We start from the raw sequence: 72089 nt of genomic DNA on the forward strand, positions 1-72089 counted from the left end.
TCCCGTTCGTGTTGTCGTTCGCGGGCCGCTCCGTGTGTCCTGCCGCGCTTTCCGTCAAGTCAAACCCGCGACCGTTCCGGTCGTAGTTACAACATGAGCCAAATTGGTCCTTGGTACGACTAGGGAAAGGGTGTGTCACACACTGAAACCTACCGTGATTTCAGGGCTCTGGTAGAGAGTAAATTGCGATCCGCCTGCCTGATCGCTAGTCCGATCGATCGATTCACGTCTCACCTCCGCCGCACCCATCTCGCCAGCTGCAAGTTACATCGCCACACGAAGCACACAGGGTAACGTACTGCTCTTCCGGACTTTTCATGGCGTACAGATTCCAACTGCCACTTGCTGCATCTATGTAGAGGATCCACAGTAGATTTAATAAATCAAAGTCTGCTCAACGTCAGATCAATAAATATTGCGTTATCCACACTTTTAGGGCCAGAATACTTGACTCGCTTCTACCACCCAGGATCATTGTCCATTGTACTCTTAAAGCAACTGTTAGTTGTTTACAGTAATCAATCAACAAATGGTTTAGCATAATTTATGTCTGTCTTTGTTTTGGGAAAATTAATGTTGTTACGAAACTAAATTTTTCATACATCCTCAATCATTTTATAACAGCCCCACAGGGTTAACTTTCTAAGCTCGGTGTATGCAGAACTCATTCCAGATGTGGAGACCCTGGAGCAGCGTATTCATGCTCCATTCGGGGTTGTTTGGATGCAGCCTGGCCGGTGTGAATATGTGAGACAGAACATGCTACAGCGCGTACTCGCATGCTTTGAGGCCCATGAAAACCATTTTCAGCACATACTGTAACTGTGGTTGCATGGTACAGCGCATATTAGACCACAGTCTCTCTAACAATATATGGTTGAATACATGGTCTCTGGCATGGAAGCCATGCATTTCCGGACACGAGTTCATTAGACCTTTTTGTTCCTTATCCTCTCATCGATCAGTCCCTGGAATTTGTACACGGTAAAAAATACCACCCTGTACATCACACGAAGAAAATATCGTTCATCGTTGTTATCTGACTTCAGACTGGACATTAAAAAGGACACTAGTTCTGCATTCAGGCTCCTTAGATAGGATGATATTACCGTTGTGATCCTGTCCCCCTCAATAGGGAACTACTGATTACTGTAATAGTGGTCGCCTGCCCATGTATACTTTATGTCACATGTACAGGGTGGTCCATTAATAGTGACCGGGCCAAATATCTCACGAAATAAGCATCAAACGAAAAAACTACAAAGAACGAAACTCGTCTAGCTTGAAGGGGGAAAGCAGATGGCGCTATAGTTGGCCCGCTAGATGACGCCGATATAGGCCAAGCGGATATCAACTGCGTTTCTTTAAGTAGGAACCCCCATTTTTATTACATATTCGTGTAGTACGTAAAGAAATATGAATGTTTTAGTTGGACCACTTTTTTCGCTTTGATAGATGGCGCTGTAATAGTCACAAACGTATAAGTACGTGGTATCATATAACAATCCGCCATTGCGGACGGTATTTGCTTCGTGATACATTACCCGTGTTAAAATGGACCGTTTACCAACTGCGGAAAAGGTCATATCGTGTTGTTATATGGTTATTGTGGTCAAAATGCCCAACGGGCGTGCGCTATGTATGCTGCTCGGTATCCTGGACGACATCATCCAAATGTCCGGACCGTTCGCCGGATAGTTACGTTATTTAAGGAAACAGGAAGTGTTCAACCACATGTGAAACGTCAACCACAACCTGCAACAAAATATGGTGCCCAAGTAGGTGTTTTAGCTGCTGTCGCAGCTAATCCGCACATCAGTAGCAGACAAATTGCACGAGAATGGGGAATCTCAAAAACGTCGGTGCTGAGAATGCTACATCAACATCGATTGCACCCGTACCATATTTCTATGCACCAAGAATTGCATCGTGACGACATTGAACGTCGTGTACAGTTCTCCCACTGGGCACAAGAAAAATTACGGGACGATGACAGATTTTTTGCACGCGTTCTATTTAGCGACGAAGTGTCATTCACCAACAGCGGTAACGTAAACCGGCATAATATGCACTGTTGGGCAACGGAAAATCCGCGATGGCGGCGACAAGTGGAACATCAGCGACCTTGCGGGTTAATGCATGATGTGGCATTGTGGGAGGAAGGATAAATGGCCGCCGTTTGACCGATGGCAATCTAAATGGTGCAGTGTATGCTGATTTCCTACGTAATGTTCTACTGACGTTACTACAAGATGTTTCATTGCATGACAGAATGACAATGTTCTTCCAACATGATGGATGTCCGGCACATAACTCGCGTACGGTTGAAGCGGTATTGAATAGCCTATTTCATGACTGGTGGATTGGTCGTCGAAGCACCATGGCCCGCACGATCACCGGATCTGACGTCCCCGGATTTCTTTCTGTGGGGAAAGTTGAAGGATATTTGCTATCGTGATCCACTGACAACGCCTGACAAAATGCGTCAGCGCATTGTCAATGCATGTGCGAACATTACGGAAGGCGAACTACTCGCTGGCGAACTACTCGCTGTTGAGAGGAATGTCATTACACGTATTGCCAAATGCATTGAGGTTGACGAACATCATTTTGAGCATTGAGCATCAATGGATCACACTGTATATTAATCAAATTAAAGCATTGTCGAAAATCGAGGAATCTCTGGGTCCAGTATCTTCAGTATCAACGTAGATAACAGAGAAAATGGTAGAGTTTCTCGATTCCCGGAGTGGATGAAGTGTCTACATACAGATAAGGGGCATTGAAACGAAACCCAGTCACTAGTGTAACGTAGCGGCAACGATTTTATTAACTCAAAAATGTAGTTATTCACAGTACACATACTCAACAATAGTCGCCAAAACTGTTGGCATATTTATTTCATTGCGCACTTGTCAGTCGATTCCATCCTTGAAGAAGCTAGTAGGCTGCTGTCGGATCCTGGCCTGGAACCAGTCACACACTTCGTCGTCCGTTGCGAATCGATGTCCGCGAGTAGCTTGTTTTAGAGGTCCAAACACATGAAAGTTACACGGTGGAAGGTTGGGACTATAGGGTGGATCTTCCAGCGTTTCTTACCGGCCGGCCGGAATGGCTGAGCAGTTCTAGGCACTTCAGTCTGGAACCGTGCGACCGCTACGGCCGCAGGTTAGAATCCTGCCTCGGCTATGGATGTGTGATGTCCTTAGGTTAGTTAGGTTTAAGTAGTTCTAAATTGTAGAAGACTGATGACCTCTGATGTTAAGTCCCATAGTGCTCAGAGCCATTTGAGCCATATTTGAGTTTCCCACCGAAACTGCTGCAATGTCGTCTTCACCGCATTAGCCGTATGTGGTCGGAAATTATCATGCAGGAGGATAACCCCACTGGACAACACGCCTCGGGTCGTCTAAGAGTCTGTGAAGTGGCTTCATAACGCTGGGCACTGATGGTGGTTCCCCTTTCCAGGAACTCGACAAGCAGTTGACCCTTGTGGTCAGAAAAGAAGGACGTCATGACCTTGTAACCTCCCCAAACGAAATAATTTTAAATTTTATTTGATTGATGATTCTAATTTTTGTGTAACCTCACAAAAAAAACTTAATTAATAATAATAATAATATTCTATTTTTTGTGTAAGCGCTGAACAAAATTGGTTCCCATTTAATGTACCCACAAAATTCTTTTCTCGTTTAATATAAGCTCGAAACAGAAAAATTCCTAAACCTCGTAATAAAAAATAATTTCAGTAACCTGGTAAAATTTGGACGACAGCAGTGCTGCGTCATGGCCCTGTAAGATCATTCTGAATAAAAAGCAAAAATTCTCACCTCGATAAAATCGGCAACTATCTGCTCTTACAATAGCTCTTTTCCGGCACAGCTCTGTGCAATGCTGGCCTATACATTTGTTATTTATGAAAGGAAGCAAATGATTTTTCTTTTGCAACAATCGGAATGATCACGCATTAAAAAAAATATATTAAATTCTTTAAATTGAAATGAATGCTTGTTAGAAATTAGACAAAGATTATTATTAGGACATTTTTAAAAGATTTACATGTGAGTTTACATAATATTACTAGAAATGCGCGAGGCTGCTTTTTTACCTTATAAAATAATACTCAGGCTCCGGCATCGCTGCACCGCGACCGGCCCAGCCAACACGATACACCAGACAGGACTGACAAGCGCACACAGGCGACTGCTCGCTAGTAACAACTTACTGCTACTGCTACACAGTTCGTACTGCAGTCAACACTGCTCTTTGGTCTCAGATTCTCTTATTGTTTACATATCGCAGGCAGCACATACCTCTTACAGCCTTACGATAACTGGTGTGCACGGCTTTTGATGTTTTGGAGATGGTGAAGTCGTATGTTCCACTGCTTGCTCTGACGCTTGCTTTCCGGTTCGAAATGGTGACAGCGTGTTTCGTCACCTGCGACAATACGCTACAGGAAGCCGTATTCCTCCTCATTATAACGTTGGAAATGACTCAAAGACAACGCCATTGGAGTACTGCGCCGTTCGGCGGTCAGTTGGTGGGAACCCACTGCGCATAGATTTTTCGAAAGTGGTTCAAATGGCTCTGAGCACTATGGGACTTAACTTCTGAGGTCATCATTCCCCTAGAACTTAGAACTACTTAAACGTAACTAACCTAAGGACATCACACACATCCATACCCGAGGCAGGATTCGAACCTGCGACTGTAGCGGTCGCGTGGTTCCAGACTGTAGCGCCTAGAACCGCTCGGCCACCACGGCCGGCGAAAGTTCAAGTGTTGATGCATTATGGTGTGGGCGGCGCCCATGCTCATACCCAGTAACCGATGGATCTCGTCCACGGCGAGCCTGCGGTTGTCCAAGACTAAAGCATTCACTTCTCCAACAATTTCCGGTGTGATGACACGATCAGCCTGTCCAGGGCGAACATCGTGTTACAGTGATTCGCACCCCTCAAGGAATCGTTTGCGCCATTCCACAACACTTGAACGACTCAGACTGTACTCACCGTACAAAGCCCTCATCCCTCGATACATTTCACGGCCTCCAACTCCCTTCCCCCGCCAAAAGTGATGTTACGGCAAGAAAAAGGAATAAAAGTGCTATATTGTTAATACTTTCATCCTTCTTTACCTCCTCTGCATTACTGCAGATGACGTGTCACTGAGAACATTTGTACTGTGCACGCAGTAGACGTGAGGTGCCTAGTTGTTTCCACTGCCCTGTGTGGAACTTGTACACTTCACTAACCTGCTGTCTTCATGATGATGATGTCCCCAGCGCAAAAAACAGCACGCAGGTCGTGAATTCTTTTTCTTGAGGCTGAAATTAACTTTGCAAGGAACTGCTGCTACGAATAAACTATAACTCATTTGGAATGCCACTCGCGTTTTTATTGATATAGACAAGAGAAACTATTCGTGATCACAACGTATTGAACACATCTTTCCACAGTCATTGTATCTGGCTAAAATAACATGAAAAACCTCCAGCCACAGACAACATGTCTGTCTACTGGAACCATCAGGACTGGAGAATAAAATTACATGCATCAAATACTACTATTACAGACATCATGTCTGTACCTAGCGACGGTCGGAACTGTAGTAAATAAAATTGCATGAAACAAATACTGCTATAACAGACAACATGTCTGTCTACTGGAACGGTCAGAACTGGAGAGCCGGACTGCCCGAGACACTTCGCGCGCCAAGCCAGCAAGGCGTGACCGGAACGCCACCGAAGTGCATCGGCAGTAATATCATCAGTCTTTTGTTTTAGTAAAACTTTGATTTTAATAATTTTGAAATGACTGATTGATAGCTGGCTGTTGAGAGATTTTTTTAATGATGTAATTTGGATGACAGGTTTAATTAATAATAGCAACTAAAGTTTAACGTTTTGGCGCCCTACCGCCGAACACAGCAGCCAATCACAGAGTAGCAGCATTATGCAGGCGGTCTTTCTCACGGGAATGGTACCGAATCTAACATCTGTCACCGGTACCTCATCCCACATTGCGTCATCTCTATGCTTCTTGCATCTCCACTGCCCTGGGAATAGCTTCCTGGAGCCTAATATGATAGCTGAATAAGCCAAAATTATTACACTGTCCTTATGTTAGTCAGGTTTAGGCAGTTGTAAATCTAGGGGACTGGTGACCTCAGATGTTAAGTCCCATAGTGCTTAGAGCCATTTGAACCATTTGTGACCACCTTCTCTATGGCGCGAAACCACACAGTCGTACGCGTCAGTCTCTCCAACAACAGATGGCGCCACCATAGCCGCAGTTACGTGGTGCCACCTTACGTGTAAGGCAAAGCTAGAAGCACTGACCATGTTTCGCTTGAATGAACCTTGTAATTAACTTTGCACAGAATCCCAGTGCACGAGTGCTACTCTCGCATCTGACCTTATTATTTATTTTATTTTTTTTTAGTTTGAGAGAATGAATAAGAAGAATTTTAGCGCTGGTGTACAGCTGTCGGCTACCTCGTACGAATGGCGGCAGATGCGGTACAGCATACCCGAGTCTTCCACCTGCAGAGCGCGGTCAACATGCCAGGTCAGCGCCTAGGGATCGATGCAGCGTCGCTGACTTATGGCCCTGCCAGTGCTTCTCGTAATCCGCCCTCCGACAGCCATCAGTTGCCCGGCAGCTCGCCGCTTGTACCAATTAACTAGAAAAACTACCCGCGGCACGCAAGACCGCGTTTATCCCGCATATCCACTGTCTGCCGGCTGTCGACGGCAGTAAGCCCTGTCCATTACTTTGTCTCCTTTTTCGTTTTCGTCACGTGCTCTCTTCGTCGCCTAGTAAACGACTACCATCTGCACTGTGCACACAGACACCCGTGCAGAGGAAGCTGTTTCGCTAGGTGTGAGCGAGAAGACAGGGTGCATAGCAAGGGTGGGCGGACGAGTGGGAAGATTGCAAAACGCATATGACGGGGCCCGCGGAGAACAAAGGCGAGAGGCGTTATCTCGGCGCCGTATTCGCGGCCTGTGTTTCCTTCTGCGAGATGACGCGCGGCTGCGTGGCTGAACAGGGCCCGGTTGGAGGGGACGCGGCCTAGCGGACGAGATAGCGACCACCGCCGACCGCCTGCGGATTTACAGTACGCTCGTAAAATCCTGTGGGGCCTCGTAAACTGTACCTACAAATCGTCTTCGCAGATTAAAAGGAAAAGAAAAAAAAAGAAACAGCGCGCGGAGAAAGGAGGTAGAATAAAAAAGGAGGAACAAAGGCCGGCTTTTACTTAGCTGGGCGTGCGCTCGCGGAGATACAGAGGGCTTTAAAAATGGCGTTTATTAAGACATAAAATTAAATTTAGCCTCTAAGACTTCCCTCTTCACGAATGTAAACTCGTACTGCAGTTGCCTCTGGAATATATTAGTTGTCAAGGACGAAGTCTCTGGAAATGTCCCAACTCCATATATCTAACTCACACTGCGCTTCGCGCCAAAATGCTTCTGGTCTCCCCCAGAACAGGAAGTGAACATTCTTCCTCAGAAGACAAGAAAACCGGGAAAGTGCGAATAGGATTCACCCTCTATTGGTTCCGTACGAACTTAATTATTTGTATATATGATAATAATATTGATTTCCTGTTCCTCAGTGGCATACTGCTAGTCCTATTGTAGAACCCCACGTCGGCTACTAAGGTACCCCAGTGATCCAACTGAGGAAAGGGGTCCTACAGCTTAACGTGGATTCCGAACCATGAGCTGTATCTTACGACTTCTCACACCGTTGAGAGGTGGAGGTTAGGTCAAAGAAAAATACTGAAAAATCCGTAGTCAGACGAAGACTCGATCACAAATCCTCTCGATTTGCAGGCACACACTTTACCGTTTAAACCACCACGCCCGACATGAGTGTACTATGTTCATCTACAGATTTCGATAACTGAGTTTGCGAGTATCGAAATATGTGACATGTGTGTCCATATATATTTATCGCATTCATTTAGAACACGAATGTGCAACCCGCGGGCCGTAGGTCAGAGTAAGCCAGCGATTAGTTTCGATCGGGCCCGTGGTGCAGAATTTTGCAACAGAGGTTTTCGAGACAGCTATCGTAAAATGTCGTAAGTGCAGCAGCAATATTTATGAATCATAATAAAGGTAAATACACTCCTGGAAATGGAAAAAAGAACACATTGACACCGGTGTGTCAGACCCACCATACTTGCTCCGGACACTGCGAGAGGGCTGTACAAGCAGTGATCACACGCACGGCACAGCGGACACACCAGGAACCGTGGTGTTGGCCGTCGAATGGCGCTAGCTGCGCAGCATTTGTGCACCGCCGCCGTCAGTGTCAGCCAGTTTGCCGTGGCATACGGAGCTCCATCGCAGTCTTTAACACTGGTAGCACGCCGCGACAGCGTGGACGTGAACCGTATGTGCAGTTGACGGACTTTGAGCGAGGGCGTATAGTGGGCATGCGGGAGGCCGGGTGGACGTACCGCCGAATTGCTCAACACGTGGGGCGTGAGGTCTCCACAGTACATCGATGTTGTCGCCAGTGGTCGGCGGAAGGTGCACGTGCCCGTCGACCTGGGACCGGACCGCAGCGACGCACGGATGCACGCCAAGACAGTAGGATCCTACGCAGTGCCGTAGGGGACCGCACCGCCACTTCCCAGCAAATTAGGGACACTGTTGCTCCTGGGGTATCGGCGAGGACCATTCGCAACCGTCTCCATGAAGCTGGGCTACGATCCCGCACACCGTTAGGCCGTCTTCCGCTCACGCCCCAACATCGTGCAGCCCGCCTCCAGTGGTGTCGCGACAGGCGTGAATGGAGGGACGAATGGAGACGTGTCGTCTTCAGCGATGAGAGTCGCTTCTGCCTTGGTGCCAATGATGGTCGTATGCGTGTTTGGCGCCGTGCAGGTGAGCGCCACAATCAGGACTGCATACGACCGAGGCACACAGGCCAACACCCGGCATCATGGTGTGGGGAGCGATCTCCTACACTGGCCGTACACCACTGGTGATCGTCGAGGGGACACTGAATAGTGCACGGTACATCCAAACCGTCATCGAACCCATCGTTCTACCATTCCTAGACCGGCAAGGGAACTTGCTGTTGCACCAGGACAATGCACGTCCGCATGTATCCCGTGCCACCCAACGTGCTCTAGAAGGTGTAAGTCAACTACCCTGGCCAGCAAGATCTCCGGATCTGTCCCCCATTGAGCATGTTTGGGACTGGATGAAGCGTCGTCTCACGCGGTCTGCACGTCCAGCACGAACGCTGGTCCAACTGAGGCGCCAGGTGGAAATGGCATGGCAAGCCGTTCCACAGGACTACATCCAGCATCTCTACGATCGTCTCCATGGGAGAATAGCAGCCTGCATTGCTGCGAAAGGTGGATATACACTGTACTAGTGCCGACATTGTGCATGCTCTGTTGCCTGTGTCTATGTGCCTGTGGTTCTGTCAGTGTGATCATGTGATGTATCTGACCCCAGGAATGTGTCAATAAAGTTTCCCCTTCCTGGGACAATGAATTCACGGTGTTCTTATTTCAATTTGCAGGAGTGTATATGAAGATGGGGTGAACACGAAATTAATGTAATGAAAAACCCATGCTTTGTGGCATGATTTGTTGGCATGGAGTGTGCGTAAAGGGGTGCCGGCCAAGTCGGTCCGTTATGCCACCGACGTTAACGTCACAGACGCTCTAGTTTTGACTTCAGGCGCTAGGAGCGCTGCCGTCCCACCACGTGACGGGGAGCCAGCAAAATAAAGTATGTGAACCAGGTCCGGCGTTCAACAAAGGTCGTTCATGCGTGGCAGAAGCTCAGAATTTTTAAATCACCAACAGAACTTGATACCTACACAGTTTCCTGAGAACAAGGGGTATATCAGGTGGACTGACAGACAATAGACAGCAAAAAGTATTCTGTGCGGTGTATTTACAATTTTGATTAATAATTGATATTCTTCTGGGTGCTGTACTGCGACATTGTTTAAAATAGTTTAATAATAACCTATAAAACTGATATTTCGACAGTATTACAAAGACTTTCGTCAGAATAAGACTGGTTTGTGAGGAGGAGAGGTGCCTCTATTTATTGCATACCTCGTTGTTGCATTGGCTCGTCCACGACTGTTTCGCAAGCATGCAGGCTGTCCAGAGTCACGGTTATGCTCCACTATCGCCGATTTATTATGCTGTGACAATTGCGCATAGCATTCGTGTTCTGTTAATCGTTTGCTGACTGACCTCCCTCACTCAGCTGTGTAGGCAACTCCGTACGCACAATGTAGCTGTTACATTCCTGCAGTATTTAGGTTGTTCACTGCATCCTTGGTGGAACCCAGCAAAAGTCGTGCATCCGGTAGCTGCTACGGAAAACAAGTTTGAAACCACGTTCGCGGAGGATGCTGGCTAGCAATTCTCTGGCGCCCTTCCCCCCCCCTTTCCTAACCCGATGGGACCGATGACCTCGAAGATTGGTCCCCCCTACCATATCAATCAACCAACCTTATTCTGGTTGGTCTATATTATCTTCCTTACAATGTTGCTATGATAACCGTTGAAATTTATTTGCTCTGACTTGATCATTCGTTCAAGAGCATAAAAATGTTTGTCTGCTTCTTACTTAAAATTGAAAGTACCGTCCTCTGGTGTAAAAAGGTTGAACTGAAATTACTATTGCGAACATCGCGTCCAAGTGCACACATTTACATAATGACAAAGTTAACTCGCGTTCACTGTGCAGGAAATTAAATAACACAAAAACCACTACCGAAATCAAACTGTACACTGTCCAAAAAAAATTGAAACACTGAAATTATGTAGCAACACCACGAAACATGCACTGTTCACTGGCCAGCCAAAAATCTTAGTTACAAAGAGTATGCTTAGAATCTGCGCAATGGAAATGTGAGATGAGAGACGAAATAACCAACAAAATACGAAAAGAATCTCACCTGAAAAATTACGGCAGAATCAGCGGCAACCGCACAGCATGAAGAAATACCGGCAGGTAAAAAATGCTGAAGCAAAACTAAACCACAGAGAGAAGACTGGAGTGATTTTCTCATGCTAAAGAAAAACTTATCACCTAAAATGAAAATACTAATCTGTTCATTACGACGACAATGCTGTGTTTTAAACTCTTATTTCACAAGTACGAAAAAGCCACAGAGAACCAAGAACTTTACTTTCTTTAGAAAAGACTTACAAGGTGATGCTGTTACGATTATGCAGATTGAAATGAATTAAACAGAAAACACCTAAACTGAGGCGGGGATCTGGACTGTTCTGTTGCAAGAATCGCTAACATTATCAGTACACGCCAGCAAAAATCATTACCTTAAAAACGTATCCATAATGAAAATCCATTCTCTCTGTTCCATCAGTGCTGTGTCTGTAAGTCCTTCCATCAGATAAATAATTCCTAACTATGTTCTCCAGGAAAATCTTCCTCCAGTATGCACTACGCTAAAAGTTCTGCCAGCTTAATCCATGTCTCCGCTCTGCAACTGGGCCAAAGTTGCATAACTTCAGAGCTACTGTCACTGCCGTAAGTCAACTATTCCACAGATGGCACACGCGACTGGTTCGCTCTCGTAACAGTGAATTCCCACTCATTCTGAAACTATCCCCAAATAAATGTCCAATCCGCCTTATTATGTCCACCTTTCACGGTTGGCACGAAACGTATGGTGTGCCTGCCTCAATTCTTCTGTGACGTTGTTAGGGTAATTTGTCCGGTAGTCATGGGCAGTCAACGTATCCAGAGCAGAATACTTCGCTTCCTGCACACTTTACGTTCCAGTATACCATCGGCAGTCATGTACACCTCCAAGTCCAAAATTGGTAACGCGCCGTTGTTTTGGTTCCGTGAGTGAACAGTATAATCTTGTAGAGGCTTTTTAAACGCTGAAGGTAGTTTCGCAACTCGCACCTCCATGTGGCAGTTAACGAATATGTCATCTTCAAAACATAACCAATATTATTTATTTAGCGTATGGCTCATAACATCACAGCAAAAATTACAGAAACAACACGATTTAAAAAAAATGACATATGTATAAACAGAACAATAAATAACAGTTTGTATATAAGGACACCATCAATTGTAAATTTACACTCACAGAAGAGCAATCACAAACAAACGTCCAGCTTAGATAATATATAGTCGATTGCCTCCTTGGTCGCCATTAGGAAATCCTGTGGGTCACCCTCATATGCCCTTAGTGAGCATTCCTGCACGATGTGTTTGACCGTCTGTCTCTCAGCGCCACAGTCGCAAGCGGCCGAAGGAAGTTTACCCCATCTGTGTAAGGAGTCGGCGCATCTCCCACAGTTGGTTCTGATGCGATTAAGAGTTGACCAAACTTTGCGAGGGCAATCAAATCCTTTTGGTTTACTAAACATGCATGGCATACTGTGGCAGTTTACTGCTGTTCTACTCTCCCATTCCTCTTTCCATCGGTCATTTAGTATAAAGTTGGTTTGGTGCAGCGCCTGTGCGGTCTTTAGTGGAGGATGCCTAGACCGGAGTCGGTTTCCTTGGATGTCGTGAGTATCTTCATGCATTTGTAATTGAGGGTTGGTCATAATTTTTTGAAATTCTCTAACCAGAGCGTGTTCTCGGCACAGGTTAGGAGGGGCCATGTTACAGAGAACGGGCAGCCACACTGTAGGAGTTGACCTGATTGTGCCTGATACAATTCGCATTGCTCCATTAAGTTGGCTATCTACCATGTGTGTGTGTTTGCTGTTGAGCCACACTGGGGCACAGTATTCTGCCACTGGATACACCAAGCCAAGTGCGGATGTTGTTAAGGTAGATGCTGTGGAGCCCCAAGTGGTGCTACAGAGCTTCTGCAACATGTTGTTGAGTGTTCGTGACCAATAATAGAGACGTGACGGTGCAGAAGCTAGGGTGGTTTGCTGAAAAGCTTCCATGAAGATGTACGCAGCCACTGGGAAAGAGCGGAGCCCATTTCCATTCCATTCAATTTTTCGTAATATTTTCCCCGATAGGTGAAGTACGTTGACGACAGGTATAAACGCATCAAATCGCAAATATCAGATGGGATCTGCTCCTGTAGGATGTGAGCGGTCTCCTCTATGGAAGTACTGGTAAAGACAGAATTGATATAGGAGATAACCATAATGGCAGTTGCCTGCATCCGTTGTTCCTCTATCAGTTGCACAAAGTAGGAAGACTCCTTCACTTAAAAGTGTTTGCCCCACGAGACGACTGAATATGGATGCTAGATGTTTCGCTGCGTAATAGGTAGGCCAGTCGAAAAAAATGGTTCAAATGGCTCTGAGCACTATGGGACTCAACTGCTGAGGTCATTAGTCCCCTAGAACTTAGAACTAGTTAAACCTAACTAACCTAAGGACATCACAAACATCCATGCCCGAGGCAGGATTCGAACCTGCGACCGTAGCGGTCTTGCGGTTCCAGACTGCAGCGCCTTTAACCGCACAGCCACTTCGGCCGGCGTAGGCCAGTCGATTCCGTTCACTATAGCTTTCAGTGGCTAACCCTCCTAATGGAACTTAGGAGGCAGGGAAGCTTTGGTGATGAGTCTCTTGGCTGTGTCGGGATCATTTTTCGAGTAATTTAGAAGATCCTTCGTATCCTCTGCTATCCTCACTGTCAGATCGCTCCTTAGTTCCCTACAAATAGGGTCCTTCAGCAGTTGGTCCATTTTCTTCTAATATTACGTCTCAAAGAAACGTTTTTATTTTTTGTCCGCTTGTAGGACCACAATATCCTTGTTAGTCTTGATTTCTTTCATGACCTGCATTTTTTCACGTGTAATATTATTTCTGGGTGTATTAATTCCTTATAATATTCTAACAATTGCCTCTTTCATATTTTCTGTTTCAACACATTATAGTTGCTGGAATGACGGCTCTACGGAGTGAATGATCTCTTCCGTGGAAATCTTCGTAGGTGCTGCTGTAAAGTTTAACCCTTTGAGCTGAACTGACGTCGCTGCGTCACTGAAGGTCTACGTCGAGATGTTAACCACTATACGGAATGTATCCACACTTTGGTGCATATAAAGTTCGTTTCTTGTAAACTCGCAGATTTCTTTCTTTGTCGACTGCTGATCAAGTCTTTCTCTACACAGGCTTGTTTGTGCGTTTTCTGTCGATGTTACGCCTGTTATTGGCTAATAACTTAAATGAGAACCATTAATGCTTGCTGTACAATTGCCTGTTGTTGCAACCTATAAAGCTCCGAAGTTGTTGTATCCTTCCCCTTAGTAAAGCATGGCTGGCTCGATAGTAAATGGTTCTTCCTTTCCTAGTATCAATTTGGACGTTATACTGATGAATTTCGGGATGACATGGTGATCTCGACACCTTTTGAGGAACGCCAGTCATTTACCGATTTATCTTTCTCTTCCTCAGCAATTTCAGCTTTCGTATGTGATGATAGATTTCCTGCTCACAGAGGTTACTGACTTAATTACGTAGGCTTCCTGCGCCGGTGTCTTGCGTCCTTGCATAAAATAACTATAAACTATAATACCGACGTTTCGACACTAGTACAACGGCCTACCTCAGGGAAAGACTGGTTTAGGAGAAGGAGAGGAGCCTCAATTTATTGCAGACGATCGGTATCAATATGTTATATTTGTGAAACATTATTGGCCATAGAATATAACAGTCTAGTCATGACGAAAGTGACAGGGCTGGAAACAAGCTGTTCGTGGACTATCTGGCTTGCCAATGACTAGCGACAGTCCAATGGGCTGCGAGAAGTCGCTGGGGAGAGGCCTTACCAGCACGGACGCGACAGGCTAAAGACAATACTACAGCGGATCTGTCAGTGCTATTTCGCGCAGTTATGGAAGAATAGACTCCCACCAGAGGCCAACAGCTGAATGCAGACTGTCCCCGATCGCTCCTAGGCCGATTACTCCCCAATAGCTTCATTCCTATTCTCTTCCCGTTCCTCGTGGCTAGTCTGTTATATTCCTGTGTCAATAACGTTTCAGTCAACTATCTTATTCGCTCTGATCGTCTACAACGTATAGAGGCACCTTTCCTCCTCCCCTAACCAGTCTTTCTCTCAGGAAGACCACTGTAATAGGTAGAAACGTCAGTTATATTGCATTTAATTAAAGGATTTTGTTCACTGTGCGCACACAGAAGAATTTTAATCACCCTAATACCAGTCGCAGAGGCCTACGAATGTATGCCCATTTAGGATTTTTTCTTTCTTTGTACTGTGGAACCTTGCCTATTATTGTATTTAATGTTTCTAGTTCAACGAGAAGTAAATTATGGGTTTTGACGAGTACGTTTCCGAGTGTCAACAAATGTGACCTAAATGGTGTGCTGATATTCGTGAGAGAATATGGCACATCCTTGGCCAGCACTACCTTACTTCAGTGGAGCGGTTCGACGCATGGTTTGTGGTATGAACTCTTTTATACAGTACAAGGTATGTAATATTCATATCAAAAGATACGTAATTTTAACTCTAGTGGGTCATAATAATAAAAATGACTGTTTTTGTGATACGTATAGTGTAATACTCTAGTTTTACAACCATCATATTCGTCTACAAGAAGCTCTGCTTGGAGCAGTTGAAAAAGCAGCAGTGGCAAGATGACGTAATGTGGTGTGAGGTACCGATGACAGGTGGTGTTTTCGGTACGGGTATCGTGAGAAAGACGGTCTAAATTGTGGTCCTTCTCCGCGATTGGTTGCTGTGATTGGAAGTTGCTGGCCAAAATGATAATCTTCATATTAGAAAAACTAAACAATGAATTTACTTGTCTTTCATATAAAAGCATCTCTCAATACCATGCCACCATTCCATTATTTCAAAACTGTTAATAACCAGCAGAATAATAAACAAATTCTAATCGAAAAGGCAGCAGAAGTACTTCGAAGATCTTCGGATCACCCCTAGCTTGGATGGTGCGTGAAATGGTTAGGCTGTTAGACCATAGCTGGTTCGGCTCTCTCGGAAGACAGACATGTGATCTGCCTTCGTCGGTATCGGTTAAGGACTAAATTAGCAAGCACTGGTTATTTGGATATATAATTGAGAACACTCTGATAGTAATTACGCAGAGACGCAGTACATTGTTTTGTTTACTTTCTATAAAAGTGTGAAGAAAGGAAATTATTTATGATGGTGTTTAACTGTGCAGTTTCTCATACTCTACTAATAAAAAGCGAATAGTATTCCTTATAATCTAACGAACTTGCCGCAATGGTAACACCGGTTCCCGGCAGATCGCCGAAGTAAAGCGTTGTCGGGCTGTGCTAGCACTTGGATGGGTGACCATCCAGTCTGCCGAGCGCTGTTGGTAAACGGGGCGCACTCAGCCCTTGTGAGGAGCTACTTGATTTAGATGTAGCGGCTCCGGTCTCGTAAATTGACATACGTCCAGGAGAGCGATGTGCTGACCACATGCCCCTCCATATCTGCATCCAGTCACGCCTGTGGGCTGAAGATGACAAGGCGGAAGGTCGGTACCGTTGGGTCTTCCAAGGTCTGTTCCGACTGAGTTAAGTATTCCGAACAAACAAGCTAACCTACGTGCTGTTTTCTGCGCAGGGAACAACTACAGAACACTGCAGGTTGGTGAACATTAATTAGAAGTTACGCATTCCACTCAGGGCGGTGGAAGCAAATAGGCAACTCGCATGTCATGCCATCTTAGTACAAACGAGATCAGTGACGCGTCATCTGTGGTAATAGAAGGGAGGTATGAAGGAGAGAAATTTCCAAGGGAAGGGGTTTACAATACACTCGTATATATCTCCCTCTCTCTCCCTCTCTTCTTTCAACTTGCCGTAATAATTTTACGTCAGAAGTAATGTGTAATGTGCATTTTTGCTTCCTTCGGTTACATGGGTTCGAGATCGCTGGAGGAACAGCGGTGGGAGCTTTGCAACAAGATATGGTGTCACCGAAAGCTGGTCACCATAAGCGCGAATCCGATGACCGTGCCAAGCTGAAAGACATCATCTTTAGGACAGTGGTCTTCAATCATTATAAAAAAATACTGAAGGCTGTTCTTTTGAATAAATAAAACTAGATGAACAGCTTTGTATGAGTTTAAGTCATGTATGAGCTATTGCCTGGTTGTCTTCACAGCATTAAGTCGCTAACATACGTCTGAGCAAGCAGAGATTCTACAGTAACGTTGACGAATGAAATATACTATGAAGAAGACATGAAAATTGAAAAGGAGGTATTATTAATTTAAATTTGAAGTCCCTGTTGAGAAATTATTTGTTGCACTAAAGTTTGTCTTAGATGCCCATCGTATTAAATCTTACCCAGATCGTGTTACTGACAGAAGCCGCATCATTATTTGAGTGAGGCTGAGATAAAGAGATGTGGACATTTCGGAACTGATGATATTCGCTGAAGTGACACCCACGATAAATTATCAAAGACTATTATTATACGCTGTTTAAGTGATCTAGAGCTTTCAAAAGTGAAAAGGTGCCACAGCTGTTCATACTGACGAAACATTAGCTCAAAGATATGAGTTACGTAGTTGTACTCATCACTGACTTGTAGCATGTGCTAATATCGCTGGTTGTTTTAGCAATTAACAACAACTATATGTTGAGCTGCGAAAAGAACTTAGGTGCTAGAGATTATGTGCAGTTTTATTCATCACAATCACTCAACTAACCCCCGCTAGTCCTATTAAACAACAACCTGCTATAATAAAGTATTTCTTCGGAAGAGGCGACGGTGATATGGACCAAATTAGTATTGGTGGAACAGTTTTCAATGTTCTCTTAAAGTTTAGGGCTTAGTGGGTTAATTTTATCAGCCAGCGTGAAGACCAGGTAGTTACTAAGAGCATTGAAAGACCGAACCGGTCAACATATTAGCATTAGAGTTGCTAATATCATTCATTGTTAACGTGTTTTTATTAATGAATTACAGGGTCATGTCCATTGAAGGACACGGTGAAGAAATATCACGTGCTTATCGACCCGCCACAGGAGGCGACCGTGATAGGATCAGGCATATGTGAAAGAGAAATACAATTTTATCCTACGAATTAAACTAAGAACTAGTAAAAGCAAGAGACAAGAGGACAGAGAAGAAAGAAGAGATAAAAAAGGACGAAAAGGAAAGACGAAGAGTAAGAGAGAAGACGAACACACGAGAAAAGAAAAAGAGGTCCTCTTACAGGTCCTGGTGGAGGCGACTGGACGGGACGGCGGGGACCAGACGACCACCACTCTACAGCGTCTCGGAGTCGTCTGCAGAGCAGCTGGCAGTAAAGCGCCTCTCACGCGGAGTAAGATTCGCTGCAGTCTTACTTGCCAGCCCATGAGACGGCTGCCTTCAGAGCTCTGACGTCTGCTGACCAGCTGCCCTGCAGGGAGCTGTGCGTGTTTCCCGTGCTATGTCCGGTGCTATTCTTCTTGTGGGGCCTAGTGGGATTCCTTGAATGCTGCCTGCGCTGGCCGAACAGGAGGTCGCAGCCTATAGGGCGGGAACTCCGAGACAACGCTAGTTAATCCCGGAAACCAAACAACGATAATAAACAAACTATTTGGTAAAAAAAAATGATCCTCGCACAACCATAGCTTCATTCATCAGATTCATGATGAACTGCCTATCATTACGTTAATGGTTTTATTTATCGTGATATTTTAGGGTTAAGTAAACAACTGCAAGTACTTCCGAAAGTTTGTATAAAAAAAATAGAGGATGCTATGAATATGCGTTTGGTGCATGTTATCTCATGTGTTGCTGCGAATCAAATGTCGCTAGCACATTGAATTTTTCTTTAATCTTTGAAGGATATTGCTATCTATGACCAACCTCGAGAAATTGGGTCGTATATAAAGCGCTTCGCCCCGAAATTGCCTGCCAGCGAATCAGCCAGAACAATATATTCAAAAATGACTGCAGATTGGTGTTCGATAGCTTACTGTTTTTGTTTACTTGCAAACAATCAGAAGATCACACAATAACATGAGTCTCTGAGTGAATGGACACGTATTCCTAGAAAGGCACTGGTCGCTGTCAATGATGAAAGTCTCATTAAGAGGAAGGAATAGTTAGAGGCTAATTATGCAGAACTCGAACAAAAAAAAAAAAAGAAAAAAAGAAAAAAACTGGATACTCACAGTGATGAACTTAATGTTAGGACGAAGGAACTGCAAGATGCTAATAATGTAGAGCTCGAAAATAAAATGACCCAAAATATAGCTAATTATATCACAATACTGAAGTAAGTGTCTCAAGATATTTCAGAACTAAAGAAGGGAATTAAGGATTTGAGAACAGTAATCGATGCAGTGGATGAATGGTTAGAGAAACCTATAAAGTAATCAGGGAGGAAAATGATGCTACGAAAGCCTGAACAGAATAAGTTATGCAAGAACTTTGTAGCTTTAAGACTAATTCCAAGCAAGAAATAGATGGGTGTATTAAAGAAGTTTCAGATGAAGTCGAAAACAAAATTACCGAAGCAGTGGATCAAGTAGATGAATCAGTAAGTTAGCTAAGAAATGAGACTGAAACACATCTTCGCGCACTCGGGGACCAATTAAACAAAATAAAATTACGACATGATAGTGACAGAATAGATCCAGCAAAAGTAAGAGATGAGACTGACCAACTATCTCTTTTTCCACAGAAAGAGAGAAGATAATAGATATTAAGTTATTAGGTGCTAATGTACAGAGATTGTTAAGTGATCCTTATAATGTGCCACAGTAAAGCGAAACTAGATTCTGGGTTAGCAAAACATGATGATAATGGTAAGGACTCTCCCCGATAAGCTAATAAATGGTGGGAGAAGTTTCGTTCTGCAAGAAACAGTAGGCTGCCTAAGACATTATCAAAGCTGGAGCCAGAGAAAAGGAGTATGCTGCATAATTTTCCTGAGACAGTTTGAACACGTGGTGCCTAGTTCGAGAAGCAGTGAAGGGAAAATCCACTTGTCATTAGCGCACTAAGAAGAGAGGCAGTAAATTAGGGTATACTGCACTGAATTTTGTGATGAGGAAGAACTGTGTAAAGGTTCAAATGGCTCTGAGCACTATGGGACTTAACATCTGAGATGATCAGTCCCCTAGAACGTCGAACTACTTAAACCTAACTAACCTACAGACATCACACACATCCATGACCTAGGCAGGATTCGAACCTTCACCGTAGCAGTCGCGCGGTTCCGGACTGAAGCGCCTAGAGCAACTCGGCCACCGCGGCCGGCAACTGTGTAAGGGATTAAAATAAATATCGGTCAGCAACTGAGCAGCATAAATTGTCGTTAGTGGGGATGGTGCCTAGCCATTACGAGAGCTGATTAAGTCATTTTAAACAATTCTGGACGAAGCACAAATATTACAAGAACCTTCCAAAAACGCAATTATTGAAAGTATTAGTTAATCAATTATCCATCCTTGTAAGAGAGGAAAGATTCCACCACTCCTCCGCCGCAGTCTGAAGTACCTGTACTCTTCCTGTACTATTATTAATTTGCTGTGATATACTTTCTAACATACACTGAAGAGCCAAAGTAACTGGCATAGGCACGTATATTCAAATGCAGAGATATGTAAAGAGGCAGAATACGGCGCTGCGGTCGGCAACGCCTATATAAGACAACAAGTATCTGGCGCAGTTGTTAGATCGGTTAATGCTCTTACAATGGTAGGTTATCAAGATTTAAATGAGTTTGAAGGTGGTGTTACAGTCGGCGCACGAGCGATGGCACACAGAATCCCCGAGATAGCAATGAAGTCGGGATTTTCCAGTACAACCATTTCACGAGTGTATTCTGAATTTCAGGAATGCGGTAAGACATTAAATCTCCGACGTCGCTGCGGGCGGGAAAAGATCCTGCAAGAACAGGACCAACGACGACTGAACAGAATCGTTCAAGGTGACAGAAGTGCAATCCTTCTGCAAATTGCTTCAGAATTCAATGCTGGGCCATCAAAAAGTGTCAGCGTGCGAATCATTCAACGAAACATAATCGATATGGGCTTTCGGAGCCGAAGGCCCACTCGTGTACCCTTGATGACTGCACGACACAAAGCTTTGTGCGTCGCGTGCGCCCGTCAACAACGACATTGAACTTTTGATTACCGAAAATGTTGTCTGGTCGGACAATTCTCGTATCTAGCGGATAGACGTGTAAGGGTACTGAGGCAACTTCATGAATCCATGGACTCTGGATGTCAGCAGACGACTGTTCAAGCTGGTGGGTTGTGAGGCGTTTGAGGTTGGACTGATATGGGCCCCCTGTACGTCTAGATAATACTGTGACAGGTGACACGTACGCAAGCGTCCTATCTGATTACCTGCATCCATTCATGTCCATTATGCATTCCACCAGACTTGGGCAATTATAGTAGGACAATGTGACACCCCACACGTCCAGAGTTGCTGCGGAGTGACTCTAGGAAAACTCTTCCGAGTTTAAACACTTCCGATGGCCTCCAAACTCCCCAGGCATGAACATTATTGAGCATATCTGGGATGCCATGCAACGTGCTGTTCAGAAGAGATCTCCACCCCCTCGTACTCTTATGGGTTTATGGACAGCCCTGCAGGATTCATGGTGTCAGTTCTTTCCAGCACTACTTCAGACATTAGTTAAGTCCATGCCACGTCGTGTTGCGGCACTTCCTCGTATTACGCAGTTGTGTCAGTTTCTTTGGCTCTTCAGTGTACATAATGTGTTCGACTGAATATTCGTGTTTTTAAAGTTCGTCTTCTGTAAAAGACATTGTATTTCTCATTTCCATACTATGCTTTCGAAAAGGTGAAATTTAAAGAATCATATTTAATCCGCAAACACAGAAAGGGAACATCAACGTGTGCTTATAGCTGCAGCTAGGTTTTTAATCATATTTTTGTGCAGAAATGCAGGATACGTTCTCAAGTTGCAAAGAAACGAATACTATGTCACATTCTTGTTTTTATTTTTATTTAAATTACTTTCCTTAGTCATGGTTCCGTAATTCCGTCAATAGAAACTGAACTCTTACAGGATCACTTAGTTTTTTCTGTTTACTCGTCTGTCCATCTGTTTGTCTGTCCGACCCTCAATACACCTTTTCCTCAAGAACACGTATAACCGAAATTTATGTCACATATTACGGTAAATGGTCCCTTATGGGTGTAAATAGTTTAAACTACTAAGCCAAAAAGGTAGGGCCACTGCGGCGAGTCGGCGGGTACATAATACTTTTCATCATGTCCGCCAATCAACCGGACCGCGTAACATGTTAATAACAATACGTTGCCGACGATTTTCGCAGTCTGATGCTTTATGTTTACCGGTTCGGTCTTTCAGTGCTCTAGTCTTCACACTAGCTAATAAGATTATACTGCTAAGGCCTTAAATTCACGAGAACGTTCCGAACTATCCCACCAGTAAAATTGGGTCGATATCACCACCGCCTTTTCCGAAGAAACACTTTAAGTTAGCAGTTTGCGTTTAATACGACTAGGGAGCATTAATTGGATAACCGTGATGAATAAATCTGGTCATTATCTCAAGCAATTACCTAGCTTTCGCAGCTCAACGTATAGCTGCTGGTTGCTAAGACAATCATTGATATTAGCACATGCAACTAATTAGTCAAGAGCGTAACTATGAAGCATGTATCTCTGAGCTAACGTCACGTCAATGTCAGAAAATGTGGCATCTTTCCCCTTTTGAAAATTCTAGAGCTGACACGCCTATGTACAAAGTGCGCCAAACACAAGTAACATTGTCTTTTATCGTTCCGTTGTTGTTTTACACCTATGAGCCCGTACATATTCCTTTTTCATTTCTTCGGTTAACACAGTGATAATTTGGTTGTCATACGACCAAACTAGCAGCAGCAATATAAACAGCGAACTAGCTGAGAAAACATTTACGACCCATTCAACAAAATGACCCAGATTTCGAGCTAACAGCACAGTCCCACAATGATATAGTTAACTACGAAATAATTAGTAATCACATAAGCGATTGGCAGGGACCTAACGCGTCTGGACATTTATTTGCTTGGAGTGGGTCATTACTGTTGGGTAATACTTGTACCCGGCGACAGAGTGATATAGTGATACGAAACTTCCTGGGAGATTAAAACTGTCTACCGGGACGAGACTCGAACACGGCAGTTTTAATCTGCCAGGAAGTTTTATATCAGCGCACACGCTGCTGCAGAATGAAAATCTCATTATGGATATAGATAGTTAATTGTATTATTATTTAATTGAACAGATTATAGTTCATATAATGTAAGTTTATTTTATCGTTGTTGAATAATCTAAATTAAACTGTGATTTTGCTCATACGTATTTACCTTCGTAAGATAAAGACATCTACTCTTTACACGTGTACAAAGTGCGGCTCGAGTCCACTAGTGTTATGAAAAATGGTGCAACTGCTGGAGGGTTAAAGAGCATATAATTGCCATTCACAATTGATCGTAGATGTTAATACTGCCTCCAACACCCAAAGTCACTTCATCGAAATTAATAAGTCTCGAAGATAGTTTACTTCCCTTTTTCTCAGCGTAATTAGACGTTTCTGCTCAATAACATGATTTGGGTAAGAAAAAATGGTTCAAATGGTTCTGAACACTATGGGACTTAACTTCTGAGGTCATCAGTCCCCTAGAACTTAGAACTACTTAAACCTAACTAACCTAAGGACATCACACACATCCATGCCCGAGGCAGGATTCGAACCTGCGACAGTAGCGGTCGCGCGGTTCCAGACTGTAGCGCCTAGAACCGCTCGGCCACCCTGCCGGCATTTGGGTAAGATTTAACATGAGGAGCATCTAACACAAACACTCGTGCAACAAATAACTCTCCAACGCAGATTTTAATTTCCGTTAATAATGTCTTGAATTCAGTTTTTATTGGTTGCTCTTTATACATTATTATCGTCAATACAACAACAGAAACTGTGAGTGCTCACACGTATGAGTGCGACATAATGCTGTGAAGACAACCAGACAACAACTAATATATCAATTAAGATCATACAGAGCTGTTGATCTTTTTCATGTCCACAATACAATAGCCTTCAATATATTTCTTAACAGCGATCAGAGGCCGCTGTGACACCGACGATGTCGTTTAGCTTGGCACAGCCGTCGCCTTCTCGCATATGGTGGCCAGGTCTCGACAACGACGTACCCTGTTACAGCAAGTCACCGCCGTTACTTCAGCGTCAGCCCATTTAATAGAAGGAAACACTAACGAAGAGTACATACTATTTGTAACATAAAACTGTACTTAACATAAATATACCCGTTTTTGATATTATGAGCCGATACAGCTTGACTACACAGTGGATGCCATAATCTTCACAGGTGCTAGAAGAAGTAATTAGAGTCGCTATGGTACAGGCAGGGGTTCAGCACAAGAGTCAGAGTTTAAGATAGGCCTATATGAGAAGGGATAAATAACATTCCCTCCATATTTATAAAAACGAAGGGGCAAATGGAAACCATACGAATACTCAGGTGTGTGTGTGTGTGTGTGTGTGTGTAGAAAAATGGCTCTGTGCACTATGGGACTTAATTGCTGAGATCATCAGTCTCCTAGAACTTAGAACTACTTAAACCTAACTAACCTAAGGACATCACTCACATCCATGCCCGAGGCAGGATTCGAACCTGCGACCGTAGCGGTCACGCGGTTGCAGACTGTAGTGGCTAGAGCCGCTCGGCCACTCCTGACGGCTGTGTGTAGAATCTATTAGACTATGAGACTATCAGACTTTCGCGAAAACATCGTCCACAACATTCCAATGATAACAAGACCTGATAATTGCTTGATCTATTGCGCAACCTTGTATCAAAGTTCTGACAGGAAAAATGTACAAAAGGACAGGAAATAAAACTGCGTGTCTATTAGATGACGATCAGTTTGGCAGTAGTGGAAAAAATTTCCTTATGGCACATTTGTTAGTGCAGGTAGCCTACATCAGGGACAGATATGCACTCAGGGGCAAACCTGTTAAGTGCTTTTCCATGTCAGCCTATTGTTCTCCTTTAACTGACAGGTACTTAACCTATTGTTCTGCTAAGTGGTTTTACTATCACTGTACTTAACCTATGCCCCCCCCCCTCAAACGCTTCCCCAACCCTCTCCCTCCTCACTGCTAAAGGTACACTTTCAGGTCTGTGTTATTGGATAGGCCCCCCTCTCACTCTCACCAATTTGATCAGCTACTTAATTAAATTGATCAATTAATTAAGCTTTCTGGTGGGAAGGTGCCACGCTCTCCTGACAGGAAGTTCAAAACCCATCAGCACAATGCAACCTCTACTAACCTAACAAAAAATGGTGGCAAGATAGGTCACATTGACTAGTTAATTAAATTGATTAATTAATTAACCTCTCAGGTGGGGAAGTGCCACACCCCCATGCCGCACCCCCTCAGTGGTGGTAAATTCAAATTTTGTCAGATTTTCGCAAGTACCACACCCACTTGGACTTGGACTGAATAATTTAACTCTCCACTACATTCATTAACTGACTGTCACGTCCACTTACCAACCTATGTTGGTGGGCTAATGTGTGTTAACGTACACTAATGTATACTAATGTCTACTAATGTGCACAGTGCATGAACTCATCCAATATGGCGGCCATTATGTCAGTTGATGACACAAGTGCCACACACCCATGGAAAATGCAACCTCTACTAATCTAAGAAAATGGTGGAAAAAAGAGCACCTTCACTAACCTAAGTCATCTGACCACCATCTCTTCCCAGGAATTGGTACGGAAAAGACTCAGTTGATCGGTCATTTGGAGTGTATTCGACACTCTGTATGGAATATCGTTTAAAAAATTTAGACAATGTACAGAACGTATGGAAAGGGTATATTGTTTATTTATGAAAAAATTCAGTCTGTGGGCATTGGATTTCTCTTGCTCATCATTATCTGCTGTTTGAAAACATTTACGTCTTGCATGAAGCAATTACATGGGGCAAACATGTTGCATAACCTAATGTTCGGGAATGTACTCTGGGTGTCTTAACCTAATGTTTGGCCATTTGTCATCACTTAACCTATTGTTCTGTTGACCGCCTTTGATACGAAATTAAGTAATTACTTATCTCCTCCACCATTTTATGGTACGCTTTTCGAATTTCACATGCTTTTGAACACCACTGCTGGCGCATCCTTCTGTGCCACCCACACCCATAAACTACTGTACTGCGTTTTACATAAAAATTATGCAAATTAACATAGTGTTCTGTAGAGAATCTGCTCTTCTGCTCCAAGTCACCCACTCACGCACTCCCTCCCATTAACTACTGTACCGCTAACACCACACTGATATAAAATAATTATGCAAATTAATTAAATTGGTATTCATCACATGTATGGGGTGGTTTTCTCTTAATTCGTAGCATCCTATTACTTGGTGAATCTATGGACTATAGTTTAAACAAAAGATTGCTAATCAAGAACCCATCCCGCCACTCAGCACCCAATGCTGACACCACCCCAGCCACAGACGCCGCCGCAAGCCACTGCCGGATGCAAGCCAGCACGAGCCATCCCTATCACACCGCTGCAGGTGAAAGCTGGGTCTATTTTCGTGTATACAGTTAGAATTCTTTGAGTGTCATACTGACGTCAGAGAACTCCAAGGCGCGTTCATGCGATGACGCATAGCTGTGGTATGGTCCAGCACCGAGAGAGATGTTCCAATGCTTCCCAGAATAGCACAGGGTGCATTGTTCATAGCGATCCTTTCGCCATTGTTTTCTGCAGACGAGACTTTCAGCAGTAAAATAATTTTGCACAGATCGCTAACCTACACTTATAACACTACTGACAGTTACTGCTATACCATTACCTTAAAGTTGGAGGCAGATAGTGAAATAAAACTATCTTGTTAAAGCAATTATGGTATAAAACAACAGAGCAGCGTTACCCTCTGAGAGGAATTTTGTTATGTTGACCGTGTTGTACCTAACGGAGGAGGCTTATGAGAAGTGAAAGTCAGAATTACGTAAATATTTCAACAGTAACAAACAATATTTTACCTATCTACACTGTTCAAAGAATAAGGAAAACGGTCGCCAGCCTAATAAGGCAAGCGAATTATTGACATCCTTGTTCAAGAAAATAAGTATGAGTAACTGTAACGGACAAATACAACACACGAGTGCAATGAACTTTGACACCTGCATATGTCCATGGTAAGATTGGAAACTGACAGAACAGAACAAACTATTTGCATAAATATAACAGATAACAATACACACTAATACTTTCAGGGCTTGTTCAAACTGAATGGTCTTTACAACATTACTATTAATATTCACTGTAGAATTATAAATTGGACATAGGTTCAATATTACTTTTCAAACATTTTCTTATCTTACAAAAAAAATTGTAAATGTAGTTCATTGCAAAATTATGAACTAGTCACAGGTTAAGTCTCTCTCAGCTAAATACTTTTCTATTTAGAATGATAGTGAAATGGAATTCACTAACAGATTACTTCTCACTGTCTTTTGAATAAAAAAGTTATTGTTTTCATAGATGGTTGTCTTTCTATTAACCGTTATCTAGCATGAGCTCAACAGACTAACTGTTGATCCTGTTACACCATTAATATGCGCTTTTAATACACAAGGGGAGTCCAATATTGTACAGAAGGTCACTTCAATAAGAAAGGTAATTGAAACTTGCTATAATTAAGTAACTTTGTGCATTTGAACTTCTTTCAGTCGAGGGGGGCCCTCAATCTTGACCACTGTAACAGAGCATAGTAAACACACTGTCAACACACTAAAAAAAATAAGCCCTTACTGCAGTAGACCACAACTTGACATATCTGTAAGCAAGTGACTCACCTTTTGCGATTTACAACAGGCAGCAATGTGATCATTTCCTAAGCAAAACTTCATAAGCCTCAGTTTTAAGAACTTTTAATTTTGAATTAGGCAACAACAGTTTTAATAGAAAAATTATTTTCAGCAAGCATCATGTACTTTAGCTCACTCTATTGCCACATTAACTTTAACTTTCTTTCAATAAAAGACACTTGTTAAGCACTTTAGCGTGGGAGGAACTCTAAGTGGATACATAACTGAGGATAAATCACGGCAGGTACAAGAATTCAGTTAAAAATTAGCTTGTATTTGAGTACACTAAACATCCAATGAGCTGATCCTTCACTGTACATTACTATAGTGTTCAATTACAGTGATTGCGCAATGTGGTGGTGACTGCATGTTGGTAGGTGGATTTGCAGGTAGAACTGCTGGACTCTGTCATTTCTTGGTGGCGATGATAGACATCAATTTCAGAATAATTCGTGCTCTTTATCCATCCATCTCAGACATTGGAAAGCGTCAGGGAGAGCCTCTCTCGGAACCAGCACAACACACACCTTTTAAATGAGCAGTTGATAGTTTGGTAGCTCCTCCCTGACTGACTCTTTGTTCCACCTTTTCTACCTAGCCAACAACAATTTGCGCGCGCTACACAGTTCCGTTCCAGAGGGGAACCTCAACACCTTTTACATACAAAATAACTAAGAACCCTAAGTGAAGGTCATCAGTTTACATAACAGCAAACAAACATTTTAAATAAAACAGAACGTTTGAATATATTGGTAGTTCTACACAAAATTATTTAAATAAGGTTATTTAATTTTAAAGCTAACCAAAGAGATTATATGACAAAGACAAAACATAATTTACTCATAGATTACACTTCCTACACTCTAAAAGACATCAAAGTTTTTACAAAGCAAGTAATATACAATTTTGTGTTTCGATTCAATCCAAAAACATTTACAGAAACTCAACGTTATAACATTAAATAAAACAAAAGCAAAATAAATCAGTAGAGCATTAGAGGTAGGGGGTTACACACTGACACTGCAGAAGTTATCTACTGATCATCAAATTCATACAAGACTCACAAGAATATTGAAAACCAAAAACATATTTACCAGTGTACCTACAATTAAATATTATGATTGCTGCCACAGTCTGACACCGATCGATGTACAGGTAATCTCTCATCTTGATGGCTGTAGTTCCAGAATGAATCTCAGTATCTATAGCGAACTCTCACAAATTGCATAGTGTCCCAGAAATATTTAATGTGCGCTTTTGTAGTAGTTTTCGTGATGTCTCGGCTTGTATGCACGGAAATTCTTGCCCTAACAGAACATGTTTACCCAAATAGCGCTGAATAAGGTGACAGCCCGTCCATCACGTATTACCCTTCCTGCTTTCAACACTCTCACTGCTGAAAGCCTGTGCACGCTCCCAAAAACACCGTTAATCATAAAGGCATTCTTGTTGTTTGGAAAGAGAGCACTCTGTAAGCACAGATGGGGAAATCAGAACAATTACACAAACAGAATTCGAAGCACTGTCTCACAGAAGAGAAAAAGATGGCCGGAATTTTCGGTATCCTACAGGTACAGGTCTGGAGATGTCCTGATTCCACAGTGGCGGCTGAGTGACGGCATCCCCGCCACAGATGGATGGATTGTCTTTGAACACTTGCTTTCTCAGAACTTTCCATACGTACCTTGTCTCCATCTTGTTCGAATCAGTTTGCAGACGCTCCTACATCCCAGTACAGTGGATGTCTTGTGAATGAATAGAGCATTATGATTCTATTTTACACTGATCGCCATATTGCACCGAAAACTAAACCTCACAAAATGCCATACATATAATCAAATACGCAAAGACACCTACTCAATTACACTGTCCTCCCACTGGGGCCAGGAGCCTGAATATTAGTGCGTGAAACCGATCTCCAACGCAACAATATATCAACATGTACGGTGTCGATGCAGTGAACATACGATTCGTATCCTACGCCATACAAAATCACCCCTTTGACATCAGAACGCCCTCAGTGAATCGAAGTCACTCTCAGAACTGATGTGCAAATACAGGCTTGTTTTCCCCTAGGTACAAACGTGCTACTGTTTCTGGTCCGGACCTGCCTGCTTGCTTGCGTTTCTAGAGGCATCTCCAGACTCAGGGATTACAGGAATATTCTTTGCCATAGTATTATATCGTTTTTGCGGTACTTCTCGATATCAAGCACACAGCAGTATCCTCCTGATCGCTCACTCAACATAATTCCGAAGATATTGACTGGAAATTATTAATCTACAAATGCGAAACTTTAGCTTTGTGGAGCGTGCTCTAGATCACTGAGTAACAAGAAACAAACAGATGAAACAAGAACGAAGGAGGGAAAATAAGAATTGACGACAAACATCGAACTGCTAGGACTAAAAAAGGTGAAATACAGGTATACAATCCCTCGCTCCAGCCAACTGTTCAATCAATACATCGAAGAAGCAATGACGTAAACGAAAGAAAATTTCAAGAGCGGGATTAAAATTCGCTATGAAGAGATGTAGGCTTTAAGAATCGCTGATGATATTGTTATTCTTAGCGAAAGTGTAGAAGGATTACAGGATGTGTTGAATGGAATGAACAGTCTAAAGAGTGCAGAATATGGACTGAGAGTATACCGAAGAAAAATAAAGGCAACGAGAAGTAGTAGAGAGCAGAATAGCGAGAAACATAATTTCAAAAGTAGTGATCACTATAGCGTTATACTTTTCTGCGTAATACCCCTGAAGTCAAACAGAAATACAATTTCAGAACTATTCTCCTACGTGAAACATTAGTTGTGAGCCTCTCTTTACTTATTAACAGATCAAAGATGCACAGTGTAATCTCATTTTTGTAGAAGCATAGCAAGTAGTGTAGTAATATTATGGAAGTCATCATTTTATGTAAATTGTATATGCGACAGATATCGCCACTGCTTGATAATTTTATAATTGTCTTTGCTTCCTTTCTGAATGCCGACTATATTGCTTTTAAGAACATTAATCATTGTATACATTATATACCGGTGAACTAGGGGTAGTGTCTTTGATTAATAATCAAAACGTCCTCGGTCCTGGGTTCGAAACCCGCCATCGCTTAAATTTTGATTAATAATCAGCATTGGCGGCCGAAGACTTCCAGCATAAGAAGTCACTCTCATTCTGCCAACGGCCTTGTCAAAGAGGGCGGAGGAGCAGACGGAGGTTCAGGGCACCCTCTTGACCCTGAGTTGGGAAACTGCCCCTAAAAGTGGAAGAACGGCAATGATAAACGGCATAACATGTGTCTTATAACTGAGAAAGCGTTATGATGATCTCTCCATTGGAAAAAGATTCCCGAATGCTCCTCCATTCGCATCTCTGGGAGGAGACTGCCAAGGGGGAGGTGACTATGAGAAAAAGATAACGTTGCACGATCAGAGGATTGGAATGTCAGAAACTTGGACGTGGAAGGGAAGCTAGAAAATTTGAAAAGGGAAATGCAAAAGCTCATTCTAGATATACGAATAGCTTTGTAGTAGAAGTTAGTGAAGTGAAATGGAAAGAAGACAAAGATTTCTGGTCAGGTAAGTATAGGATAATATCAACAGCAACGGAAAATAGAAAACGGGAGTAGGATTCGTTATCAATAGGAATTTAGGACAGAGAGTGTGTTACTGTGAACAGTTCAGTGATAGTGTTCTTCTTATCAGAATCGACCACAAACCAACACCGAGAAAGGTAGTTCAGATTTACATGTCGATGTCAATAGCTGAAGATGAACAGACAAAAAAAGTATATGAGGATACTGATAGGGTAATACGGTACATAAAAGGAGATTGAAATCTAACAGTCATGTGGGACTGGAATGCAGCTGTAGGGAAGGAGACGAAGAAATGGTTAGAGGAGAATGTGGGCTTGGGACAAAGAATGAGAGAGGAGAAAGACTAACTGAGTTCTGCAGAAAATTTCAGCTAGTAATAGTGAATACTCTCTTCAAGAATCACAAGATGCGGTGGTCTACTGGGAAAAGGCCAGTTGATTTGGGAAGCTTTCAGTTAGATTTTATCATGATCAGGAACAGCTTCCGAAATCAGATAGCGGATTGTAAGGCGTACCCAGAAGTATATATAGACTCAGATCACAATGTAATAGTGTCGAAGAATAGGCTAAAGTTTAAGAGGTTAGTGAGGAAGAACAAGACACAAAGAAGTGCGATTCGGAAGTACTAATAAAGAGTAGCCCAATAGGCAGTACAGTTGAAGAGGAATGGACATCTCTAAAAACGGCAATCACAAAAGTTGGAAAGAAAAATTTAGTACAATGAAAGTAACAGCGAACTGGGTCGCTGAGGAATGAAATGACTAGGTGGTACAGGAAAGCATAGACGAAATAGCTCCATGATAAATGTGAAGAAATCGAAAAAGAAATGCTTGACAGAAGGAGTGACTCAGCTAATAGGAAAGTCAAAACAACCTTTGGTGAAATTAAAAGCAAGGGTGGTAACATTAACAGTGCACCGGAAATTCTACTGTTAAATGCAGAGGTGAGAGTGGATAGGTGGAAAGAGTACACTGGAGGCCTCTGTAAGATGGAAGGCTTGTCTGACAGAAAAAGAAACAGGAGTCGATATAGAAGAGATAGGTTATCCAGTATTAGAATCAGGATTTAAGTGTGCCTTGGAGGACTTAAGATCATATAAGGCAGAAGGCAAGGACTACATTCCATCAGAATTTCTAAAATCGTTGTGTGAAGGGGTGGTGGTGGTGTGAGTGGGGGGGGGGGGGGGGGGGGGAGTGGCAACAAAACGACTATTCACTTTTGATCTCGAATGTATGAGTCTGGCCATATACCATGTGACTTTCGGAAGAATATCATTCACAGAATTCCGAAGAGTGCAAGAGCCAAGTGCAAAAATTATCACACAATCACCTTAGCAGCTCACGCATCCACGTTTCTTTCAAGAATAATATGCAGAAGAATGGAAAAGAAAATTGAAGATGTATTAGATTATTATCAGTTTGGCTTTAGGAAAGGCAAAGGTACGGGAAAGGCAATTCTGACGTTGCGGTTAATAATAGAAGCAAGACTAAAGAAAAATCAAGACACGTTCATAGGATTTGTCGACCTGGAAAAAGCGTTCTACAATGTAAAATAGTACAATACGTTCGAAATTCTCAGAAAAATAGTAGTAAGCTATAAGGAGAGACGTTTAGTATAAAGTATGTACAAAAGCCAAGAGGGAATAATAAGAAGTTAGAAGCTATGGAAATATACTGTCTTGTAAACAAGATAGCCCACGATAGACAAAGAAATGAGGACATAAAGAGCAAACTACACAGGCCGAAAAGGGCATCCCTGGCCAAAAGAAATTTATTAATACCTAACATAAACCTTAATTTGAGGATGAAATTTCTGAGAATGAAATTTCGAAGCACAGCACTGTATCGCAGTGAATGATGGACGGCGAGAAAACCGGAAGTGAAGGGAATCAAAGCGTTTCAGATGTGTTGCTACAGAAGAATGTTGAAAATTAAGTGAATTGCTAATACAAGGAATAAGGAGGTTCTCTGCAGAATCGGCGAAGAAAGGAGCAGATGGAAAACACTGACTGGAAGAACGGATACGATTTCTGTTAAGACATCAGAGAATATACAGAGAACCAGAGGGACGTGTAGACGGGAAAACTGATGAGGAAGACAGAGATTAGAATACATACAATAAATAATTGAGGACGTAGGCTGCAGATGCTACTCTGATATGAAGAAATTGGAACAGGAGAAGAGTTTATGGTGAGCCGCATGGAACCAGTCAGTAAAGAAAAATAAACTTTCCCCGTTGGAATGGTAACTGGAATAAGATGGGAGAGCTTTTAATTGTGTGCGCTACAGGAAGGCAGTGTCTATAAGACGTTTGTCGTTATAGGACTAACAGATTAAACAAATTCGTTATATGTAATGGAACCTATAGAAGAAATCTGCACTAGCAAAACAGGACTGCACCTAGAACACAGATGCATTTAAAGAATGGGTAATATTAGTCATTGATCAGCACAGTGAGGTAAGCGATACTCGTCGCGTTCGGTCGATAGTAAACTTTCCTCTGAAAATATTGGATGCTGTTTTCATTTCTGCTCGAAACTTCTTCACCATTACCTCGTCAGCGTCAGTCACCAGAATCCAATGTATTGTCGCAACCGACCAATGTCAAACTTAAGTAGTTTCATAGTCACTGAACAACATGGGAGTCCTCGTTCTGTATGTAAGTCGTCATCCAGGTCACTGACATCATTCTTCTTTCCTTTTTCATGAACCTGTAACATTTCATCGAACTCCAAATAGTTTGTTTCCTTGTTCTCTATAATGTACTACCTACAGACCCGCTTTTTCTATCCCTACAACTACGCCCTTGTCCATTAACTCCCAAAAAGCTTCGCTTTATTTCTCCCATCCTTCCCCACAGCCGTTCACCTCCAAAGTAACTACAAATAAACAACTTGTGGTACAACTACTACATTCAGCTAGAGCCCAGTCTACAGATTTCAGCATCAAGGCAAATTACATCGGCAACAACAATGAAACAGAAGCAGCCACCGGTAATACCAACAATCGCTGCCTCTACCTTTACTGATGGGAAGAAAAAGTAGTGGTGGTGTTGGTGGCAAGTTCCTATGGGACCAAACTACTGAGGTCATCGGTCCCCAGGCTTGCACACTACTTAATCGAACTTCAGCTAACTTCTGCTCTAGGACAACACACACACCAATGCCTGAGGGAGGACTCGTATCCCGGACGTGGAGAGTCGCGCCAACCGTGGCAATGCGCCCTAGACCCCACGGCTACCCCGTGCAGCAAAAACGTGAAATAAACCATAGGGGATGTAGAGATGTAGAACAATATACAGTAGAGCGGAAAAGACGTCGATCAGTTTGGCTGTGTAAAAAGTAAGCGCATCAAAGAGGCAGTTCTGAAGTCGCGATTGATAATAAAAGCAGCACGTTAAAAAAGTGTACACACGTCCACAGGATTTGTTGGCCTGGAGAAAGCGTTCGACGTAGCGAAATGGTCCAAGATGTTTGAAATTCAGAGAAAACTAGGAGTAAGCTATAGAGAAAGATGGAAAATACACAATATATTCAAGAACCTATACAGAACAATGAGAACGGAACACCAAGAACGAAGTACTCTGATTAATAAGGTATGTGACAGAGATATAGTCCAGCGTTAGTCAACCTTTTTAACCTAGAGCCCAATTTTTTATCTAAGTTACTAATAAAACTTTCTATTCGTCCACCGGTTCCCCAGAAATGGTGATTTATAAATCAGGGAAGCAATTTTACTTGACAAAATTTATAAAGCAGCGTTACAGAAAGTTAGAGAATAATTACTCCAAGTACTCCATACCAAAATTTTATGAAAACTTGATTAAAACGTTTTTAAAATTCCTACCGCCCAGCGCTCACCATGAAAGTTGAAACACCCACTAATTGATGCTAGGTACCAGGCTGACTACCAATGAAGTAGTACACCGCTTGCACTGTTTAATCTATACTTCGAAGAAGCAGTGAAGGAAGTAAAAGAAAGGTTCACAAGTGGGATTAAAATTCAGAGTGAAATGATTTCAGTGGCAAGTTTCGCTGACCACATCGCACTGCTCAACGAAACTTAAGAACTAGAGGATACATTAAATGAAACCACAGTCTATTGAGAAGAGAATAAGAAACGAGAGTAAACCGATAAAATAATAAAGAGCATTGCGAATGATATTAGCAATAAACTGATCAGAACTGGGAACGAAGAAGTAAATGAAGTAAAAGAATTCTACTACTTTGGAAGCAATATAAAACATGACAGACGAAGGAAAGAGCACTTAGAAAGCAGAATAGCACAGGAAAAGAGGAAATTCTGTCCAGCAGTAGCCAGCTAGTATCAAGTGTAGGCCTTAATCCTCTTCATCTGCTTGTGGCTTGTCCCACAGTTTTAGCAGGGTCGGCATTGATACATTCGGATTTCGCAAGGTTAATTGCAAGGGGTAGCCGGGTGCCTTTGCTGCTGGAGCATACCCCCCGGGACAGAATCAGTTTACCCCAGCTGTCTATGTCTAGTGTAAATCATGTAATAGTTCAAACGTGTTAAGGATGTCTCTGAGGCGCAGCGTGGGGACCAGCCAGGTATTTACGTATTGGGATGTGGAAAACCGCCTAAAAACTACATCCAGGCTGGCCGGCACACCGGCCCTCGTCGTTAATCCTCCGAGCCGATTCGATCTGGGGCCGGCGCCCCTACCCGAATCCAGGAAGCAGCGCATTAGCGCTCTCGGCTAACGTGGTGGTCACGTGTAGACCTTAATCTGGGCAAGAAATTTGTGTTGGAGCACAGTATTTCACGGTAGTGAATCATGAACTGTGCAAAATCCGGACAAGGAGAGAATCTAAACGTCTGAGATGTGGTGCTATAGATCCTGTTGAAAATTAGGTGACTGATATGAAATGAGGAGGTTCCCCGCAAAATCGACAAAGGGAGGGACATATGGACAACATAGCCAAGAAGAAGCGACAGGATAAAAGGACATGTGTTAAGATATCAGGAAATAACATCCTTGGTACTAGATGGAGCTGTAGAGAGGACGGAGATTTTCTTCGTAATGTGGAAAATGGTTGGGGGATGTTGCAACCAAATGACTATTCAAGTCGATTTGTAAAATCTATGATACACGAGACCACCTATCACGCTTTCGGAGAAACCTCATCCATACAATTCCGAAGGCAGGAAGAGCAGATACGTGCGAGCACTACCTTACAATCAGCTGAACACTGCATTCTCTAAGCTGTCAACAGTAGTAATTGATACAACAGTAAAAATATTAGTGAGAATCTGTTGGATGTCGTTCAGTTTGGCTGTAGGAAACCTAAGAGCACCAGAGAGACACTCCTGACGTTGCACTTCGTAATGGAAGAACGGCTTAAGAAACATCAATGCCACTACATGGTGTGTCTACACAGAAAAAGCGTTCAGAAACGAAAATGAATTAATACATCAGAAATTCTATGGGGTGATAGGGGTAAGCCATAGGAAAAGGCCGGTAAATGTCCAATATGTGCAAAAACGAAAAGCGCAAAAATGGAAGATCGAGAACGAAGTTCAAAACGTTGTAAACCAGGGCGATATTCTTTGATCTCTAGTGTTCAGCGTGTAAATCGAAGAAGCAATGACGGCAGTGAAATAAAACTACGGAAGTAGGACTAAAATTCAAGGGGAAATGAGAAATTCGATAAGATTCGCTGATGACTTTGATACTATCAGTGAGAGTGAAGAATATTTACAGAACGTGTTGTGGAAGAACAATGTAATGAATATAGAAAATGGATTGAAAGTAAACCGAAAAAAGATGAAAGCTGAGGAGTAGCAGAAATGAGATTTGCGATAAAGTTAACATCAAAATTTGAGACTACGAAATAGACCCAGGAATTCCGCTACCTCTGAAGTTATAACACTTGGTAGCGGGGCAGTACCTTCGTTCAACTCTGATATCACGTTACGTTATTAGACTTATTCAATGGTAAACAGTAGATCTTGGCGTAAGCTGTGTGGGACATATAACAATTCTAAGCTGAAACATCCATGTGACGTAGAAGTTTAAATACGTTAATGCAGCAATCCAACTCCTTGTGAAAGTCAGGTCGATTAAATATCCATCCGTATTGCTGCAAAGTGGTATGAAAAGAAACGAGCACGTAAGACCGGTGGTAGGAAAGGCGAATGGTTGATTTCGATTTATTGCGAGAATATTGTCAAGGTATGGTTCTTCCTTGAGATAGACCGTATATGGAACACCAGTGTGGCCCAATCATGACTACTGTTTTAGTGTTTCGGACCCTCACTAGGTCGCATTAAAGGAAGACATCAATGCAATTCAGAGGCGGGCTGTTAGATTGGTTACCAGTAGATTCGATCAACAGGCGATTGTTAGGGAGACAGTTCGACAGCTTAAATGTGAATCCCTGGAGAGATGACGATTTTCTTCTCGCGGTGCACTATTGAGGAAATTTGGCAATTGAAACCCACTTCCAGAACGATTATACTGCTACAAAAGTACATTTCACGCAATAACAACGAAGGCAAGATAAGAGAAATTAGAATGCGTACAGGGGCATATAGATAGTCGTTTTTCCTTCGCTCCGTTTACGAGTGGAACAGGAAAGGAAGTCATCAGTTGTGGTACAACCAACCACCATACAATGGCTTGCGGAGTTTGTATGTAGATGTAGGTGTATAGTGGTATTACATATCTTTAATTGGGTAATTGGCTTGTTTGGAGAAAAACAAGTGTCTACACAGATGTGGTGCCAGTCCGTTGTCGTTGGAAGCTGCTATACTGGAGTACAAGTCTCTGCAGCGGCATCAATGGAAGCAACAACAATAGTCGCCATGCAGACTGTCCGCAGTGCCCCAGAAGTAGTCACGCTGCCTATTTGTTTACAAGTTTTACTGAAAAAAAAAATCCTGATGCAGCACTTAATGTGGCTCTATGATACAGCACGGCTGAGTAAACAAAATGTTAGTCACTTCGCGCAATAGTTGCGGGCGACCGCGGACATCCTGGATGGCGTTCAGTATGTCTACGTATGGCTGTGCCGAATATATCGACTCCATATTCCCATTACAGTGTTCGGAACCAAGTTATGGTGAAGAGCAGTATCGCAGAATTATAAAATGTTGTCGTTTGAAGGCTGTACAATTTCGTCTCCTGCAGGTAGGCGTTTCTACTTCCTACACGATACATAACTCTAACTTCTCACAAACAAACAAAATTCATATGATATTGATGACTGCGAAACGCACTGCCCAATCCTTCCATATATAGAAAACGTAAATAATGTTACTCTGTCCTACGTTGTATGGTGGTCCTGAGATGTTAAGTATTTGCATTGTGGGACCAGATTTTGGTGAGAGCGGAGTTCGGGTGGTGGTTGTGTGAGAGTGGAATCCTATCCAATGAACATTAATCTTAATAACGATATGTACCATACAATTACAAACCACATGCATGAGAAAGCGCAAGCAAGATGTAGAGGTCAGTGTTATTAAATGTTCTTGCCACCTGATATAATAAAATAATATTCTGTAAAACGAAAATACGTGGCATCCAATATAAAATTTGGCTTCAGCACAGTCAACGTTTTAAAGGGGCTCATAGTTTGTAGTATGCTAACAACAGACACATCTACACCAAGTAAATCCCGACGCCTGAAGGAAACATCATATAGACAACGCAGATATACAATATACACGGTGACACATTATCCAAATGTACATCAAACAACAACACGTAATGCAAAGTGACTTCTACTATAAGAAGGTTAACCATAAAATGCAGTTCACCTGATACATCCCCACTTTGTAAAATTGAAACCTCACAACGCACTCATTATGTTTCAGCACAATACGGTTCACTCGTGCAAATGTATTACTCCACAAATTACAGTGGTCTCGTCATGTTGCATGACCTACAACATTGGCAATTCAAGATTTCCTGGACAGACTCAACGGTTAGCATGGTCCTGTACACTGCCTTCCAACCGTCTTAAAGTAATCACCTCCCTGAAAACTCGTCTCAGCAGTGGTCTCGTCGTGTTTCACCACCTAGAATATTGGCAATACAAAATTTCCACGACAGACTCAATGGTTAGCACTACGGTACGGTCCTGAACACTGCCTTACAACCGTCTTGACGGAAACACGTCCCTGGCAGCTCGTCTTAACAGAACAGCGGTCTTGTCGTGTTTCATCACCTAGAATATTGGCAATTCAAGATTTCCAGGGCAGACTCAATGGTTAGCACGACGGTACAGTCCGGAACACTACCTTATAACCGTCTTACCGAAAACGCCTCCCCGACAGTTCCACCTCGCCCTCAGATGGCGTAACTTCTGGACACAGCGGAGTTAACACAGTCCACTCCTTCGAGCAACCATACCTCGTGTTGACAGTTGTCCATGCCCCATCTGAGGACAACCGCACTGCCTCGCTGCACTGCCACGCTCTCCACTCTGAATCCTCGAGGTGACCTCGAGCTTTCTCTTGTGTGATTTCCCTTAGTCTGACTCCACCGTCTACACCGAGCTGTGTTCACTAGGTCAGCTTCATCAGCCAGCCGTATTGAATCAAAACTGCTAATCCAGCTACTGCGCTAAGCATGGCTCCCAATGCCGCCCCGAAGACTTGTCAGCCGCTGTCCACTGCCGGCTAAGTCTCACAGATCGTTGTTACTCCAGTTCCGTATTTCCAGCTGGCTCCTGCTGTCCCTCATCTCCACAGGTAACCTCCTCGTGGTGCTGAGTCCGCCCGCTCCCCAATACCTACTCCCTCTGGCACGATTGCAACGCACGAACCAGCTGGTGAGATCTGCTGGACGAGACGGTAATTCAAGAGTCCTGTGAAATACGAGGGCGGCAAAATCGGAAACTAACGTACATTTCTTTTACTGTCAAAATGTTTAGCAGGTAACAAAACAAAAAATCACAAATGAACTTTCATCTCTTACCTACTTTTCTATATAGTCACCAACATTATCGACACGTTTCTCCCATCGTGATACCAGTCTCAATATGCCCTGTTTGCAGAAGTCCGTTTGGTTGGAGCATAACCATCTGGGGACTGCTGATTTCACTTCTGCATCTGTCGTAGAAAGTTGGCCGGTCAGGAATTTCTTCGCGGGATGAAAAGCCGGCGGCCCAAGGTGCGGATTGTATGGTGGGTGCTGGAGCACCTCCCACCAAAATTTGGCAGCCTTGTCATGAAGAAGTTTGACACCGTCAGCATTAATGTTGTGTAGTTTGTCATAAAGGGCACGAAGCATCTTAACCAAAGTTTTAATGTGGGCTGCAGCATTCATAGTAGTCCCGTGTTCGGCAAAGTCCACCAGTAACACATCTTGCTTATCCCAGAACACTGTCACAAGCACTTTAATAGCAGACTGAGTCACTTTGAACTTTTTTGGACTGGGGAACCAGCATGTTTCCACTCCATAGAGGCCTGCTTAGTTTCGGGCATGTAGTGGTATGCCTACGACTCATCACCAGTGTCGATCCTTTCAGAAAGTGATGCCGCTCTGCGGCGTAACGCGTTAAGTGATCCAAGCTTGTTCATTCGCTGGCCCTTGTGGTTGTTGTCTGCTTCTTAGACACCCAGTGAGCACAAACTTTACGAAATTTTAGCGTACCATGAACAATATCGTACACAAAACCATAGTAAATGTTGAACTGCTGCGATAAAGATCCTAAATGCACACGCCGACCATTCAAAATTCCTGCCTCAATAGCTACGAAATTCTACGGAGTAGCAGCTGTTACCGGCCGCCAGAACGTTGCGAATGACTAACATTACACACTGCCCTCTTGGAAGAATGCACACCATCTGGAGACATTGTTATGGTCCATACAGCCTTCTCCATACACGCCACGCACGTCCCTGAACTCAATTTATGCCATTTGGCCCAAAGGTACCGAATTCACTTCACTGTTCTTCACAAGCTAACGACAGTAACATGGGCGCGTTTGATTCATAGTTCGTACAAAAATCATATTACGTTTTGAATTGCAAACTATAGAATACCACGTTGTGAAATTTCAACCATGCAACTACAATACCAAATTATCATACATGAGTACATTATAGAAATTTCCACCTTGCAACTCCAATACCAAATTATCGTACATGAGTACATCTTACTCATATAGCACAAATGTTACTACGCAACTGAGTAAGTGATTTATATGGCTCAAACACCCCTTACATCTGAGAGAGACAGATTACACAGCCAACGATGGTTCAAATGGTTCAAATGGCTCTGAACACCACGGGACTTAACATCTGAGGTCATCAGTCCCCTAGAAATTAGAACTACTTAAACCTAACTAACCTAAGGACATCACACACATCCATGTCCAAGGCAGGATTCGAACCTGCGACCGTAGCGGTCGCGCGGTTCCAGACTGTAGCGCCTAGAACCGCTAAGCCACTCTGGCCGGCCAACGATGGTAAAACGTTTTTGCTGCAAATACCTTATTCTTATGATTTTTACGGTGGTAAATCCAAATATCATACTTAAAAAAACTGTGTATCACTCACCATATCTTCACATTTTACTGTTAAATTTATCAAATTAACTGGTTTTTTAAAGAATTTAACAGCTTTTATATAGTTAAAATAATCAAAAATTCCAAGTTTTTTCAACCAGGTGATTTAGTGTACTGCTCAGACATTCCCGGCCTGTTGAATGAGTTTGGTATTGAATACAAGAAGGAAGACTGGAGGCTGTTTGCCGGCCGAAGTGGCCGTGCGGTTAAAGGCGCTGCAGTCTGGAACCGCAAGACCGCTACGGTCGCAGGTTCGAATCCTGCCTCGGGCATGGATGTTTGTGATGTCCTTAGGTTAGTTAGGTTTAACTAGTTCTAAGTTCTAGGGGACTAATGACCTCCGCAGTTGAGTCCCATAGTGCTCAGAGCCATTTGAACCATTTGAACTGGAGGCTGTTTATTGATTCATCCAAAACTAGTTTAAAGGCTGTTTTATTACACAATGGTAATATATATGCATCTATACCTGTAGGACATTCAGTACATATGAAAGAAAGCTATGAAAACCTAGAAATAGTGCTAAATAAAACAGGCTATTCTGCTTATGGCTGGATAATATGTGGCGATCGAAAAGTGACATGCATGCTCCTTGTTCGGCAACATGGCTTCACCAGATTTCCACGTATCTTGTGTGAATTGGACAGTAGGGCTATGGATCAACACTGGTGCAGAAAGAACTGGCCTGTGACGTAGTCTTTAAAACCTCGTGAAAAGAACATTCTACGCAAAAACCTTGTAGATCCAGAAAATGTACTCCTAACACCTCTACATATAAATTTAGGCCCAATGAAGCACTTTGTAAATCTTTGCCTAAAGATGGACCATGGTTCAAATATCTCTGACAAAAGTTTCCGTACCTTTCAGATGCTAAACTAAAATGAGGCGTCTTTGTCGGGCCTGGAATGAAAAAATTGTAGTCTGATGTTAGCTTTGAATCCACAATGACCTTAAATGAGAAAGAAGAATGGGTATCCTTCAAGCAAGTTGTTAGAAATCTCTTAGGACGTGAAAAAGACCCAGAATATGTTTCTATTATAGCTACAATGATAAAGAAGTTAAAAATTTTAGGATGTTTAATGAGCCTGAAAGTTCAATTTTTGAACAGTCACCTTGATTACTTCCCAGACAATATGGGAATTATTAGTGAGGAGCAAGGAGAGCGTTTTCACAAGGACATTAAAGTGATGGAGAAACGCTACCAAGGTTGCTGGAACACCAATATGATGGGGGACTACTGTTGGTCACTTCACCGAGAAGTTCAGCAAGCGACTCATAGTAGAAAAAGCTACACATGGAGCTTCAAAGAAAAAAGAGAATGAAAATACAAACCAATTCCAGCTGACAAGTGAAACCTCTATTAACACATATCATTGTTTGAAGTAGCTTACTATAAATACAAACCATGCTTATGTTGTAACAAAGCGTTTCATTAATTTCAACATTTACTGTATAGCACAGGATTTTTATTCTGTATAATAAAAAGCATATTGCTCGAAAAGTATTAATGATACAAGAAAACTAAGGCTAGATTACGATTCATGTCATAAAAATCTATAAAGATCAGCTTTTTCGTTTGCCTGCGTTATCTGTGACTCGCGATATAAGAACTTAGCGTATAGAATGTATACAATGGACTGTATGGAATGTATACAATGGAATGTATACAATGGACTGACTACTTCTGATTTAGAATTGGGGAGAAGAGGATTGCAGTGAAACAGTAATTAGCAGCATTGGTGTAAGCTGGCGTCTTGAATACCGAATGTAATTTGGTGAACTATGATAACATTTCATCTCATACAGGAGGATGATGTATAATGAAGTGTAGCTAGGGAGATCATTAGTGGCAAAGGTACGTTCATTTCTTTGGTTATTTTAACTTATCCCTGGTCTGTGGCTCGGAACAGTATTTGGTGTGTCGTACCTCGTAGGGAACTTTGTTTCCTGGGAAATCAGTAGAGCCTGCACCACGATCGTTTATGCTCTATTTTAAGAGATTAAATTCTGGACTTAATGGAAATTTATACATAACTTGAACACTGATTCCAATTCTGCAGAGTGAGTACGTCATAGCACCAAAAACGTCTTTCGCACGGAGTACGATTCTGCCCCTGATTATTTTAAGAATTTTCAGAGTCGACTATCGCCGGAATTTCGCGGAGCCTCAGAGACTTTGTTCCAGGTAGAGTAATTAATTTTATACCTAGAAGAATAGGAGATAATTCTGTAAGAACACTGGGGAAGCGACTTCTCTCGCCCAGAAGTTTCCATTCAAGTAACTAGTTATTATTCAGTGATATTAACTTCAGTTTCAGAGGAAAGAAGTTAAACTCTCCCGTAGTTTATTTACAGCACAGCATTTCATGCTAATTTGAAGACGGTCGCACATCTTCAAGTTGTTACAATTTCCAGGGCCAGCAATGTATGTACTGAATGAACGAGACGAGTTTACTGTCCCCAGTCACTATTTGCTCATTTCCCCACGTTTCAGAGGTTTAAACGTCCATCCTCAGATGGATTTACGCAGATTATTATGTCATGTACGTGATGTGTCGCGTCTTTTGGGTTATCTACGGCACTTCCTTGAAGAGAAAACAAATCATAAAAAATATTTCAGTGCATGACTCATGGTACTGCGGAGGTCTTCGAGTGAAAGGATAATCTGAAATATAAATGTGAAAGTAAGAATGAAAATAAATATACCTTCAGTGATGACAAGTTCATTTTGTTGCCATACTACATCTCGTGCACCATCACACTTCATAAACACTGACAGAGCAAAGATAGCCTCAGTAAACTCATAAGCGCAGCGAAAATATAAATCCCAACTGCAGAAAGGAAACGTATATTAAATATTCAAAACTCTTTTTATTGGATCAAAGAAGTTCAGCTGGTTAGGCGTATCGTTTACTGCAGAAGCGGAACTTTTCAACAGTTAGTATAGTGTCTCTAGCGACGGGTATAATTCACCGCTTACTGCAGGAAAGGAATATGTCCTGAAGTGTTCCATTTCCGAGGTGAACAATGTAGATATTTTGGCGTCATTAGAAGAAAGAAACTAGGAACGATATTACACTGCTAGTGAAGTGTCAACGTCGTATTGGGTTCTCCACAGAAGAAAGGTATATTTAGTATCATTCCCATGAAAAGTGTTTACTTTACTGAGTACAATACTTTGTGGCCAAGACAAAAAGAAAAAGTTGCCGTAGTAATGATTCTTACGGAAAAAGTGTTCCAAAGGAGCAAAACGTTTCTATTGCGCTATCAATCAAGCATATAGTTTCATCGAAGATACAACGCAGGTATTTCAGTGTAAGATAGAAACATGAGTGACCTGCAAGCTGACAGTTTCTATGTGGGGAATACTCAGATGAATCTACCTAGAAAACCAAACTACCTGTACACATCTTAAAAATGGACGATATTAAATGCAGTTTCATTTACGTTCGGGAAGAAAGGATGCAGTTTTGAAATAAGACTCTGAAATATCTGTCAACAAAATGAAATGAAACTGTAGAGAATGTTGAAGCCCATGAAGTTTTTTATATATTAATGTTGAAATTTGTATCCTCAAAATATAGGGCCTTTAATTTACGGACCACGTTGATTACTGCAGAAAGGGACCATGGCGAATTGGAAAAGACGGTAAGAGAAAATTGGGCAAAAATTACAAAGTATAAAGCGCTTAAAACAACATATTATTAGAAAAAAGTCATTTTCTTTAGAGAGTTAGTATAAATCTGGTTTTTAGACTCAGCAGTAAAATTTATAAAAGTAGACATGTTCCCTTCCTTAATTTTAGAGCAAGTCTCAAAGCATTGTGGAGACCTTTGTTTGCATAGATGTATAGGTGTGCAAGTGAAAATATCTCCAATGCTAAATACATAGTGACTGGTAAGAGTAAAACATTGTTTCATTCATTGTGGTGTTTTACACCACTGTAAAGCCATACCGAAAATGTTCTCGTTTACCAGTGTTACTGATATATTGAAAGAACAGTCAGTCTTCTTTGTTTGGAGCATCCACGTATTTCTGGAAGTAACAGTTTGTGAGAACAGAGAACGTGGTAATTGGACGACTCATAGGTTGGCAGCGGGCGAGCAGTTACCACGTGAATTCGTCTCGTATCACGCTGGAGCGACGCCAATAAATGCAGACGCCAGTAGCACAAAAGTCGTCTGCTTGTATTTAATTTCTTTCACCACACGGTGGACCCCGCGGAGTGCCAGAAGCAAGGAGAGGAGACGGTGGTGGGTGGAGGATGAGGGGGGAGGGGGGGGGAAGGTGTTTCTGCTCGCGAGCACGCCCCATCGATCCGCGCGACGGCCCCACCCCCGACCGTCAGTTAACACGAAACTTTGTGCTACCGGCCAACGTGACGTCATTTGCATCACACTGGATATTCAGCATCGTGCAAAGAGCGTCGAGAGGGAGGGGCGGGGGGGGGGGGGGGAGGAGGTGTGAAAGGAAAAATGAAAGGCCTCCTCTGACAAGGTGCCATTCACCGGGGCCCTGATGACGGCGAACGGGGCCCGCATTCAGGCTCACAGTGTGCGAGCTCACCGAGCCTAATGGGACACATTTCGCGCGCTGGAATGCATGTTGTTATTTTGAGGACTGGAAGGAGCGCTGGCAAAATGGAACGCTAGAAACGTCCAGGCTTTTAGCCTCCTGAATTTTTTGGTACCGACTGTCTGTTTCAAAACACCACTCCCCGTCGCCTGTCAACCTTAATTTCTGCATCTCCCTCATCATCGAATTCTCCGTCGCACACGCATACACACACACACACACACACACACTCACGCGCACACGGACACATATATCGCGTTTTCGATAGACCATGTAAGTGAAAAATGAATCTCACGGCATCTACATCTCCATCTACATGGATACCCTGCACATCACATTTAAGTGCCAGGTAGAGGGTTCATCGAACCACATTCATAATTCTCTGTTATTGCAATCTCGTATAGCGCGCGGGAAGAACGAACACCTATATCTTTCCGTACGAGCTCTGATTTCCCTTATTTTATCGTAGTGATCGTTGTTCCCTATGTAGGTCGGTGTCAACAAAATACTTTCGCATTCGGAGGAGAAAGTTGGTGACTGGAATTTCACCAGAACATTCCGCGGCAAGGAAAAACGCCTTTGTTTTAATGATGTCCACCACCAAATCCTGTATCATCTCAGAGACTCTCTCTCTCTCCTATTTCACGATAATACGAAACGTGCTGCCCTTCTTTGAACTTTTTCGATGTACTCCGTCAATCCTATCTGGAGAGAATTCCACACTGCGCAGTAGTATTCTAAAAGAGAGTGGACAAGCGTAGTGTAGGCAATCTCCTTAGTAGATCTGTTACATTTTCTAAGTGTGCTACCAACAAAACGCAGTCTTTGGTTAGCCTTCACCACAATGTATTCTATGTGTTCCCTCCAATTTAAGTTGTTCGCAATTGTAATACCTAGGTATTTAGTTGAATTTACGGCTTTTAGATTAGACTGAGTTATCGTGTAACGGAAGTTTAACGAGTTCCTCTTAGCACTCATGTGTATGACCTCACACTTTTCGTTATTTATGGTCAACTGCCACTTTTCTAAATCGTTTTGCAGTTTGTTTTGATCTTCTGATGACTTTGTTAGTTGATAAACGGCAGCATCATCTTCAAAGACGAAGACGGGTGCTCAAACGGTCTCCCAAATCGTTTATATAGATAAGGAACTGCAAAGGGCCTATAACACTACCTTGGGGAACGCCAGAAAATACTTCTGTTTACTCGGTGACTTTCCGTCAGTTACTACGAACTGTGACCTCTTTGACAGGAAACCACGAATCTAGTCAAGTAACTCAGACGATTTTCCATAAGCACGCAATTTCACCACAAGCCACTTCGGGCGAATAGAGAGCTAGTTGTGTTTCACAAGAACAATGTTTTCTAAATCATTGTTGACTGTATGTCAATAGAACGTCTTCTATGACGTAATTCATAATGTTAGAACACAATATATGTTCCAAAATCCCGCTGCACATCAACGTTAATGGTATGGGCCTCTAATTTAGTGGAATCTGTAACGTAGACGATCTATCAGAAATTAAGTCGTGAATGGGCTTGCGTAATTTCCCAAATGGTTCAATTGGCTCTGAGCACTATGGGACTTAACATCTGAGGTCATCAGTACCCTAGACTTAGAACTACTTGAATCTAACTAATCTAGGCACATCACACACATCCATGCCCGAGGCATGATTCGAACCTGCGACAGTAGCAGCAGCGTGGTTCCGGACTGAAGCACCTAGAACCGCTCGGCCAAAGCGACCGGCGCCTACTTTCCACCTGTGGACTGAATGGTTAAGTAGCATAAACGCAGAGGATCCAGCGAGTTAGCTCACCTTCCGCACGGCTGTAGCACAAATTTACAAGGTGACCTAACGGCAAATGAAATTTTTGTAATTTGTTATATTTGTTGTACGTGAAGTTCAGAATTTACGTAGCAATCTACCAAAGCAGTACGAAACAGATCTCAAAAAATCTCGAGAAAACTGTCTTTAAAATTTGCGGAGCTTATTTAACACTCGATAAAGACCCATTTTTCGAGAGGCAACGTGAATGTGAAGTTGAATGCTCACTTACCATACAATGGCGAGGCAAAACATTACGACCACATGTTTAATAGCGTGTTGGTCCACTGTTCAAACGGAATACAGCAACTGTTCTGCTGGGCATGGATTCGACAAGTCCTTGGTAGGTTTTCGGAGGTATAATCGTGGTCTTTGGTGTGACGTCATAAGCGCGTAACTGCGTGTGAAATCGCTCTCTAAGTTTTCATCTATTTTTATGTTTCTGATATATATTTTAACTGTTTTTGTGATAATATTTACTATATAAGTGACTTATTAGTGGTTTCTTCATTCACCTCTGCATTTCTTGTGTTGTGGCCTGATATTTGTGAGTGTTTCGTATCGAGCAACTTAACCTCTTACCCGTGTTTGCATTCCGCGCTGACCTGTTGCAGCTGTAGCGGCGCATCGAAAGCTAAGTACTAATTAATTGTTTGTGTATAGTAGTTTATTTAGGAACTTTAGTAGTCTTCAACCGGTGTTCTTGGTGTTTTCCGGTGAAATAACTTCAGAAGAATTTTTTGCGAACTGCTTTCAGTTTCGTTACTGTCATTAGACGTTTGATTTTCTTTCTGTGTTAGTATTTTGTTATATTCTCATTTGTTGTTGATTAATACTGTCAATAATAGTAGTTACTTCCCTTGTAGAGCAAGTTTGTGATAATTGTAGTCAGTTTTTAACATCTTCTTATTGTAGTAGCGGAACTTAGGTAAAGTTGTTTTCTTGTTTCAATAATTGTAAAATTTTACCATGAGTGAGAAGTGTGGGCTTTGCCGTAGGTTCGTGAGTAGTGGATTGCGGTGTGAGACTTGTTCGAAGTATTTTCACTGGGGGGAATGCAGTGAGGAAGCCAGTGGGCATTTTGGTGAGATCCTCTCCTGGAACTGCAGGTTATGTAGCAAGAGTAAGTTGATAGAGGAGCAGGAGCGTAAGATCTGTGCCATTCAGGTGCAGTTGAAAAACGCACAGGAGGAGCTAGATAGGATGAGGAGGGAGAAGGGGGTTGGGGAATGGGTGCTGGCTGTTAGCAAGAGATCTGCTAGGAGAAGGAGATTTTCAGATGGTTTTACTATTGGTGTTTGTAATAGATATGACCAACTGTCAGAGTCTAGTGGAGAGGAATCTCTAGTAGCTGTAGATGTAGGAAGTATGCAGCAGACCTCAGCAGTTACGGTGGCTAGGACAGTTGCAAAGTCTAAGAGAAAGAAGAAGGTTCTGCTGTTAGGTAGTTCTCATGGTAGAGGTGTAGGCCAGCAGTTGCAGGAAGTTTTGGGGAGTGAGTACCAGGTCACCAGCATTGTGAAGCCTAATGCAGGATTGGCTCAGGTGACTTTTAACATAGGGGGGTTATGTAGGGATTTTACTAAAGAGGATCAGGTAGTGATTGTGGGTGGGGCTGGTAATAGTATTGATAGGGATGGGGAGTATGACATAGATGGTGACCTGGAAAAGATAGCCACTCAGACTGGCAACACGAATGTGCATTTCGTGGAACCGTTTCAGCGTCACGATCGGCCTCATCTTAATACAGCCGTCAGGCGTAATAACATGAGACTTGGGGGTGCGCTGATGACAGAAGGCATGAGTCACATTTCAGTGGTGTCGGTGGAGTCTATCAGTAGGACGGGTTTCACTAGACATGGCCTGCACCTCAACAGGTATGGGAAGGGGAGGTTGGCAAAACTTATAGGTGACAGCATAGGTGGGGGTGGTGGGATCACTCATGGGAAAATTCCGGTAGTTGTGGGTGTTAGAGCTGTACCTTTTTTAGATTGAAGTCAGCTGATAGGTATTCCTGCTTAAGGGAAGTCTCTCTAACAAAGAAACCACTTTCTACAAAGCTTGGGTATCCGATTAATGAGGGAATTAGTATATTTCATCAAAATATACAAGGTATTAGAGATAAAGTTAGTGAACTGCTTATAGATGTTGACTCTGAAATTATTGGTATATCTGAACACTTCTTAAATAAGGAGATAATTCAGAGGCTTCCTTTACCAGGATACAGGTTGGCTGGCAGCTTTTCTAGGAGCTCTTTGCGGTGTGGGGGAGTAGCCATGTATGTGAAAAACGGTATCCCATTTGAGTCAATTGATGTTTCAAAGTACTGCACTGAAAAGGTGTTTGAATGTTGTGAAGGTGTGGTTAAATTTAGTGGAGCTAAACTTCTTACTGTTGTTATTTATAGATCCCCAGACTCCGATTTCACAACATTTTTGCTAAAGCTAGAGGAGGTTCTTGGTTCACTTTATAGGAAATACAAAAAGTTAGTTATATGTGGTGACTGCAATATTAATTGTATAAGTGATTGTGCAAGGAAAAGGATGCTGGTAGACCTCCTTAATTCATATAATCTTATGCAAACCGTATTCTTTCCAATGAGAGGGAACAGTAAAAAAACCATAGACAATATTTTTGTTCATTCGTCATTGTTAGAAGGGCATTCTGTTAGCAAAAAGGTGAATGGCCTTTCAGATCATGATGCACAAATTTTAAGTCTAAAAGATTTTTGTGCTGCAACACATGTTAAATATAGTTACCAACTTTTTAGGAAAGCTGATCCAGTTGCTGTACAGACTTTTGTAAACCTTATCAAGGAACAAGAGTGGCAAGATGTTTATAGTGCTGATACAGTAGACAATAAATATAATGCTTTCCTCAAGACTTTTCTCGTGCTCTTTGAAAGTTGCTTTCCGTTAGAACGTTCAAAACAGGGTACTAGCACAAACAGGCAGCCTGGGTGGCTGACTAAAGGGATAAGAATATCTTGTAGAACAAAGTGGCAATTATATCAAAACGTTAGAAACAGTCAAAATCTAAATGCAGCAGCCCATTACAAACAGTATTGTAAGGTGCTTAAAAAAGTTATTAGGAAGGCAAAAAGTATGTGGTATGCAGATAGAATAGCTAAGTCTCAGGATAAAATTAAATCCATATGGTCAGTCGTAAAGGAAGTGGCTGGTCTGCAGAGACAGGTCGAGAATATAGAATCAGTGCGTAGTGGGGATGTCCGTGTTACTGATAAGTCGCAAATATGTACAGTACTTAATAATCACTTTCTGAATATAGCAGGTGAACTAAATAGAAACCTAGTCCCAACAGGGAATCACATAGCGCTCTTAGAGAAAAGTGTTCCGAGACTGTTACCTGAAATGCTCCTCCATGATACTGACAAGAGGGAGATTGAGTTAATAATTAAATCACTAAAGACCAAGAACTCTCATGGACATGACGGGGTATCTAGCAGAATACTGAAGTATTGTTCCACGTATGTTAGCTCAGTACTTAGCCATATCTGTAACTTTTCCTTTAGGAGTGGTCGGTTTCCTGACCGATTAAAGTACTCGGTAGTGAAACCACTTTATAAAAAGGGAGACAGGGATAATGTTGACAATTATAGACCTATTTCTATGCCATCGGTGTTTGCTAAAGTTATCGAGAGGGTTGTATATACAAGGTTACTGCAGCATTTAAATTCACATAATTTGCTGTCAAATGTACAGTTTGGTTTTAGAAATGGCTTAACAACTGAAAATGCTATAGCCTCTTTTCTCTGTGAGGTTTTGGATGGATTAAATAAAAGGTTGCGAACGTTAGGTGTTTTCTTTGATTTGACGAAGGCTTTTGACTGTGTTGACCACAAAATATTACTGCAGAAGTTGGAACATTATGGAGTAAGGGGAGTAGCTTACAATTGGTTCGCCTCCTACTTTAAGAACAGAAAGCAAAAGGTAATCCTCCGCAATATTGAGAGTGGTAATGATGTTCAGTCCCAATGGGGCACTGTTAAATGGGGTGTTCCCCAAGGGTCGGTGCTGGGGCCACTGCTGTTTCTTATTTATGTAAATGATATGCCTTCTAGTGTTACAGGTGATTCAAAAATATTTCTGTTTGCCGATGACACCACCTTGGTAGTGAAGGATCTTGTGTGTAATATTGAAACATTATCAAATAATGTAGTTCATGATATAAGTTCGTGGCTTGTGGAAAATAATTTGATGCTAAATCACAGTAAGACTCAGTTTTTACAGTTTCTAACCCACAATTCAACAAGAACTGACATTTTAATCAGACAGAATGGGCATGTTATAAGCGAGACTTAACAGTTCAAGTTCCTAGGCGTACGGATAGATAGTAAGCTATTGTGGAAAGCCCATGTTCAGGATCTTGTTCAGAAACTAAATGCCGCTTTATTTACCATTAGAACAGTATCTGAAATAAGTGACATTTCAACACGAAATGTAGTATACTTCGCATATTTTCATACGCGTATGTCATATGGTATTATTTTTTGGGGTAATTCTTCTGATTCAAAAAGGGTATTTTTGGCTCAAAAACGGGCTGTTCGAGCTATGTGTGGTGTAAGTTCGAAAACCTCTTGTCGACCCCTATTCAATAGTCTGGGAATTTTGACATTGCCCTCACAGTATGTATTTTCTTTAATGTCGTTTGTTGTTAGCAATATTAGCTTATTCCCAAGAGTTAGCAGCTTTCACTCAGTTAATACTAGGCAGAAATCAAATCTGCATGTGGAATGCACTTCCTTGACTCTTGTGCAGAAAGGAGTGCAGTATTCTGGTGCATCCATTTTCAATAAGCTACCACAAGAACTCAAAAATCTTAGCAGTAGCCCAAACACTTTTAAGTCTAAATTGAAGAGTTTCCTCATGGCTCACTCCTTCTATTCTGTCGAGGAGCTCCTGGAAGAGCTAAAAAATTAAGCAAATTCCAGTGTTACATTCTTGATTTTCTTTATTTAAACTAACGACTTGTCGCCTGAATATGTTTCTTATATTTCATTTTATCTGTTTCTACAATCGTGTTATAATTTCATGTATTGACTCGTTCCATGACCATGGAGACTTCTCCTAAATGTGGTCCCACGGAACAATAAATAAATAAATAAATAAAAAAAATGCAACACCATATGTCACAGCGCAGATCAGCCAATTCCAGTAAATTATGGGCCAGTAGTTTACATGTGCGCAGCTGACGCCCCCTATGTGTTCCAGCGAGTCCGGATCAGGGGCAATCGCTGGCCAGTATGTTAATGTGAGTTTCACTATCAAGCTCCTCAAACATCTGCAGCACGATTATGACCTTGTGACATTCACCGTTATCCTTCTGGAAGATATCGCTGTAGGGGAAGACATCAAGCATGAAACGATGGAATTGATCCTCAATAAAGTTCACGTAGTCGACAGCTGGCATGGTGCCTTCAGTTCTACCGCAAGTCCCGTGGAAGCCCGACTTAACATAACCCATCGCGTAATTCCGCGATCACTGGCCTGCAACTGTGGCGCGCGTGCTTCAAGAAGTCATTCGCTTGGATGACGGCGTTTCAGGGCATAGCCAGGGACCTGGTGTAAAAAGCAAATCGATTAATTGGATCGGGAGACCTGTGCCTATTTATCCCCAGTGAAAGCTCGATGATTCTGAGCCCACTGCAGTCGTAGTTGACGATGTAGTCGGTTCAACACAGAAACAAGTAAGGGTCGTGTGTGTGGAGCTCCGTGTTCAATAGCGCCCTTGAAAGGTGTGCTCCAAACAATGGGTCAGCATCAGCACTGTGATTTGTCGTCAGATCTGCCACAGATTGCTGCCTATCCTACTTTACACAGCGGGCAATCCTCCGGCCTCCACGCTTTGTGTTGAGAAGTGGACGTCCAGTACCTCGTGACCCTCCCATTATTGCACCATCCTTCCGCAGACGCTCACGGCAATTTCAGATATTCTGGTTCCATGGCTCAGGACCATAACAATCTGACCTTTGTCAAAGTCACTTACATCAGTGGATTTCCGCATTTTCGGTCCCTATATTCGCTACAACGACTACTCATTCGTTTCTGTTCCACTTGTATTCTTTCCTCAGAACGTCACGTGACCACAACATTACGAGAAGACATTCAGTGTCGCGGTGGGCAGTGTTCATCATGTTTTGGCCCATCAGTTTATATGGTTTCCCTGAGTTCGACTCCATGCTGATGCAAATTTTTAAACAGTAGTGCACGATCGATGATAATTCTCTGCAGCGTAACGTGCATAAAGATGAAAAAAAAGGCTGTAGCGCTGGAGTCTGGTAATTACTGGATCGCTGAACTGAAAGGAGACCATACACGTGATAGACGAACAATCTATCAGAGACCCATAATGCTCTTCAAAACGACGACCGTATTTTAGGGTGTTACACTCGGAAAACTTCGAATTCAATCTGTTCTCGAATTTTTAATGGTTTCGTCGAATTGCTTTTGAGGATAAATATTGGAATTCTGTACTTCAAGTACCATGACAAAAATTAGTACAAAAATCCGATTGTTGTTGTGGTATCCTTGCTGGGTGTAACAAACGCTGATCTAAGAACGATGCGCTTCCCAAATGTTTTCTAGAAATCGATGATCAACGAGCCTGTCGAATACTATACTATCGTATTAGCGGTATTAGTGCAAACGGCTAAGACGACAAAATATTATTTTATGTAATACTAGATTATTCCATTCCTATGAATAAGAAGAAAATAATTTATTTTTTGTTTCATGTCTTCGTTTTATGTGTATAGTTAGCAAAAAAATTGAAACATCACTTTCATCTACAATAAATTTCAACAAATCCCTCATAATATTAACAGAAATAATACACTTTCTTCAAATATATGAAAATCTTTGTTTTAGGATAACATATTCTGTGGTAGCTGTTGGAATTAATCCCTTCAAATATATATGACTTACGTCTAAAACTACTCCAAGCAAGTTCGAACATATACAAAGAAAATGTTCAGCAAGAGAAAATTAAAAGATTTTTATGTTTTTTTAAAAAAAGTATATCCTCCTGGAGAGAATATAAACACGAGTATTCTAAGTTTTGGAAACATTTTACTTCATATTAATAATATGAGGAATGTGTTCTTAAGGGAGGGCTTTCGTATCAACGATTGTTCAGCGTTGACGTTCATTTTATTTCGATTACATTAAAAGACTATTGTAGAAAAAAGTGCTTGCGCTGCTTCCGAGTCTCGTTTTTTTTTTTTTTTTTTTTTTTTTTTTGTTATCTACTGTTCAACCAAACAGCCTTATGTTCAGTAAATCACGTTTCTTCGGCAAGAAATAATAGTTGGAATAATTATCATAGTGGAGCATTCGTAGCGAGATATAATCTGGAATCGTCATGAACGTAAAAGTTTATTTATCGCTGTCAGTTTGTATTCGTAAAGATAAGGTTGTGGCGCTACATTCTGCCACTGACGTAAACTCTCGAAAATAATTCTGTCGCTGAGTTACAAAAACTAACTGCACCATCTTTTGGTTCTTTGGCATATTAAGCCGTTACGATTGAGCAACGGATCTACTACGCTAAGCAGACGATTTTACATAAAACTTTAAATTACAATATTTTCTCCGTGTTCCGATTTTGATGAAGTGGTGCCTAAATGTTGCCCCAAGCTACGCTCGAGTTGCCTGTGAATACCTAGGAAAATTCGTCAAAAGCTTTTTGGAGATTAGTGTTTTCAAACAGACAGACACGACGGTTTTACAGATAAAATTCAACAACGTATCTTTTTTGATACTATTTTGATAAAATAAAGCGTATATGCTGCCAGAAGCTACGTTCAAGCTACCTATGAAAACTTGTTCTCTCAGACACTTCGACTTTGGCGTGCTGGAAAGCCAATTTAAATAATTAGCGGAATCTGAGGTGTGACACTTGTCTCAAACTAGGTCTAGTATTTATCAGAGGCTTAAGGCTAATTCAGTCGAGGTATATGAAGCAAGTTATTAACATTCCAATGACACGTAGATATGAAAACGTGTACTCGGTCTGTGCTAGGTGTGTAATGGTAATGCGTGTTGAGGTTGACGTATCTAAGATGAAATACACATCTTTTGCGCAAAAAATTCTTTCTGAACGGCCAATATTATTAAATGTTCATAAGATCCTTTTCCGCAATCATTAATTAAAAAGAACATGTGTGTAAGCTAACGACATTCGTAAAATACGCTTGTTGCAAGTGTGTGATATGTTTCCAGTGCCTTTATGAAGTGTACAACACCGAATTTTGTCGGCCTACCTTTGACGTTGAGAAATTATTGCTGTAATGATTTCACTACGGAGCTCGTCTGGTCGCCGTTGTTGGCTTTGCCCACTAAGAGTAACAAAAATTATCTTTCGTAATTCAGTACATTTGTTCTTCTCTTAAACATACATGAAACTGTCTTAAGGTTGATAAAGCACGTCGTGTGCCGACAACTTAGGTCGTGTACTTCAGTTACACGATTCAAAGTTTAAACATTTTTCTGTCGAAAAATTGGTTAAACCCAAGTCAGCCTAAGTTTTGTGGCGACACACGGAATAAAAATTTACAAAATATTGTCTAGTTTCAAATAAGCAACAAAAACAGATATTTGAGAGATGAAATTATAGTAACAATGTTAAAATACAGACGCTGTGTAGAGCACATGGGCACAACAAAATTTTTCTTTGGTACAGATGTGTAATTAATTTGATGACTGGAAAGAAAATGTTAAATTATCTACACTAATGACTGAACTGTGAAACAGTCCTATGTCTCTGTTTGTATGTTTGAAAACGCTAATCTCCAAGACCACTTGACGAGTTTTCTTGGGATTTTCACAGCTAACTTAGGCGTAGCTTGGAGCAACATAATGGCACCATTCCATCAAAATTGGAACGCGGAAAAAATATCGTAATTTATAGTTTTGTCTAAAATCGTCTGCTCAGCTTAGTAGTTGACATGTTTCAATATCATGGATCAGAACACCAAAGAACCAAGAGATGGCACTGTTAGTCAGTAACAGTAACAGTAGTATTTTCGGGAGTTTACGTCACTGACGGAATTGAGTTTCACAATTTTATTTTCACGAATGTAAGCTAACACCGAATTTACCAGGTTAGGATATAAGGATTTACTTATTTAGTTTTGTTGGATTAAAAACTTAATTAAAATACTTTGCATGTTCATTAGGAAAATCGATTTTATTAAGTTTCCTTTGTGATTGGGTACCTAATCATTACATTTTGATTTCGTTTCGTTTATGAATAAAAATACTTAGAAAGAGACAGTCTTTCTGAATGCAACAAAATGGCTAAAAGACAAGACTATGTGGTCTCATGTGTCCAATGAAGATCGTGTGTTTAGACTTGATGCGGCTCGAGAACATCAGGCTTTAACTCGCTTTTTGGAAACTCCTTCCAAAAGTAAGGGATGACGTAACTCTGATCGAGAGCGTCATGCATTATCTCGCTCTTCAGAGTCCTTGAATCACAGAAGCTTAAAGTTACTTCTACCCAACGTAACATCATAGAAGAGGAATTTTTGAAGGGAAGCTGTGCAGGCGAGTGAGTTTCTATAGCCCAAATCCTGCTTATTCCTAACAATTTACCATTTTGCTTTAAACATGTGCAATTCCAGGGAGATTATGTTGTTCATCAAACGAAGAGGAAGCCCAGATGATGCATGTTGTGGGCGTGTACCTCAATGTCATTTGCTTTTCGCACATCCAGCTCTAGCCGTGTCTTTCCTATGTTAGTGAAGCAAATAGTCTCTTTATTCGCATTACCAATTATACTACATCAAACTTTGTGCACAAAGAACCTTTACAAGTCAAAAATAAATACTACACGTGCAAAGTTCGGTTTCTCAAGTAGTGTGGAATAAACAGTAATATGACATTCTGCAGGTGGCCAATCTCGTACTGTTGGGGGACTGTGGAGTGATTCATTGTATTGTATCCCAGGGGGAATGGACAATATTCAAGGATATGACAGGAACGATCATTTGAAGCAAAAAGTCTACTATACATGGCGTATAAAATCCGTATCTTAAGAGCCATGGGGACTTGTTCATAATAGGAGAGCCAGTTTTGACGGGAAGTTCCACAGGCAAACGAATTTTTACATCCCAAATCCCGCGTTTTCGTAAATGTTTACCATTTTGCTTTAAACAAAGCACAAGCCCAGATGCTGCTTGTTATCGTTGTGGACCTTGATGTCAGTTCGTTTCCGCACAATCTGCTCTACGGGGATATATTAGAGAAGCTAAGTTAGAGGAGCAAACAAGCTCTTCGTTCATGTCCCCAGTCATATCACTTCAAACGATGTATACTAAGAAGCTCTATAAACCAAAAATAGCTGCCACACGAAGTCCAGGGAAATGGTTCAAATGGCTCTGAGCACAATGGGACTTAACATCTGAGGTCATCAGTTCCCTAGAACTTAGAATTACTTAAACCTAACTAACCTAAGGACATTACACACATCCATGCCCGAGGCAGGATTCGAACCTGTGACCGTAGCGGTCGCGCGGTTCCAGACTGAAGCGCCTAGAACCGCTCGGCCACCACGGCCGGCAATGTGAGAGTATGTAGAATGGAACTGAGGATTGTCTTGCTGAAGATGTAGGGTACCGCATGAGGAATGTTCAGTATTCAGGAGTATGACAGGAACGATGTTTTGAAGCGAAAACTCTAGTAAACATGGACTATAAGTTGTGTACCTTAAGAGCTATGAGTGATTCTTCACCTTCCATACTAAAACTACACAAGAAGAAGTTGTTTAATATGCATGGGCTCCGAAACGCGTAGCTGAAGAGCTGTGAGCACTAGTTCAGTAGAAAAGATGCGTTTGACAGTAGCGAAGACGAACGAGTACTCACAGTTATGAAGGTACGCCCTTTAGGGATCATGTTTGCTGGATTTTTTTTTTTTTTTTTTTTTTTTGCTTCGCATAATCGTTTCTTTCATATACCTGAATACTGACCATTATTCCTCGGAGATCCTGTATAGGTAAGTATCCTGAGGAACACATGCAAGGGTAGTTTGTGTAACGTTTGGCGGTGGGAGGTGATGCACCGGACGTTCGATTTCATAATTTCAGATCATGTAAACAATCCCCGCACGAGGTACCTCAGAGGGATGACAGTACAAACTTCTGAGATTTTTCGACGTATTCTTTCTCTATCATCGCCGTGTCCCAACATGCACTGTACGTAATGAATTCAGACGATCATTCAGTGAATATTTTCCGTCACCTTTGTCACTAATATTTTGCTAACATCCAGTAAAATGCCAGACGATATCGCAGTCACGTGACATGTTGAACCATTTCTTCCGCTATGACTTTGGAGCGTTCAGTCTATCTTCTTAAAAGCAATTGTCTCTATTTTAGATGCTCCCAAGTTCACGAAGACGACAAATTGCACAAGGGAAAGCCATCAGATAACAGGAAATGCTCTACGAAATTTAAAAATAGTAGGAAAAATAAAGAAAAGATATGGTGATTTAGAGGGAAGAAAACAACGGAATAAAAGAAAATTAGTTAATAGAAGGAGCAAATGTGCCAATATAGTGTAAACATTTGGCAGACGAAAGGAAGAAGTAGCTGATAATGAAAGTGAGTAGTGTGAAAAGGGGCAGATATCTTGGGGCACGAATGTTCTGGAAAGCTACCAGTCTTTTCCAGAATCCTATCACCTGTATAGTGAAGCAGATATTCACGGCCGCACTTCGACCAGCTCACAGTTTTAGGATAAAGTCAGAATACGTCACAGAATTTATGGTTCTGGTTAGAAACTGACTGATCTCGCAGGTATGATTTGCTCCTATCGCAGCACAAAATTTGCGATATGCCCCTGTTTAGTTACAAGACTTTGACTGAAAAGAGTGGTACAAGCTGTTTCATTCTACCTTTCTCAGCTTCTCTAAGAATTTTCCCACAAATTTTAGCATGCAACCATATCCGCGCTGTTTTTAACATGGAACCCGTCTCTCACTCACACAAGCTTCCCAAACTGTATCGCCCATACCCACTAGTCTATCGCTGTATGCCGTTCATACCCATCCACTATCACTTGCCCATTGTACTCACACATTCAGCACAACTCATCATTATTACTACTTTGTGTCTCTCTATCTATGCCTGTCTCCTGCCTCACAGACAGAATCTTCTTCGTTCAGTACTTTTACTATTGTCTCCTCTCACTGTCACTTTTTCCATCTTGCTCTCTCTTACTGCTGCTACTTCATTCATTCCTTCCCACTGCTGCTGTCTCTACTCACCGTCTCCCTCCCTCTCTCTCTCTCTCTCTCTCTCTCTCTCTTCCTTGTCGTCAAAGTAATTATCACTGGATCTCACTTATTCCTGCTTATTCCTTTCCCACTGACAATTTATCCTTCATTTTTTTCCTAGCACTGCTCTGTCAACTACGTACCATTCCCACTCTGTCCTTCTCTTTCTCTCAAACACCGCTGTCTCCTTCTCGTACCAGACGAGCTGTGGAACAACACGTCGGATGCACAGTATCTTGCCAAATTAAAATATCATAGTAGATTGCTTATTCTGTAGATTAAAAGGACATTTATTGTGGATTCACGGCTCAAATACATATTTACGGCAAACATTTACAATATTCTCTTTTCTTTGCGATCTGAAGGAGTTACCTTTTCATAATTTTTATATCCATAGAAGTCGTTTGAACAAGATATAGTGCGTGAACGCTAGAATTGCTACCATTTCATTGTGGTACACAGATGAAACTCTAAATCATTCTGAAAATGCCCCAGGCTGTTCCGATCTGGGCTTTGAGCTAGTCATATTGGATTCTCATTTAGCCGCCAAGCTAAGTTACTCGCTTTGTGCAATAAAGCGTTAACATGACGCAGATTCTCTAACGGTGAAGAGATGACATCCTCAGTGAAAACTGCTACTAAAAGAATTTGCGAGATTAACATCTGAGTGATAGGGGTTTCTGAGGCAGCCTTTCCATAAGTTTGTCTCTTCCTTTGCTAGTAAGACTTTTGTTTAAATGCTGTACGATCATTTTCATGCACAATTCAAAAGACATCACAGTGGCTACGATACCTCAAAAAATATACAAAAAAATAGGTAGCAGTCCTTGTATTTTACGTTACAATTTCCAAGTGTCACATCTAACTTTCGAAAAATAACGTAGTATGAATGGTAAACGTCTCGAAAATGAAAGTAATTCTAGTCCTTACAATCTAGCACTATCACACAAGATACGATTCGGTTGGTTTTGTGAGGACGTGCCCATATGGATGGGTTTGCGGCTTGGCCCGTAAAATTCCAACCAGGTAAAGGTGTATATCCTCAGACTTAAATGTCTGCTGTGAACAACAAATTCACACCATTCGTGATAACATGCTGAAATGCAGTTTATTGCACACAATACTAAAGCACTGCTCTGTCAACTACGTACCATTCCCACTCTGTCCTTCTCTGTCTCTCAAACATCACAGTCTCCTTCTCTCTATACCACAAACACTATCTGCTATCTTCCAGTATTTATCACTTCCCCGTTTCTTTTCCCGTGCCACTGTCTTTTTCTCTGTCAGCATAATAAAGCGCGATTATGGTTGCTGCTACCTCACTCTTCAATCAGTGTTTTTTTATTAAACAGGAGCATATTCGCCCTTTTTTTGTTTTCCGACAGGATCATTTTTCAGCTGGTTCCCTTCTACAGCAGGGCGTGTCACTCATGTAAAAAGAACTTTGTGGATCAGTAAGGTTTTGACAGTTTACCTACGGGAAACTGAAATAAACCAAAACTAATTTTACACCTCAGACCGGATTTTACACGAAAAAAAAAATTGCATGCGCATTAGTCTTACAACAAGGGGTTCCCAAAACGCTTCTGATGAGAAGATAAAAAACTGGATATGTCTTCTTACTACGCCACTTGAAAACGACGTTTTCGCGCAACTAGATTTTACATGTGTATTTTATGTATGCAGCTAGTGCAATTTGGAACTTTTATATCTCGGAAACAGATGAAGGCATTAAGAAAATTTTCAAGGCTGTTCGAGATCTTTGGAATATGTCGTAAAAGTTTTTGCTGTTTGGTGTGGATAGCCGTCTTGGAATATGCGGTTTTTGGGGTGTTTCTCGATAACTTCTAGATAGATACCTAAAAAATATACCACTTAAATGTGAGTAGTTTGTTGCGGTAATTATTTAGATATCCGTCGCTAACGGCGAAAGAATGGTGAAAATAGCCTTTTTTTGGTTTCTCGGGTACATCCTATGGGCTGAATGGTGCCACAATAAGCCCCTTAAGGCGCACAGTGGATCACATCTAATGCAAAAGGAACCAGCCGATTTGCTACATTTGCCCTAATGCGCAGTATACAGATTTTAACCCTTTAGATAAGGATAGTTACAGTACGACAATCATGATGTTGGTATACAAATGGTCCGTAGCACAAAAGCTGTCAAAAACTTGATCTTTCTTTTCTATCGCCAATAGAATCCAAGGTATAAGGACCAGAAAAAGTCCTTTTTTATGCGCGGTAAATCTGATACAATTTACTGTAGCACAAATTACTGGGTGTGAGAAACGCAGGCTCATCGTCAGGAGCCTATGTTACGTGAACATTATTTTCTGGACCATCTGCTGCTAGACGCGAGGCTCATGATAATTGCTGCGGATCTTAGTATCGACGAACTGATCTCGATAATGTATGTCTTAGCCAGCTTACACCCACACACACACACATACACACACACACGCACAGACACAGACACACACACACACACACACACACACACACACACACACACACACACACACACACACATCCACACAGGGTCTGGTTGATGTCAAACTAATGTCTGTGTATGTATGTTGGTTTGTAATGCAAGCACAACGATCCTAGAACATTGCTGCATAGTGTCAAAAAGTTGTGTTTCTGTAACACCTGTATTTGAATATGAGCCTGGAGTGGCTCGAAATCTAGTTAATGGTACAGTAAATCATATAGAATCACGATTGGTTGCATTTCATACCAAGAAAAATTGCAAATTTTAATCACAGTTAAAGTAAGTCATCTGTAACGAAAATAATGAATTAATCAGAAACGTCGACATACACCGGCAACATACCTATGCAATATTCTCTTCAAATCGCGTAATCCTTTTAAGTACGTTAACGTATATTAACTGTCTTCATTGTGCTTCTTGAGAGAAATGGAAGGCAAATCGCAAATGTTTGCTTAGCGGGTGAGGAAACCAGCATACTGTTTTAACCCAGTGTAAGTGAGTTTGATTCTGTTCTGGTTCACTTTGTCTTCTACGAAGTGTCGCAAAATACGATCACATGTAAATATGAAAATAGAAACATCGAAGACCGCTATCTGCTAATATGTTTGTCAAGTGCATAGCTTAACGCCACTAGCCTCGAAAGATTTATGAGAGTAGGAGGCCTAACAGAAATGGCAGTAAGCAGTCGATAAACATTAGCATCGAAACGGATTGTGTTCTCTGTTTTCACTCATTTTACGAGGGCCAAATTATGTGTTATTGTAAAGCATAAATTTACTACCTAGATCTCTACCTTAACTCAGATTAAGTGTTCGACTCAAATGAATATGCACAGACAAGACCTTATGTCAATTTTCAAGCATCCACAGTCATAAGGTATCAAAATTTTCAACCGATACAAGTATGAAATCTTCTGCTATCGGTTCAAAACAGTTAATGTAAAAAGCTTACTCATAATACACACCTGGAAATTGAAATAAGAACACCGTGAATTCATTGTCCCAGGAAGGGGAAACTTTATTGACACATTCCTGGGGTCAGATACATCACATGATCACACTGACAGAACCACAGGCACATAGACACACGCAACAGAGCATGCACAATGTCGGCACTAGTACAGTGTATATCCACCTTTCGCAGCAATGAAGGCTGCTATTCTCCCATGGAGACGATCGTAGAGATGCTGGATGTAGTCCTGTGGAACGGCTTGCCATGCCATTTCCACCTGGCGCCTCAGTTGGACCAGCGTTCGTGCTGGACGTGCAGACCGCGTGAGACGACGCTTCATCCAGTCCCAAACATGCTCAATGGGGGACAGATCCGGAGATCTTGCTGGCCAGGGTAGTTGACTTACACCTTCTAGAGCACGTTGGGTGGCACGGGATACATGCGGACGTGCATTGTCCTGTTGGAACAGCAAGTTCCCTTGCCGGTCTAGGAATGGTAGAACGATGGGTTCGATGACGGTTTGGATGAACCGTGCACTATTCAGTGTCCCCTCGACGATCACCAGTGGTGTACGGCCAGTGTAGGAGATCGCTCCCCACACCATGATGCCGGGTGTTGGCCCTGTGTGCCTCGGTCGTATGCAGTCCTGATTGTGGCGCTCACCTGCACGGCGCCAAACACGCATACGACCATCATTGGCACCAACGCAGAAGCGACTCTCATCGCTGAAGACGACACGTCTCCATAGGTCCCTCCATTCACGCCTGTTGCGACACCACTGGAGGCGGGCTGCACGATGTTGGGGCGTGAGCGGAAGACGGCCTAACGGTGTGCGGGACCGTAGCCCAGCTTCATGGAGACGGTTGCGAATGGTCCTCGCCGATACCCCAGGAGCAACAGTGTCCCTAATTTGCTGGGAAGTGGCGGTGCGGTCCCCTACGGCACTGCATAGGATCCTACGGTCTTGGCGTGCATCCATGCGTCGCTGCGGTCCGGTCCCAGGTCGACGGGCACGTGCACCTTCCGCCGACCACTGGCGACAACATCGATGTACTGTGGAGACCTCACGCCCCACGTGTTGAGCAATTCGGCGGTACGTCCACCCGGCCTCCCGCATGCCCACTATACGCCCTCGCTCAAAGTCCGTCAACTGCACATACGGTTCACGTCCACGCTGTCGCGGCATGCTACCAGTGTTAAAGACTGCGATGGAGCTCCGTATGCCACGGCAAACTGGCTGACACTGACGGCGGCGGTGCACAAACGCTGCGCAGCTAGCGCCATTCGACGGCCAACACCGCGGTTCCTGGTGTGTCCGCTGTGCCGTGCGTGCGATCATTGCTTGTACAGCCCTCTCACAGTGTCCGGAGCAAGTATGGTGGGTCTGACACACCGGTGTCAATGTGTTCTTTTTTCCATTTCCAGGAGTGTATATGTTACCCTCTTAGTTGTTCAACATTTTCAACCTTCTAAAATCAGCAAAATTTTAAATTTATAGATCATAATCTGAGTGAAATTAACTATACAAGGTAGATATGAATGGTGGGCTCCATGTGGTTCCCAAGTCGTGCAGCAACCGTAAACCATAAAATTACCAAATATGCAGAAACCAGTCGCAAAACCATGTTTTATTTATTCACCTTTGCAAATCGATTTCAACTGATTAACACCCATCATGATTTTGCGACAGGTTGCTGCATATTTGGTAATTTTAAACAAGATAGCGTTAATTAAAAGCACATATAAGTTGCTCTTTAAATATTGCTACGTTTTTCTTGATATACAACACTACCTGTTTTTGCGACTACAGTCAGTCTCTGAGTGATGGATCCGTAACTAAGCCGAAAACTTCGCTGTTGCAAGACTGATTCACAGTGATCAATTTTACACTTCCTTTCTCTCTTTGCATTGGTCACGACACTTATCATTCTCTACCCAGAACAAACAAATAACACCATTTACCCATGCCTCTGCCCAACCAGATTCCCATATAACTTTTGTCACCGCCGTGTGCCCTTGTGTCAACAAGGTACCTGTAGCAATATATCGTAAACCCTAAGTCAGCTCACCCTACCACAAAGTGCCATCAGACTGTAAATGGAATCAGTAGTTCCTTGAAACACCTGTTTCCAAAAGTCTTTCTATGAATATATACGTAACACATTTCCACCATGCTCTTCAGTGTAACCACTTCCTTTGGCGGGACCGGAATCCTCGGTTCGAACGGTCACAAAGCCTGAAAAGTCGAGAAAGCTTGACATGCCGTACATCTGCCACTATAGTCAACAATCACTTCTCGCCTTCTTCATCCAAGCTGGCTACACTCAATCCAAGTGCTCTCCTTCACACTCCACAGACCCACTATCCAAACACTGTTCGTCCGACCCCCGCTTGACTCTCTTCTCTCGCTGCCCGCACAACAGTACTCGCCGTCACTGACGGGACCACTCTCCAACCAATCCCCACTGTCGTCCCTCCCCATTCGAGTCTTAACATATAGTACATATAGTATACCGCACAGGACAGTAAATTTGTTGAGGAACACCACCCAAGCGCCTCGGATATGACGTAAAGTAATCGACTCCTCCACTCCCCCCCCCTTTAATCCATAGTCGACCACACGACATGGTTGATTCCTCCCGCCCCGTTTCAACCCGACCCCATCCCCACCATCCTGATTCTGGGAGTATATAGGACTTCAGCTACAGTGCATGATATCTGAGAGCAGAGGGAGCAAGACATGGTTGAGTAACCTTTCTCTTTATTTTTTTTAATAACACAGAAAGATCATGTAAACACAGAACATAACACTGGTATGAATATACAGAAAATCTAAGAAGCCACACAGCTTATGCTATACGTCATACATTCCAAAGTAATGAAATGGAGAGACATGTCTGTCCTTCACTTAGACATAATTATACCGAAGTAGTCCACGTACCACTCACTTTATGGTGCAATAGTCTGTCATATTAGGTTGGTACTTGACTTCGTAGCGTTTTTGTTCTGCATGCTGGTCTTCCGTTTGTTACGGTTTTATTTATCAATTGTCATTTTTATCTGTAGTTTACATGTCATATTTGTAGTTTTACATATTGTCGTTTGGTCGTTTGGAGATAGTGAGTGGCGCTGTCGCCGTTAGAAAGTGGAGTGTCAAGTGGAGAAATCTGAACATATCAGACATATTCTATTGTTAGAGTTAAATAGAGAGGTGACAGCAGCCGAGGTAGCCAGAAACATTTGCACCATTTATGGGGATAATGCCATTGGACGCATCACTTCAAGAAAATGGTTTTCTCGTTTCAAGGAGGGTCATATTGACATTAGTGACGTTCCACAATCAGGAAGACCTTCAGGGTTTGATAAACATCCCTTAAATGCATTAATCAAGAATGATCCATGTCACCTTACTGAAGAACTGGCAAATGTGATAGACTGTGAGCATTCCACCATAGAGCGACATCCACATGCAGTGGGAAAGATTCAAAAATAGGGTGTATCGGTACCGCTTGCTGTAAGCCAAAATCTCGAAAATTATCTGTTGCTCCGTCGTCATCAATTGGCTCGCGACCATCCCTAACTTTTATCGTTACAGGTCACGAGAAATTGTGCCTTTATGTTAACATATGATAAAGAAAGTAGTGGTTGATCCAGAACAATGGAGTAATTCCGCATACAAATGACCTGTGCATATCCACAAAATAATAATATGGATCTGGTGCAATAGCGACGGTGTAGTGTACTACGAACTGCTTCCCCGAGGTGTAGCCATCACTGCTGACGTTTTTCAACAGCTGAGACGTATTGGAGAAGTAATTCAAGAACAACGACCAGGAAGACAGCATGAAGTGAGGCTACTCGACGAAAACAACCACTCGCATACTGCAACACTGACAATAAACGCTGTGCAGTAGTTGGGTTGGGAAGTCATTCCAAACGCACCTCATTCATCTGATCTTGCGCCCTCATTTCTTCACCTTTCCCGCTCTGTATTGAACGGCCTTCAAGCAGCTTCCTTTCCGGATGAAAATGTGCTCGATATGGTTCGTCTGAAAACCATGTGATTTCTACTGTTACGGAATCCAAAAGTTACGCAGCGCTGGAGGACTGTTGTACAAAGTCAAGGAGAATGTATTATTGATGACTCAAGTCTCTGTTATCTATGAACTGCTACGAACTTATACGCCAAACCAATGTATAAACTCTTGTTAATCTTTCCAGAAGCTACATCACTACCAAGATAGAGAGAGAGAGAGAGAGAGCAAGTTTAACATATTAATGACTTCGTGACGACCCACAAATTTGGGCGTCACTTTACTGCTTATTTTGTCAGCCCCCTTAGTAGTAGCCTAAAAAATTCTGATAAAACCTTGTCTAAAGTCATTATGCTCATGGAGCGTCTGCTATGCTTATGTCTCAGCCTTTCTATGATGTTCAGCTAATACGTTGGGCCTTGCTACATGCCTGCTTTCTCTGAGAGCAGTAGGATAATTTTTCTCAGGTAGTAAATCATCAGTTAGCCACAGGTTATACAGGAGGGACTTTGTAGTATGTGCTAGCATTAACGTAACCGTAGAAGTGCTATGACTGTCATAGATAATGGCGTTGAACGCATAACTTAGTCACTGTATGAATTGATACCATCGCATCTGATTTTGATTTGATGTGCAGTCAACTTCGCCTTGAGATTACGATTCTCTCTTTTTGCGAAGGAGGGCAACGAGTTATAGGGCATGCAGGTTACTTGACTAATGGTGTGACTAAAACAAAATCACTTAAATTGATTGGAAAGTAATGAAGGAGCGTTATCTCTTACCACTCTCTTGTTGTTGTTGTGGTCTTCAGTCCTGAGACTGGTTTCATGCAGCTGTCCATGCTACACTATCCTGTGCATCCTTCTTCATCCCCCAGTACGTACTGCAGCCTACATCCTTCTAAATCTGCATAGTGTATTCATCTCTTGGTCTCCCTCTACGATTGTTACACGCCACGTTGCCCTCCAATGCTATATTTATGATCCCTTGATGCCTCAGAACATACCCTACCAGCAGATCCCTTCTTCTTGTCAAGTTGTGCCACAAACTCCTCTTCTTCCCAATTCTATTAAATAGCTCCTCGTTAGTTATGTGATCTACCCATCTTTTCTTCAGCATTATTCTGAAGCACCACTTTTCGAAATCTTCTATTCTCTTCTTGTCCAAACTATTTATCGTCAATGTTTCACTTCCATACATGGCTACACTCCCTACAAATACTTTCAGAAACGACATCCTGACACTTAAATCTATACTCGATGTTAACAATTTTCTCTTATTCAGAAACGCTTTCCTTGCCGTTACCAGTCTACATTTTATATCCTCTCTACTTCGACCATCATCAGTTATTTTGCTCCACAAATAGCAAAACTCATTTACTATTTTAAGTGTCTCATTTCCTAATCTAATTCCCTTAGCATCTCCCGACTTAATTCAACTACATTCCATTATCCTTGTTTTGCTTTTGTTGATGTTCATCTTATATCCTCCTTTCAAGACACTGTCCATTCCGTTCAACTGCTCTTACAAGTCCTTTGCTGTCTCTGATAGAATTACAATGTCATCGGGGAACCTCAAAGTTTTCATTTCTTCTCCATGGATTTTAATACCTACCCCGAATTTATCTTTTGTTTCCTTTACTGCTTGCTCAATATACATATTGAATAGCATTGGGGAAAGGCTACAACCCTGTCTCACTCCATTCCCAACCACTGCTTCCCTTTCATGCCTCTCGACTCTCATAACTGCCATCTGGTTTTTCTACAAATTGTAAATAGCCTTTCGCTCCCTGTATCTTACCCCGCCAACTTTAGAATTTGAAAGAGAGTATTCCAGTCAACATTGTCAAAAACTTTCTCTAAATCTACAAATGCTAGAAACGTAGGTTTGCCTTTCCTTAATCTAGCTTCTCAGATAAGTCGTAGGGTCAATATTGCCTCACGTGTTCCAGTATTTCTACGGAATTCAAACTGATCTTCCCCGAGGTCAGCTTCCACTAGTTTTTCCATTCTTCTGTAAAGAATTCGCGTTAGTATTTTGCAGCTATGACTTATTAAACTGATAGTTCGATAATTTTCACATCTGTCAACACCTGCTTTCTTTGGGATTGGAATTATTATATTCTTCTTTTAAGTCTGAGGGTATTTCGCCTGTCTCATACATCTTGCTCAGCAGATTGTAGAGTTTTGTCAGGACTGGCTCTCCCAAGGCCGTCAGTAGTTCTAATGGAATGTTGTCTACTCCCGGGGCCTTGTTTCGACTCAGGTCTTTCAGTGGTCTGTCAAACTCTTCACACAGTATCATATCTCCCGTTTCATCTTCATCTACATCCTCTTCCACTTCCATAATATTGTCCTCAGGGGCATCGCCCTCGTATAGACCCTCTATATACTCCTTCCACCTTTCTGCTTTCCATTCTTCGCTTAGAACTGGGTTTCCATCTAAGTTCTTGATATTCATACAAGTGGTTCTCTTTTCTCCAAAGGTCTCTTTAATTTTCCTGTAGGCAGTATCTACCTTACCCCTAGTTAGATAAGCCTTTACATCCTTACATTTGTCCTCTAGCCATCCCTGCTTACCCATTTTGCACTGCCTGTCGATCTCTTTTTTGAGACGTTTGTATTCCTTTTTGCCTGCTTCATTTACTGCATTTTTATATTTTCTCCATTCATCAATTAAATACAATATTTCTTCTGTTACCCAAGGGTTTCTACTAACCCTTGTCTTTTTACCTACTTGATTCTTTGCTGCCTTCACTACTTCATCCCTCAAAGCTACCCATTCTTCTGCTACTGTATTACTTTCTCCCATTCTTGTCAATTGTTCCCTTATGCTCTCCCTGAAACTCCGTACAACCTCTGGTTTTGTCAGTTTATCCAGGTCCCATCTCCTTAAATTCTCACCTATTTGCAGTTTCTTCAGTTTTAATCTACAGTTCATAACCAATAGATTGTGGCCAGAGTCCACATCTGCCCCTGGAAATGTCTTACAATTTAAAACCTGGTTCTTAATCTCTGTTTTACCATTATATAATCTATCTGATACCTTCTAGTATCTCCAGGATTCTTCCATGTATACAACCTTCTTTTATGATTCTTAGAGAGGCCAAAACTAGCGGAAACCCTTAAAGCCTTAGACCAACGTTTGCTGTCAACTACCGACTAGAAATAAGCCGCACAAGGGACCTACTACATCAAATAGGTGCCTGTTGTCTTCGCTTGCTTTAGGTAATCGGTCCAAATAGTCTATGAACCATCAGGCCGTCGGAGTCCGTTCTTTGTTCGATGTTAGCCATGCCTGTGGTCTATCATCATTTCCTTTACTTATTTTACAAACTTGGCATTTCCCCTTAACTTCTACATACCCATATCCATTCCTTTCCACGTAAAATATTCCTCAATTTCTTACGCGACTTTCATATACGTATATCACCACCCATGAAACATTTACGTTAATGCTTAAATACGGGTGCTAATAATTTGTTATGCAGCATTATTTTTTGTCTGTTATCATTATGTGTCTGGCAACACTAAACATGATTTTTACGAAAATGCAAAATTCACCCGCTTTTTCAGTTCTTTTTAGAAAACACGTAATTCACTGTCACTATCCTGGGATGCACCTAATTTCTTAAAGAGTTCCTGTAAAATCATCAATGTATTATTTACCCCTATAGTTACTTCGTACATCTCTGTTTTCCCTTCTACCTGACTTTCTCCAAATATTTCCTGCAAGTGTTGCCAATAGTACTGTCACTTCCTCTTACCTGTTTAAAAACAAATTTAAAAACTGATAAGCATACCGAGCAATTTTTACGGTATTCCATGGGCGTACCAGCGATCACTTCAGTTTTCAATGTAAAACTCTCATTCTGTAGATATAAAAGGAACTTCTCTATCGCAAATAATATCACTATAGCCT

Source organism: Schistocerca americana, chromosome 7 (genome assembly GCF_021461395.2).
Source record: "Schistocerca americana isolate TAMUIC-IGC-003095 chromosome 7, iqSchAmer2.1, whole genome shotgun sequence".
Classification (NCBI taxonomy): Eukaryota; Metazoa; Arthropoda; class Insecta; order Orthoptera; family Acrididae; genus Schistocerca; species Schistocerca americana.